Raw genomic sequence first — 72,089 nt, forward strand, 5'->3', positions numbered from 1 at the left:
GGAAGAGGAAATTATATTATCTCAGAAAGTAATGTTTTAGACCGTAAAAGGGATATATTTGGGTGGGGTGAAATTATTTCTTGTGGGTCGGGGCGGGTTATAATATAGGGCATGGGTTTCTTTAATTAAATGGGTAATTTTGGCTGAATTGGGGATTTCCATCCAATTAAGGGTATAAGTGAACACTTTGGCTAACAGAGGGGTATATTTGAACACTCTGGCTAACGGAGGGTAGAGTTAGCCAATAAACTAAAGTAGAGGGGTATATTTGACCCTTTTCCCTTTTAAAAAATTAACTTACATACACTAGACATTGTAAAAACAATTCCTACATACACTATCATGTGATCTAAAAGATAACTACAGGTAACCATCTATAATAAGGAGGATTAGTATCCTTAACTTAAATCCATAGCCTGATAGTGTGTGTGCAGAGAGGTTTAATTCATAACATGGGGGCATTTGGAGGTACACTTGTACTAGGAAGCAAGGTGGCAGTTGCAGCTTATGAAAAGCTGTTTTGAACACTTCCTAAGCATGCCTAGACATCATTTTGTGCTACAGCTAGCATTACATAACAGGCTTTCAACAGTAGATAGACTGAGCAAATGGGGGATTCAAGAGGCCACAGAATGTGTTCTATGCTCAACTAATGCTGTGGAGTCTCATTCACACTTATTCTTCAGTTTCCCTTACTCTAGGAATCTATGTCAGTCATTACTTTCATGGATGGGAATAAGAAGGCAAGTTGGTGAGTCGGATACAGAGGTGCAATGACTACCTTCGGTGCTACGCAATATAAGAGCGATGACCATGATTCTTGGGTTTCTTCTTGGTCTACTGTGTTTGTATCGAGAGGAACTGTCACAGGTTTAAACAAGATACAAGGGACAACAGTGATAGGCTCAAAGAGGTCATTTTGCAATTGCAAATTATGGGCTAGAGGCACAGTTCAAGTGGAGAAGAATATTAGACAAGCTTAGCAGTGTTCCCCGTTAATAGACTTAGACTACTAATTCATTGTAACATGTCTCAAACACTTCCTAGAAGGTGTTGAGTTCATTAGATCTGATAGGAATTGTCATTTAAAAAAAAAAAACTGATAGGAGATTATTCTGCAGCTTTATAGCTAACTGCATTTGGTTATTTTTTGTAGAATCTAGCTCTAGAGTCAAATGAGCTAGTCAAGTACATTGGTCACTTGGTTAAACAAAAAAATTCAGTTTAACCAAAAGAAAAAGAACTAGAATTCATAACTACAATTGCTTCCCATTACTCCTTAGGTAGTTTCTTTCGATCAATATATAGTTTCCATGTATGCAAACTTTGTACTCCAAAAACAAGAAAATCCCATTTTAAAAATCAACACAAAAATTTGACAACTCAAAACCTCATACTCTAAAGCATAAATCTATAAATTCCAATCAGCCTGCACACTATACATTACTCCCCTACCAACTTTATCTTTTCTAATTACAACAACATACCCGGTGTACGAGTGTATGCAGACCTTACCCCTATCTTGGAGGTAGAGAGGTTGTTTCCGATAGACCCTTGGCTCAAGGAAAAGCATTTCAAATACAACAGGTAGTAGTGAAAATTTGAAGAATAAGATACTACGCGAATACTAACTAATAGTACTAAATAATCCAGAATGTATCTTTTCTGGATTATTAAAAAAGTGTAACAAACTCGCTCGTACAGAGGAAGTAGAAAAGAAAATTTACCAAAACGAATTTACAAATAAAAACTATATTGGTCATCAAAAGCGAAACTGCTGCAATGAAAAAGAAGGACAAATGATGTAGGTGAAAATCTATGCATCACTGGCCAACAAGAACTTCAGCCAACTACTTCAAATTTTCACATTCAAAATCAGAAACAGCAAATGGTAACAGAAATTGGAGGACATAGTATAGGAGGATAAGAAAAATTATTAACAAAATCAGATTTTTGCACTAAATCCTTTGTTAGAAGCTAGCTCGCTTTCAGGTAACGGTCTACACTAAACATGGAATTGATAACCTAAAAAATATGGATACAGTAAAAAATCAATAGTGTAATGTATATTAGTTAAAAAATCATTACCTGTTTCATCAAAACACTGATATCCTTCATTCTATCATCCCATCCTTGTTAACCCAGTAAACCATAAACTTGAACCCCAACCCGCATCCCAAACCAAACATTTTCTCTAGGAAAACAAGTTCCTTTAAAATGAGGAAAATGACTTCCATAATGTAAGTACGGAAAACAAGTTCCACAAGTGACCTTCTAAGTTTATTGTTTACTCCCCACCCACCCATGTCCCCAACCCCCCGCCTCTTTTCCATCCAACCCCCCTCTACCCCCATACCCCCACTCCCCCCCCCCCCCCCACACACACAATCCCACTCCCATAATGTATTGTTAGATTATATATCAATGTTCTTGGAATAATATTTTTTTTCTTACTTACCAAACACGAGAAAACAAGTAAACATTTTCCTTCATACCAAACACACCCAAAAACAGATTTTTTTGCACTATATCAGGTAACTAACTGTCTACACTAAACAAGGAGTTGATAACCTAAAGATTATGGGTACAGTAAAAAAATCATCACAGTATGTATATTAGTTAAATTAAAAAAAAAATGAATATTTACCTGTTTCATCAAAACACTGATATCTTTCATTCTATCATCCCATCCATCAACAAAAGCTTTCCCTTTTCTATTCTCAGCTTGAAGTTCCTTAACTCTATCAATCTCTTCATCAGTCCATCTAGTTGACCCGAAGCAGTAGGGCCATTATCGGGCCGACCCAAACCCATTTGTCGGCCCGCAACTTCTCCGTCAAAATGCTCTTTTGTTAAACCAGCAGACCATGAATTTGTACCCGAACCAGCATTATCCCAACCCAAATCTTGTTCTGTAGATGAGCCGAAATTGGCACTCCAATCATTTCCAGTAGAAAAGGGCTTAACAAAGTTCACACTTCCACCTACTCCTGATTCTCACCTACACCTCACCCCACCCCACCCCCTGCTCTCCTCCCAACCTACTACTCCCCGCTCTAACAGTCTAACCCGCTACCCCCCAACCTCGCCCTACCTCCCTGACCTACCACCCCCCAACCTACCCCCCGCTCGCCTACCCAACCCCTCACCTACCCCTACCCACCCACCCATGCACCCCCAACACAAACACCACCAAAAATTGCACTCTGAGTTCAAAAACCTCATAGTGTTTTGATTAGGATACATGCAAATGCTCTTTAAATGAGATTTTCCAACTTGAGTACTAAACACAAGAAAATGAGTAGTTCAATCACTTATTTTTTGAGAAAATATTTTCTAGGAAAACATTTTCCTTCATACCAAACACACCCTATTATCCTCTCTTAAGAGCTCATTATCATCTACATTAAACATGGAGTTGATAAAAAATAAAAATAAAAAACAAAAAGAAAAGGAAGATTTACCTGTTTCATCAAAACACTGATATCTTTCATTCTATCATCCCATCCATCAACAAAAGCTTTCCCTTTTCTATTCTCAGCATGAAGTTCCTTAACTCTATCAATCTCTTCATCAGTCCATCTAGCTGACCCGAATCCACCAACAGTCGGGCCATTATCGGGTCGACCCGAACCCATTTGTCGGCCCACAACTTCACCATCAAAATGCTCTTTAGTTAAACCAGTAGACCATGAATTTGAACCAGCATTATCCCAACCCAAAGAATCTTGTTCTGTAGATGATGACCCGAAATTGGAACTCCAACTTTTATCATTTCCAGTAGAAAAAGGTTTAATAAAGTTGATGTTTTTTAAGGTTTTATGAAATGGGTTTTGTGAGAAATTTGTTAAGATTCGTTGTAAAGCTCGCATTTTTTTATTTTTTATTTTTTTATTTTGAGTTCTTGATTTTGAGTTGTTGCTAAAACCCTAAAGAGATGAACTCAGGAAGCAATGGAAACACAGAAAAAGAAAGGGAGAGAAAATGATAAAAACAGTCTCTTATGTTTGATGGTAATTTTAAAATAGTCTCTTAAGTATGAAGTTAACCGTTTTAGTCTTTTAAGTTTGTCAAAAAGTTTACACTTTAGTCTCATAGAGCGATAAATTGAATTCCCATAAAAATACCACTACATCGAGCACTAGTGATTTCGTATCCAGTCAAAATCTTGGCTATTTGACTGTAAAATATTTACAAACTCTATTTGTTAGATTTGACGAAAAATATATTTAAAAAAAAATGATCATTAGCGGAAACTCACATTTATTGGTATAATTTTTATACTTTTTGATGTTTTTAATTCGTTTATAACTGTATATGTTAAATTAAACGAGAAATATGAAATAAATGATAATTATCGGAAACTCATATTTAGAGGTGTAATTATTATACTTTCTACTATTTTTAATTTATTTATAACTCTATCTGTTAAATTTGACGAGAAATATGAAAAAGTGATAATGAGCGGGAATTCACATTTAAAGGTATAATTGTTATACTTTCTGCTATTATGATGTATCCATGGATTACTCCCTCCGTTCACTTTTACTGGTCCACTATGGACTTTGCACTTCACTTAAGAAATAATAAATGAAATCCATAATTTATCATCATACTCATATTAATTGGTGCATAGTTTTAATCAACTTAAAAAAATAATTTGAAATTAGTAATTAATCATATGGGTAAAACAAGTGAAAAAATTACCTTCCCTTGAAATGTTAAAAGTGACAAGTAAAAGTAAAAAATTATTTTTAAAATACTGGACAAGTAAAAATGAACTGAGGGAGCATGATGCAGCTTTTTAAGGTGTAATTTTTATTTTTTAATAGTATTATACTTTTTTGGGCGTCTAGTGTAATTTTAAGAACTGAGGTTTTACTTTAGCTCCTTAACTTCTTATTTTTTGCGCGGATAGTCCTTCATTTGGGTTGGTCTTTAATTTTTTACCCTCCAAATTGGGTCTTTAAGTTTTGCCTCTTAAATTGGTGGTCCTTAGTTTTGCCCTCTGCCTTTGCAATTTGCAAAACTGTCCATGCAAATTCTGTCTCAGGCCTTAAGGCAGGCAGAATTTGCAAAGGCAGAGGACAAAAATTAAAGACCAGCGATTTGAGGGACAAAAATTAAAGACCAGCGATTTGAGGGACAAAAATTAAAGACCACCCCCAACGAAGGACAATCCTACAAATTGCCCCCTTAACTTTATCAATTTCTTCATCAGTCCACCTAGCTGACCTGAAACCACCAACAGACGGAGCATTGGGTCGACCCGAATTAATTTGTCGGCCCACAACTTCACCATCAAAATGCTCCCATGAATTTGAACTCGAACCAGCATTAGCCCAACCCAAACTTTGTTCTATAGATGACCCGAAATTGGCACTCTATCATTTCCAGTTGAAAGGGGTTTAATAAAATGGTCTTTTATGTTTGTGCGTGGTTTAAAATAGTCCCTTAAGTATGCTATGAATAGTTTTGGTCCTTTAAGTTTGCCAAAAGTTTAACACTTGATCAAGTATTTTACTGAACTCTGTTTCTGAACTCGGCTCAAGTGCACAGCAAATAAAAAATTCTTAGATTTTGTTGATAATCTTGTTTCTGTCTTAATCACTCGAAAGGTGAATTGCCTTCTTGCTTTTTGGGTTCGCGACTATGTTTACGGGACATGACATTCTTGAAAAATGTGAGACAGTGGTCTAACAAATTTTTCGGGCACTTTACAATTACATGATTATTTGGGATAAAAGTCTTTCGAGAAATTACTTTTTATATCTTTTATAATTCATTCTTTAGCCCTGTGCTAACTTCTTTGGTGAATCAAGAGCTTGTGCAAAGTGTTATATTGAGCCATAATTTGTTTCAAGGACCAAGATCAAGGTTAAAGGTTTGGTTTCTGGTGACGCCCGAGATGCACATAAGAAACACACAGAAGCTATGTTGATTTTTAAAACACAGCTCAATATGGTTTGAAAACGCAACCGCCATACAGATAAAATTATGTGTAAAATCCTTAATGTTATTTAGTTTTTTGAGAAATTTTAAATCATATAAAAGCTTGCTTTCTTAGTCGTAATCGATAGTATGATTTGAAAGTATCACATGTAAGAAGTGAAAAAAAAAAAAACAGGGATTTATGCTCATTTGCAAAATCATTTTCTTCTCAACCAACATTTTTTAAGAGATCTTCATCAAATATTACACTCCGCATATTCTTTTCTTTTTCTACTACTTTTGTTTTAACATTTTCTCTCCCTTTTCACTTTAAATAGAGTATTTTTCTTACACAAAATAAGTCTCAATTCTTTTCTTTTGGCTCCAGTTTTCTAAAGATGAAGTTCCATTTTGGTTTATAGCTTCGTCTTTCATTTTGATTTTTGAGTTTTCTCCATCTCTTTATGGTGCAGAAGGTGATGCTGCAGTTATATTAATTTTAAAGAAAAACCTAAATTCACCTCCTGAACTATGTTGGTTGGAATCAAATCCATGCAATTGGAAACATTTTATCCCTTATTTGCATTTTTTTTCCTTTTAATTTAGTTTAATACTTCCACATAATTTTTTAATAATATGTCTTTTTTTTTTAAATTACAAACACAAAATGCTCGTGTGACGCACGGGAGACGGACACACAGTTCTTACTAGTCTTTACATTCATTTGCAAAATTATTTTCTTCTCCATCAACTTTTTTCAATGTTTCACCAAATATTATACTCTGAATATTCTCTTCTTTTTCTGCTACTTTCCATTGAACTTTTCTCCCTTTTTTTTCATTTTCAAATAAAATATTTTCTCAACACAAAATCAGTCTCAGTTGGCTCAAGTTTTTCAAAGATGAAGTTCCATTTTGGATAATAGCTCTTCTATTTATTTTGGTTTTTGAGTTCTCTCCATTTTTTTCTAGTGTAGAAAGTGATGCTGCAGGCTGCAGCTATGTTGACTTTGTAGAAAAGCCTAAACCTACCTCCGAAAAAGGGTTGGCTTGACGTAAATCCATGCAATTGGAAATCTTTCATCATTTTGTTTGCAAATATTTTTTTACTAATTAACATGAGATGCACTTGTGACGTACGGGAGATGCACGAACATTTTTTACTAATTCCTCTAGTGTTATCATTTACAAAATTATTTTCTTCTCCCCCAACTTTTTATAAGAGATTTTCATCATATGTTACGCTCCTAATATTCTCTTCTTTTTATGTTACTTTCCCTCGAATTTTTTCTTCCCTTTTTTCATTCTTGAATAAAGCATTTTCCCTACATAAAATCAGTCTCAATCCTTATTTTTTTGGCTCAACAACTTACCCGGTGTAATCTCACAAAGTGGGATCTGGAGAGGATAGAGTGTATGCAGACCTTATCCCTATCTTGAAAGGTTCTGGCTTGAGTTTTCTAAAGATGAAGTTTCATTTTGGGTTATAGTGTCATCTAACTATTTTGATTCTTGAGTTTTCTCCATCGTTTTCTAGCACGGAAGGTGATGCTGCGGTTACGTTGGCTTTAAAGAAAAGTCTAAATCCACCTCCGAAACTAGATTGGTTGGACCCAAATCCATACAATTGGAAATCTTTCATTATTTTGTTTGCATTTTTTTTTAAAATTTAGTTTTATACCTCCACACAGTTTTCAATAATATTATATGTAATTTTCAAAAAGTTTACTAATTGACACGAGATGCATGTGTGACGCAGGGGAGACACACACATATTTTTTTACTAATTATTTTAGTGTTACACGCATTTGTAAACTCATTTTCTTCTCCACCAACTTTTTTTAAGAGATTTTCACCGGATATTACACTCGGAATATTCTCTTCTTTTTCTGTTACTTTCTTTTGAACGTTTTCTCTCCTTTTTTCACTCTTAAATAGAGTATTTTTCCAACAAAAATCAATTTCAATCCTTTTCGTTTTTGCTCAAGTTTTTCAAAGATGAAGTTTCATTTTGGGTTATAGCGTCTTCCATTCATTTTTTATTATAGCGTTTTCTCCATTTTTTTCTAGTGCAGACGGTGATGCTGCAGTTACGTTAAATTTAAAGAAAAATCTAAACCCACCTCTGGAACTAGGCTGGTTTGACCAAAATCCATTCAATTAAAAATGTTTCATCATTTTGTTTGCATTTTTTCCTTTTAATTTAGTTTTATATCTCCACGCAGTTTTATAATATATAGGTGATTTTAAAAAAAAATATTAGCTAATTTATACGAGATGCACATGCGACACACAGGAGACACACACAGTTTTTGCTAGTTCTTTTAGTGTTTCACTCATTTGCAAAATCACTTTCTTCTCCATCAATTTTTCCAGGACATTTTCACCAAATATTACGTTCCAAATATTCTCTTCTTTTTCTACTACTTTCCTTTGAACTTTTTCTCCCCTTTTTTCACTCTTAAATAAAGCATTTTTTCAACACAGAATTAGTTTCCATCCTTTTCTTTTTGGCTCAAGTTTTTTAAAGATGAAGGTCCATTGAGTTACAACTTCTTTTATCCATTTGGTACTTGAGTTTTCTCCATCTTTTTTCTAGTGCAGAAGAGAGTCCGCGACTTTTGTAGCACAAAAAAAAAAGTTGAACCAAACTAGCACAAAAAAAAAAAAAAAACATTAGTACGTTTCACGCACTAATTTAGTGAGTGAAAGGACCAAAGTGCAAAAATACAACTTCGGCCTTTTCACGCATGAATTTAGTGCGTGAAGGAGGCCTTTTTTTTGTGTGTGTGTGTTACCTTTCAAATCACGTTTTTTTCCATACTTTGGGCAAATATTAGTCATATTTCAAAACACCAAAATATCAATATTTTATATAAAACTTAGTATTTTTTTTTTTTGCGTACAATAATGTTGGCTCATTACATCAAGTCCACCTAAACGTTTGGATCGTCGTTTTAGGGGTTCTAAAGTGCCCCGAAGTAAGTTTTGAAACTTGTCATATTTATAGGGTTTTCATTTAAGTGTTTTATTATATTTGGATGTACAAATATAAATATTTGATTTAATAATAATTCATCCAATACGAGAGGTTTATACTAATTAAAAAATAATTCATTCCATTTAATTACAATAATAATTCAAAGCAATACAATAATAAATTACAATAACAATACAATGTTCAAGTTCTAGAGGTTCTATTACTTCGAGATGTGCTTGTACTACCAAAGTCTTGTTGCCCACACGAACGCTTGTCATGGCCATATTGCTTACATATAGAGCACTTGTGAGAGTAAGTTCTTTCACTAACATCCATTTGATTGGGTCTACGACTCTGTGAGTTAATGCCCAATTTCCTGATGTAATCCTTGTTAGCAACCATCGAAAACGGCTCGTTTGGCCAATAAGCTTCATTACCAAGCGGGTGGAATTGGCCGGAATATGCTCTAAGGTAACTGTGGACCTTGTATTCCCCCGCCACATAACTTGTTACCGTTTTTCTCATTCTCTCGAAGCACTTGACAGCATGAGAACACGACATGTGGTACGTTTGCTACTTACCACAAGTGCATGTTCTTGTTGCCTCATAAACGGTATGCACGTTTCCACCCTTACTGTTGTAATAACCCGTCCTAACTTCATACACATGTTGAATTGGGTCATACTCGGTCATTTGGTGATGCTCACATTTTTTTTCTATAATGCTCCATATTTTTTAAGGGCTTTGGCATCCATGTCCCTCCGTCGGCTAATATCGCTCTGGCCTGCCTTGTCCTAACCACAAATCGCTCCACAACCTGCTTGAAAGTCATTCTCACCATTGCAGTGACAAGTAGTCCTTGAGCAGATTTCAGCAAGCCATTGAAAGACTCTGAGCTGTTTGTTGTGAGCATGCCCCATCTTTTGCCTCCATCAGCATGAAGCGTCCATTTTTCAACTTCGAGCTTCATCAACCAAATGTATGCGGGTTCACTCACTGCCCTGATCAGATCCATTTTTGCAGCCCATTTTCGTTGTTGATGCTCCATCGCAGCCCCCCACATCAATTTATTTAGAGTGCCATTGTGAAACTTTGATTGCAAATTTTCCTTCAAGTGCCTTAAACAATAGCGATGGTAAACAAAGGGAGGCTGCCACCCCGGTAAATTATCCATATTGTGCAATATGCCTTTATGACGATCAGACAGCACACATATGCCGGTACGATCCTTAATAACATGAGTTTTCAAATGGGTCAAAAAGATCCCCCATGTGTCGTTGGTCTCGTTAGCGGCAATTGCGAAAGCAAGAGGAAATATTGACCCATTGGCATCCATTCCTATTGCAATTAGGAGCTTGATGTCGTAGGCACCATATACATGCGTACCATCTATGGATATCACTGGTCGGCAGTAAGCAAAACCATCAATGCATGGTTTGAATGTACAAAATACGAAGTTGAAGATTTTACCCTCTATAAGCCGTCACTCTACAACAGTACCATGATTCAAATGTTGTAGAGCTCCCATATACCTTGGCAGTGATTGAAAAGAAGTATGTCAATTTCCAAAGACCATCTCAAAAGCACGTCTACGCCCGAGAAATCCCTTTCTGTTGCTTATAGTTTTACTATATACGGTTTGAACGTTTCGAATACAATCTTTGATGAGGATCCTGCACAAGTTTAAACAAACAACATTTAGTAATGATCTTTTAATCGATACAAGACATATAATGTACTAGGTAGGATAAGTTACCTTGGCGTTTCAACAGCGTCTTTAAGTAATACTTGAGCAATCATGTTTGTATCTAAATTATAATGATCTGCTCGATTTTCTTTCATATCACAAGTGTGTCTTTCGCAGAATTTTGTGATAACCCACATACCATCAGGCTTAACAATTCCCCGAAGCAACCACTCACAGCCTTGATACCGTCGTCTACAAACTAGTCTCCATATCTTTGTGTTTGACTGATCAACCTTAAACTCCCTCATGTCCTTAAAATAATAAATTTTGACAGCCCGTTGCAACGCCTTTTTGGATGCGAACAACATTCCCTTTGCAAGGTAGCATCGATCTTTGTTGAGATCCTTTGGTTCAATCCAGTTTTTTTGGCGACTATCATCATCTTCTCTGGTGAAGATAAATGCATCATCACGACCCTGCAGGCTGTCAAGATAAGGGATATTGTTAGAATGCCACTGAATTGGGCTTTCAGAAGTTGGGTTTTCAGCTATCGGTGGTGGTATGCGGTGGTGCATTGGTTCTTGTTAATTTTGGCTTTGAGGAATATTGTTGGTCATACCAACTTGAACATCATCATCATCATCATCTTCATCATCGGTTACCTCTGCATTATTAGCTATTTCATCGTCATCATTTGATGATGACTCATAATAATTAGGAAAATCTTCATTATCAAGTGCATTCATCCTCCTACACGAAAAGTAACATATTTTAAATACCAACATCATATATATATATATATATATATATATATATATATATATATATATATATATATATATATATATATACAGATAATTTAATATCAAGGTGATGAACTTACTGTCGTTCATAAGCACTGTCATGGTGTGGAGAATGATCAACTCCACCGAACTGAGAGGATTGACCAACATCCATATTTGGTACCACTGGCGAGTTTTGAGAATAGTTCCTATAAAGATTTGAAAACTGGTTATTTACCAATTCATACAACAAACACGTGCTACTACACATAATAATATGAAAAATCCATATTTACCAATTTTCATTGTAAGCTTGATTAAATTGCTAGCTTAGATTTTCCAGCGGCACTTGACCACTCAAAATGTCTCCATAAGAACTAAAGTCCCCATAAGTGTTACCATGAATAGGCTAGACTTGAGGGAATTCTTCTCGAGGTATCTTTTCAACATACATCTCAAGAACATTAATGAATACTAAATCACGATATTCTTCCGGCGATCCCAAATAATCACTCAAAGATTCATCATCGTTGATATTGTGCATGCCATAACGCACTACACCGTTTGATATTGTTTGTGGATATCTGCCAGTTAGTGAGATTCCAAACTCAGTGGGTGTAGTGTTCATTCTTTTGTGCATGTAACTGACTAGTGTTTCATAATTTAAAGTTGTTGGAAATTTAACATGGGCTTTTGATTTGATACTATAACGAATGGAGTAATTGTCCTCGACGATATCTCCATCCCAAAATAGTGAAACCTTAACAGTTGAAGCATTTTGAGACATTTTTTTCTATGAAGTTAGATTTTTTTTTTTGAATGACTTGTAAGACTTAGACTTATGAAGTTGATGATTTTTTCACTCGTCAAGCCTTCAAGTTAAATAGATTCCTGAAATTGTCATGCGTGTTGTGTTGTCAAATCAATACTTACAGTGCGCATTAAAATGGTGCGCAATATAAGTCGTATTAAAGCGGTCAAATAATGCAGCAACGTGTTATCAAATCAAGCCTTTATGTGTCATAAATTCCTGAAATTGTCATGCGTGTTGTATTGTCAAATCAACACTTACATTGCGCATTAAAATGGTGCGCATTAAGGTTTACTTTTTCACTTTCACGCACAGTTTTTGTGCGTGAAAGGTTCAGTTTTTCATCAAACTTTAAGCTTTTTACGTTCACGCACAGATTTGTTTTTATTTTTTTTGAACCTATTAAAATCACGATTTTTTCCATACGTCGCACGAGTTATTATTAAGATAACTAATTATCATTAAGAAAATAATAACACAAAATATACACTTTATTTACAACATTCACAATCTCAGGTCCCACAAATGGGAGCCTTTAGAGTTCGGCTAGGCCTAAGGCTAACCCCACCACCACCACCATCATCTCCATCCCCCTTCCTCCTCTTAATCTGTACATGCTCTATGGCATGATCATCCTTGCTTCCCTTCCTTCCCTTCTTTCGACCCGGACCCCAGTTCATAACATGCTTTCTATGGGAAATGACGGTGGGCGGTGGGGCCGGTTCATAACATGGCTCCTCGTCAATCTCATCAGGAGATGGGTCCACAGGCGCAGAGGAATGAACCTGAAATAACATATAAACAATTTAATTTAGATTTATTCAAAAATGAACCTGAAATAAATAAATAATTAATAAATTATTTTATTTTATTGTAAAAATCAAACCTGTGTGTCGACGACCTCCTGAGATGCCTGGTGAAAGGGCTCCTGAGCTGACTCCTCAACGGTCTCTTCAGTGGGGCCCGGTGCATACAGAGGTGTCTGTGAAGTCGACGGCCGGGAATGAGAAGTCAATGGGATATCTGTAGTCGCCAGCTGGTAAGAACTCGGCGGGATCTCTAAAGTCGACGGAGCCTCGACACCTCTGCCAGCCCTACCACCTCTACGACGGCCACCAACTCCTCGGCGACCAGGACCATCTGCTGCCCCAGGTGGGGCAGCGGGAACACGCTCATGGAGACGCTCAAAGTCATGTGCCTGTCTCATACCAGTCTCGGCAAGCTCAATCATCCGTGCTGCATACTCCGCCGTCTCGGGGGCCTTCGTACGGGCAGTGCTCTCATAGCGCATCGTCTGGACGGTCCGTACCAGCGCCTCGAACGCTCCTGCGAGAGCTACATATCCTAGGCCATCCGGACGACACCTAGAGGGGTTGCCAATAATGATGCGAGTGATCCGCATGTACCACTCAATGTACATATGGATTGAAGTGTCATGTCCGACTACCGCTAGACTCGTCATCCTCACATCCCAACTCTGGACCTGCTGCTGCATATAGAGTCGCTAAACATCATCGACGGCCGCACGCTCGTCCCTCGCATAGTGGTTATGCTCCCAAACCGTCGCAGCGGATATATTCTGTACATACCCAAACTGCCGTAACACGCGGTCGGGCGCGTGATACTCAAATGCGAACCCGAAGTGTTCGGGAACAAGATGGTCCCGAATATGATGAGTAGGTATAGACGCGCGCGTCGGTCAACATCAGCCTGAGGCGTGTCCTCTCCAATCGGATGCTGCATGTCTGTGAGGCGCAAGTGAGCGTAAAGGGCCGATAACAAAAGCCGACTCTGGCCGGAAATGTGACCATTCAGAGCCGCGAAACCGGTGAGCCTAGTCAATTCATCCCGGTAAGGCGGCAGCACAGGAGGCTCCTCAATATACAATGGGCGTCCATCAACCTGTAGCCCATAAATGACCTCCACATCCTGAAGAGTAATGGTAGCCTCACCGGTGCGGAGATGAAATGTGTGCGTCTCCGGTCGCCACCTCTCAATCAATGCCGTCACTAGCGACCTATCGTGTTGTACCCGACCAACTTCGACGCACCGGTAGATACCGCCACGACGTAGTATATCCAGGACACGAGGATGTGGGGGGCGAGCAGTTAAGATCTCCCATGCTGAGTCCCCTAACCGGGTACGGACATGAGACTCAGGCTGCAGGTCGAATGTCCATATATATTGCGACCTATGCTTGGGCTGAAGATACAGTAACTCTCGGTCGAAGGGCCCCGGATCAAGAGGGTGGTGATCCATCCGTTTTACGCATTTTAAATCAATCATTAACAAGTAGTATTAGTTAATAGTTATGCAATCTTTTAGCAAAATTTTTATTAAGGATTGTGGTGACCCATCTGTTTTATGTATTTTAAATCAATCATTAACAAGTGATATTAGTTATGTAGTCTTTTATCGAAAATTTTATTAAGGATTGTGGTGAGCCATCTGTTTTACGTATTTTAAATAAATCATTAACAAGTAATATTAGTTATGTAATCTTTTATCGAAAATTATATTAAGGGTTTTCAATCCTAAGCTACGGGTTATGAATCCTAAACTAGACAAGTGAGGGATGGCTCAGTGGTTAAGCACCTCCACCCACGACCGGTAGGTCCTGGGTTCGAGTCACACCGGAGGGGAAGTGTGGAAACACTATAAATCCTCCTAAAATGGGAGGGGAAAAAAAAAAAAGAATCCTAAACTAAGGGTTTTCAATCCTAAAATATAAAGATTAAAAATTAATAAGTCAAATAATTAACAATTAGTTAGCATACAATTAGTATAAATAATTAATAAACAAACAATTAACTAACTAATCAAATAATTAACAAGTTATTATCATATATTTAAGAAATAAACAATTAAGTAACTAATCAAAAAATTAATAAATTATTATCATATATTTAACAAATAAACAATTAATTAACTAATGAAACAATTAAGAAATTATTAGCAAATAAACAATTGGCTTAACAAAAACTCAATAAATAATTAGCTAGTCTAACAATTAATAAATACTTAAGTCGCTAATCGAACAATTAACAAATACTAAATAAACAATTAATAAATAATTAACTAATTAACAATACACAAACAAATTAAAAAAAAAAAAAAAAAAAGGGCAGTCCCAACAGTGCATACGGACTGCCCAAAAACGGACAAAAAAAATGCGCAAAACGGGCAATCCACCATAGTTACACAATGACCATGCTTAGGGTAATAATATATTTAGCAATTTAATAAAAACTTCGTAGTGAAATACCTAGATTGAAGGTTTTTTTGAATTTTCAAAATGATCTCTGCGCCGCTCTATTCCAAAATCTAACCTTAGAAACTTGTTCCTACACTTCAATATACCAAGAATATTGAGTTTTGGATTGAAAAACAACAAGAAAATAGCGTTTTGGGGGTTGGGGACCACGCGAAATCATCGTTAATGGCGGGTGGGGGTGTCACTGTCGGGTCTGTGGTGGGGAAGGAGGGGGTGGCTTTTTGTTGCCCTCCTTCACGCACTAAATTCGTGCGTGAAAGGCTGAAGTTGCATTTTTGCAATTTGGTCCTTTCACACACGAATTTAGCGCGTGAAACCTAGTAATGTTTTTTTTTTTCTGCGCTAGTTTGGTTCAACTTTTTTGTTTTTGTGCTACAAAAATCACGGATTCTGCAGAAGATGATGCGTTGACTTTAAAGAAAAGCCTAAACACGCCTATGGAACTAGGTTGGTTGGACCCAAATCCATGCAATTGGAAACCTTTTATTATCTTGTTTGCATTTTTTCCTTTTAATTTAGTTTTATACCTCCACATAAGTTTAGTAATATATATGTGGTTTTTAAAAAGTTTTTATTAATTAATACGAAATGCTCGTGTAACGCAAAAATTAATTTTGGTAAATATATTTAAGGATACTTATTAAGATTTGACTCTATACCACCAATTTCATTACGCCACCACTTGAGGGCTTAGCGGTGTTTGGTTGGTGAGATAAGGATAACAATTTTAGGATATACCATGGGATTATTTTATCCTACGTTTGGTAATGAGTGTTATTTAGTCCTAGGATTATTTTGTCCCATCATTTTAGTATAAATAGTGGGATAAATTATCCATATAGAAGGTGAGATAAAATAATTTCATGGGATATCCTTGAGAAATTTGACGTCTTGCTACAAGTACTATATAGTATTATTGACATATTTTAAACCCAAAACGTGTTAGCATATTTTAAGCCTTAATTGACACTACGTACCCAATTAAGTTAAAAAAAGAAATTGATAGCCCTATCTGTCCTATCCACCAACCAAATAATCTCATGATATTGGGTCACTTTTGGCCCAAAATAGTATCATTAGTTGATTCATAGTTGGTAGCACAAGGCCCAACATTACACCTGCATTGCAACAAGAAGTTGGTGCAGCAATTAGCAGAATTGCCATTCTTTTGGGGTGGTCTTTAAATTTTGCCCTTCGGCTAAAACCCATGGGTTCCAGGTTCGAACCCCTACACAGTCAAAATTTTTAAAAAAAAATCGCAAGGCAGAGTTTAAGTTTCGCTATACCCCTACCGGCATACACTTGTGAAGGAATTACCAAAGTTATGCCGTACCCGGCATACTTATGCCTTATGGCAGACTTGGCATAAGTATGCCGGGTCCGGCATAACTTTGATAATTCCTTCACAAGTTTATGCCGTGTCCGGCATAAAAGTTTGCCCATTAAAAGTATGCCCCCACCGGCATAAACTTGTTAAGGAATTACCAAAGTTATGCCGGACCCGGCATACTTATGCCAAGTCTGCCCATAAGGCATGAGTATGCCAGGTCCGGCATACACGCGACCCAAACCTTGCCTTGTAATTTTTTTTTTTAATTTATGCTTGAGCGGGGGTTCGAACTCAGAACCTCATAATTTCTGCGTGAACGCTCAGAGTTGCAATGCGAAGGGCAAAAATTAAAGACCAGCAATATGAGGGGCATAATTTAAAAACCACAAATATGAGGGGCAAAATTTAAAGACCACCCCAAAAGAAGGGCATTCCGCGCAAAAAAATGAAGTTGGTGAGGCAATTTGCATGATTGTCGTTCAAAGGCGCTGGTCTTTGATCTTTGGCCCTCAAATTGCTGGTTTTTAATTTTTGTCCTTCGCTTAAAAAGGTCGCTGAAAATATCCCAAGATTCTGAGTTCGAACTCCCGCTCAGTAAAAAAAAAAAAAAAAACGCAGGGCATAAGTTCATATGAAACTATATTCACTATGTAGTTACATAGAAACTATACCGGATACGGCAAAGGTTTCCATGAAACTACATAGAAATTATATCTATAGGCATAGTTGCGAAATTAAGGCAGAACCTATGCCTATCCGCTATGTAGTTACATAGAAATTATGCCGGACACGACAAAGATTTCTATGAAACTACATAGAACCTATGCCTATAGGCATAGCTGCAAAATTAAGACAGAACTTCGTTTTCATGAACTTTTGTCGGACAAGGCATAGGTTCTATGTAACTTAGCCCGAATAAGCACAGGTTCATAAAACCCTATGCCTTGCGAAATTATTATTATTTTCGACTCTGCTGGGAATCGAACCCAGAATCTTTGGTGCGAAAAGGATACTTTAGCCCATAAATTTTCATTAAATGAGAAGTAGGGACAAAAATTAGAGACCAGTGAATTGAGGGGAAAAATTAAAGACCAATCTGTATGAAGGGTAATCCACGCAATTTTTTGAAGTTGGTGTTCATACCGTGGAAGCTTCTCTTTGTTCAAAACGAGTCCTTTAGAATGTGTTTGAATAACTTGCAAGTGAAAACGCTCTATCCTTGCTTTTAGACCATCACAACTTTAGTGGCTATGCTTTCCCCAAAAAGTAGTAAATAGATCACATTCGAAAAGATTCAAGTTGGATAAGTATTTCTAGATGACTGAAAATTGGGTTTTTGAGTAAACTTTGGAGTTAGTCCAATTAACTTCTAAATATTCTTTTGACTTGTGTACACATTTAAAGTTTAAATCATTCGAAAGTTATAAGTTGGTTATGTTAAATTTATGGTTATTTAGCTTATAATAACTTTTGATTTGATCAAGACTTTTGCTATTTATTCTTAATATTCTTTTTTAATCCTCGAAATACTCATTTTGAAAACAAAATTTTAACTCCCTCTCCTTTTCATTTTTTTAATTTGCATTTTCATTAAATTGACTTGTTTTGCATTGAATTTATTCTTGGGAGTTCAGCAATGTGAGCAAGCTTCCACAAATGGAGTTACAAACCAACAATGTTATATGAGATTGAATGTTGGGCTTATAAAATCTAACATATCCACGAGATGAGTGATGCGAAAAATGCGGATGCTTAGATGAATGTCTGGTCATATAAGATTAGAAATGACTACATTCACGAGAAGGCTAAAGATTTCAAATAGCACACATCGAGGATCAAATGAGAGAAGATTGCTTGAGATGGCATGGTCATGTCCTATGTTGACCTCCAAATACACCGATTCATTGATGTGAAACCATAGAGTGTCAAGTTGTTAAAAAGGGACGAGATAAACCTAAAATCACTAAAAAATGAAGTTGTATAAAAGTTACCTATAATTTCTTAGGATTCATATCTACCATCGAAATTGCGATGTTTCAGCCTATATACCTTTAATGGATGGACCTCACTCGAATCCAATACTGTGACACCCCAACTTAGGAAGAAAGTCTTACATCGGCATAACACAGGAGAAGTTTTGGGTATATAAGTAAGCATGCCTTACCTCCTAGTGACGGGTTTAAAGCGTCGAGCTAATCAAATTTAAACTTTCCATCCGTTTCAATCCAGCTAGATTCAATTGCTTTTTCACATATAATACAATAACTATCCAATGTCATTGCCACTATCAAATCCTAGTTGTTCAGGCAGAGGCAGATCTATGATTTTAAGTTTGTGGATTCCCACCCAACTCAAATTAAAATAATAAAATGAGACAAATCAAAGGCGTACATGGTGACCAAGAGCAACAAAGCTTGAGGATTCCTTCTCCGCCACTAGACCAACAACATACATTGTTTACGAGTTCTCCAGATTTTGACCCTAAATTAGAGTTGATTACTTTTATTTTTCAAACAATTACATAACTTTTTTCCATGTCTAAGTAAATTCGTGTTCTAATAAAGAATTAAACATCTTAACCTAGAAATGGTAAAGTCAAATAAGAATCCAGACGCCAAAATCCTTTCTTTTTCAAGTTAGTACTACAAAATCTTAAAATAGATTTCTTTTGGTATTATCACTTTCGACCAGTCAATTCTTGTATGTAGAGAGGTCAATGTACTGGTCCTGCCATTAATTTATTTTTTATACTCTATATATCTTTACTATGCATTCATTTTATTTTGAAATTTTCAGTTTTATACACTTACCTTGTAAAATATGATAAAGCTTCAATCCATAAATTTGATTGTATTATTTGTATGCACTAAAATTTTTAGTTTTATGCACTTTATTATTTGCAACTTGGTGACATGATTTTATTTTGTAGCCACAATATGCATATTTTACACCACATTGTCAAATTTTATGCCAATTAAATACCTTTGTTCGAATCGAGAAACATAAAATAATCTACATGTGAGCAAGTTTTCTTGAAACGCTACCACTTGTTTATAAGGAAAAATAGAAAGACAAATAGATAATGTTGAAATCATAACTTCTTTATGAACATAAAGGTGATGTCCGAGTTAGTTTGCACAATATCTGATTATTCCATCAAATACTTGCTATTTCTCACCAACATAAATATAAAACAATTTTACCTATCAAAACTTAAGTTGACGGAAAAAAAAACCAACATTTTTTTAACTCCATTGAAATTTGAGCAGGAACCGATTCAAAATTCAAAATACTCCAATTTTAGCATGTCTTTACAACCAAGATGACTCCAATCTAAATGTGAACGAGTTTTCTTGGACGCCACACTACTGGTTATTTAAAAGTAAGGACAGAAAGACAAATAGACACTTCACTTAGCTATTTGCACATCCCTTGAGAAACTATTCACTTCAAAAAAAGAAAATATAAATTGACTAAACTACCTCTAATTAAATAGAAATTGGAATTTAATCACATAACACTTAATAGGGGCAAATCTTGAAAGATAAGATTAATTCTTTCTTAATTTAATAAGTGGACACTTTTTTGACACAAGAAAAAAAAACTAAGTGAACACATTTTTTGATCTGAAGGGAATAATATTCAAATCATAAATTTTCTTATGATAGTGGTGTCCGAACTAGCTTGCACATATATCGATGATACCACTAAATATTTGCTACCTTTCACCGGTATAAATATAAAATAATTCTACTTACCTTTTTTGTAATCCTTAGGAATTTGAGGCTAACCACTTCAAATTACTCCAATGAGACGGCTACGCATGCATTAAGCATTGCAACTTTGCAAAGTTAATACAAAACTAAAACGCGTCGTTTTACGTTTTCTTATCCGCGTTTTTAGTTTTCATTTCACACACACACACACATCAACACAGCTCAACAAAAACAAAATCTAAATTTGCATCTTTCCTTTTTAAGCAAATTCTGGCTATATATAAAGCATCAAATTTGGCTATAATATAAAGTACAAAATTTAAAAAGAGAGAGTAGAGAAGAGAACTTACAAGAAAATGGCGTATTACTATATTGAAGAAGAAGCTTGGAAATGTCCAAAACACCCTTCAAAGAATAAACGCCGAACTGGAGTTTGTTCAATTTGTCTCCGTGATCGACTCTCCAAACTTTGCCCTAACTGCGCTAACGTGCGCCCTTCTTGTACTTGCACTAACGTGCGCTCTTGCTCTGGTTGCACTAACGTGCGCCCTTGTTCAAATTGCGCCTCCTCCGCCAAAATCAACGGCGGAGATGAAACGGCTTTATGTAAGTCAAAATCCGTCGGAATTCCGTTTTTAAGAAAGGTAACTGTTAATTCCGGTGAACAGAAGAGCACTAACGTGCGCTCTTGTTCGAATTGCGCTATCGTGCGCCCTTGTTCAAATTCCGCCGCCTCTACGACGTCGTCATCTTCTTCCGCGAAGATCAACGGCGGAGATGAAACGGCGTTATGTAGGTCAAAATCCGTCGGAATTCCGTTTCTAAAATCGCGAAATGCTAATTCCGGCGAGCGTAAGAGCACTAACGTGCGCCCTTGTTCGAATTGCGCTAACGTGCGCACTGAGCCGTCATTTTTCCGATCAAAATCCGTTGGAATTCCGTTCCTAAAATCGCGAAATGAGAAGAGTACGAAAACGGCGTCGTTTTGGTGGATATTTAAGTCAAGAAAAAGGAGAGGAAAATTAGAGAACGAATTAGAAGTGAAAGCAAACGGTGTAAATGATAAGTTATACTGCAATGATACTATGAGATCGAGATCGAGATCGGTGAATGTGGCGGCGATGACGTCACTTTCCGGCGGAAATGACGTCAGTTATTCGCCGGAAAAGTTGAAAGGATGGTATTTGTTAAGTCCGATGAAAGTTTTCCGGCAATCAAAGGCGCCAAAATTGGTTACTTAAGTTAACCATTGCAGTTGTACAGAGGTCTTTTTTTTCCCTCTCATTGTCCTACTGTTTTGGCGGGAAGATTACTATATTTATTGTTTATAATATCAAATTATATGAATTAGTTGTGTAAGTAATTTTAACAAAGTGATACTCCCTCTGTCTCATGTCGCAATTTATGTGGTACTTTTTTGAGATTGCAACTGTATGAACTTTGATCATGATGTATTTTTTTAATTAAATTGATATGAGAAAAGTTGTAATTTATAATACTTTTCATGTAGTTTTGAAATATATAAATTTTAATATTAAAATATCGAGTTAATTTAATCCAATTTAGTCAAATTGTCTCTCGAAAAGCGAAAAATGTCACATAATTTGAGACTAAAAGGGTGTGTGTATATATATATTAGTTATGTTTAGTGGAAAATATATATGTGCAAGCATATGATATACGTTTTGATATAAGCATGCAATTCGAGTAAAAAAAAATCCATTTTATTTTGAAGTTAAGAGTATTCTCTTGCTTTTTTATTTTGAAGTTAGAGTATTCTCTCAGCTTAAGCAAGAAAGTTGCTTGTTTAGCCAGAGTTGAGTTGTTGGGTTCGAGCATTTAGGAATGAAATTTTTTTGTTGGATGTTGCCCCTAAATTTATTTGAATTTCAATGCGAGTACCGATCACCGAAGGAGGAACGAAAAAAAGCATGTTGCCGCGTGAATTTATCACTTTTTAAATTCCTTTGCATTTGAGGAGCGTTTGGATAGGATTTGATGGAAATTTAGAAAAAATGAAATATTTAAAAATTGAAGTATATTGGAATATGATGTAAAATTCTATACATATCATTGTGACTTCAAATTCATCCATTTTTCTTATGTTACCAAATATTTCATGTTATTGAACTTTACTTATTATCGGTAAATACTTGTGAATACCTTTTAAATGACATTATCGTATCATTTTTTTTTTAAAAAAAATATTACACTGTCAAGATATAAGAGTTAATTTCTTTTAAAGTTATATATATATATATATATTGTATACGGTAAGAACCGGTTATGAGGCAAACCGGTGGAACGAGGAACTGGCGAAAGAAAGGAATGAGAATGCACCGGATACTATTCGCCCTTGACCGGGGGAACGCTTGGACCGGAGCTGAGCGAGGGACATCGACTGATCTGCCTTCTTCGTCATCGAAACGGCCAAGTCCGGTGACCCGAGCATTCGTGGCCGTTGGTCCGTATGGCTGTTGGCCCGCATAGCTGTTGGTCCGTATAGTTGTTGGCCCGCATAGCCGTTGGTCCATATAGTTGTTGGCCCGCATAGTCGTTGGTCCGAGTGGCCGTTGCATGCGACCTACGCTCCAGTAGCGTCCTGTCATAGTCAACTACCCACCATGCGTGTGTCAGACGGCACCGTCAGTCTAATCCCACAAAATCCGTTCAGAACTGTCCTTATTACTGTTATTTTATTGATTCACATTGTATGAAACCCATGGAGGTCACGCTATAAATAGAGCACATCCCCCTCCTTTGTAAGGGTTGGCTCTTCTATTTTCCCAAGAACATTTGTAATAGAAAGACTCATATATATAATCTCTCTCTCGGCCAAGATCATATGTGTCCATTGCTGTCGTGTATCTTCTATCAAGTGTCCCACATCGCTTATAAACGTTTACATCCATAGATCATTGTCATTATTAGCCATTTTATTGAAGAACACTCATACACATATTTTCTCTTCCAAATACACGTCAAGATTCAAGCACATATCCTATACACACTCACAAATTTAATTGATTATCCAAATTCGGGGTAAACATATATATTGATTTTTGGCGTTTACCATTACAAACTATCATGTGAACATTATTCAGTAGGATATTTGATTCAAATAATTGCTTGAATAATACCATTTGTGCATATATAATTAAGCCTGATAACTAAAGTTACACTTACATTTGTGCATAATCAAACTCGATAATTCTTGATCCAGGCAGAATTCTATCCCATTTAAGTTATTACAAGGACTCTTAATACGAAGTTCATTGTTAGCTTTCAACGTTTTACATAAGCAAAACATTAAATTGATGAGAATTGAAATCATAATTTTAAAAACGAAAATGCAGAAAGAGGGAACAGAACTGAGCAGTTTATAATATAGTACTACTAAAACTTAATATCTAAATATATTATGTGATTTTTTTTTAATTATTAAATTAACATGGTTTTTCTCAAGGGGCCACAAGTTGGTATACTACTACGAGGGGCTGAGCCAAGTGGGAGCAAGGGGTTCATCCGAACCCATTTCGGCGAAAAATTACACTGTATATTTAAGGTTACAATAATTTTTTTTTGTATATATAGAAGATGTTGATTCCCTCAACTTCTTTGTATATTTACTTTTTCATATTTTAAACTCTCTTAGTAAAAATTCTGACTCCGATATTTACTTCTGTTATATCAGATAAATGATACGATCTTGCATTACTGAGGATGATATTGATTCTACAGAATTAGATACTGATCAAACTGTTACTTAGTTAATGTAGACTTGTGATTGTGACCACTTTTCGGAGTCTACTAATTAAAGAGTAGATAAAGATGAAAATGTGGTCAACAATAAATTGATAGATTACTTGAGAGATATCAAATCAAATCCCAGCCATAGCACATGCAAGGTGTTGTCTTTTTCAGTGTAGAAAAAACCACGTATCATTTCATTCATTAGGTATCACACCGTGTTTAATATTGCGATCCTGACACAAATGGAATGGTGAAATGGATGGAATCCGTAGTCCTTAACTAGAGTCAAGATCAACTACGACTGCTCGTCACTTTTGTCTTTTGGTCACCGTAGTTAGTCCCCTCAAATTCAAGTACCGATAAAGATTTCTTGATTCCTCAAGGCCGAGCTACGGTTTAGAAGCAAGCTACCTCTTGCCTATCTCACCTTCTTCCTTTTAGGCGTTCTTGAAAATGGAGAAATATTAAACAGGGAGCGTTTTCGCCTTTAACTAACCTTAGCACCTATGCGATGCGAGTCTGGACTGTTCAACTCGTTAAATTCGAATAACGGATGATTAAACAAAAAAATAATGCAGTTCTGTTGTAGCTTTGGTTTAAGCCTAAGATTAATTAATCTTTGCTTTAAATATTTCATTATACCTTTAATGACATGTTGTAATATACATATAACATGTATAAATGACAAGCTCTCAAAGTAATTTTGGATTTTTGATACGTATCAAAAGTTTTTCGTTGTTTCTTCAACTTTAAGTCCGATGAAGGTTTTCCGGCAATGTAAGGCGCCAAAATTGGTTAACTTAAAATAGCCGCATCAGTTGTACAGAGGTTTTTTCTCTCTCTCAATTTACCCAACTGTTTTGGCGGGAAGATTACAATTTTACGTGGTAAAAATTTGCTTACATTCTATGGGGTCGTTTGGTAGGTAGCTAAAATTATCCCGGATTATAATCGCGGGACTAATTTATTCTATCTCTTGGGATTATTTTATACCATCTAAAAGATGATCTAAAATAATTCCATGATAAGTGGTGTAAGAAGGGATATCCATCTTTTAAGTTGTGATGCATTTTATACCTTGTTTGGTACAAGGTATAAATTTATCCCATGATAAATTTATACCTTCTACTAAACATGGTACAAAAATTTAGTGCTGGGATATCCCAGTTTATACCATGCACCAAATGACCCCTATATGTTTGTATCAAATTATATTAATTTGAACTCTTATCATATTCTTAGTGAAAAATATGTATGTGCAAGCACATATATACATTTATTAATTTGATATAGTTATTAAATACGAGTAAAAAATTCCATTTTACGTTGAAGTTAGAGTATTCTTTCTGCTTAAACAAGCAAGTTATTACTTGTCTAATCAGAAGTTTTTGATTTGAGCCCTTGTGAATGGAAAAAATGTTGTTAGGAGCGTTACTTCATAAATGGGTCTTGTAATGCACAAATCGGGATTTAGCTGAACTTTAATGCGAGTGCCAGCCACGGAGTGAGAAATTAAACAACAGCAAAAATCGAGTTGCCGCTGTGGATTTGTAGCTGTCTTTCCTTTGCATTTAATTTGAGTATTGTTTGGACAATATGTGATAGAAATTTGGTGGGGGGCAGTATTTAAAATTGAAGTATATTAAAAAATGATGTGAAAATTCTATACATATCACTACAACTTCAAATTCATTTCTTTCTTATGTTACCAACTTGTTTTTAACTTCTTTTGCTTTCTGTTTTTATTGGATTTAATAACTATTTATATTCAATGATCAGAGTACACTTGACAAATTTAACCGAGCTACTATAGAGGTCCCTCACCTTATATTTCATGTTATTGAATTTTACTTATGATGGGTAAATACCTTTTAATTGAGTTGATAATATTTTTAAAATAAATTATACTGTCAGTATATAAGAGTTAAGTTTATTTTACAATCATATAAATTGTTACCATTACAAAATCTAATGTGAGTATTTTTCAGTAGGATAATTGATGCAAATAACTGCTTGAATAATGTCATAGTAAATGCTTATTCATCTCTCTTTGATTTGTGCATAATTAAGCCTGATAAATAAAGTTACACTTACATTTGTGCATAATTAAGCTCGATAATTCTTGATCACTGCTGAATTATATCAGAAAAATGATATGATCTTGTAATATTACTGAGGATTAGGGGTGTACATGGACCGGGTTGGTTCGGATTTCTTAAACACCGAACCAAACCAATTGCGTCGGGTTTTTTAATTTATACACCAAACCAAACCAATAAAATTCGGGTTTTCAACCTCGGGTTTTCTCGGGTTATTCGGGTTTTTTTTTCGGAATAATCTTGATACAAAACATATAACTTTTACGTCAAATATTTCTTTAGTCCTAGTAAGATACAACTATGTAATATTAAGGTGTTTCATAAGAAAATAACACAAAATGTGAGAAGAGTGATGACATTGTATTAAAATATTCAACAAAAGATAATAAAATCGGTTAAAATAAATATTGCTAATTAATAAGCCATAAAGAAAATGACCATAATCTAAAAATACTAAGTCATGCTAAATAAGTACGGCTAATAAGTATTAATTATATGACAAGAAAAAAAAAACTTAAGTTCTGTATTTTCACTCTCTAAACCAATTATGCAAAACTAAAGAATAGATATCCAACATTATTGTCATTTCTATGGGTAAATATTAGTGCTGAGTTGGTTTTGGTTTGGACTTTATATGAGTTACTAACATCCATAGGATATAAAACTTATTCACATTCAAAATCTTAAGTTCAAGCTTAAATAATATGATAATAGATGAAAAAATATTTATAAATTACATTACAAATAAATATTTTTATGTATAAAATATTTTAAAAATTGAATACATGTAATGTCGGGTTGGTTTGGTTCGGTTTGACTTTTTTTAGCTAAAACCAAACCAAACCAAACCAATTATGGTCGGGTTTTTTTTCCAACACCAAATCAAGTCAAACCAAACCACTAGTCGAGTTTTTTTCTCGATTTGACTCGGTTTATCGGTTTGGTGCGGTTTATCGGTTTACATTGTACACCCCAACTGAGGATGATATTTATTCTGGAAAACTAGATACTGATCAAGTTGTTGTTTAGTTCATGTAGACATGTGATTGAGACCACTTTTTGGAGTCTACTAATTAATTAGTAGATAAAGATAGAAAATGTGATCAACAATAAATTGATAATAACTTGAGAGATATCAAAGCAAATCCCAGCCATAGAACATGCAATGTGTTGTCCTTTTTAGTGGATAAATCAGCACATATCATTTCATACATTAGGTATCACATCGTGGTTAATATTGCGATCCTGACACAAATGGAAATCGTGAAATGGATGTAATCCATCACCCTTAACTAGAGCCTATCTACAAGAGTCAAGATCGACCGCAACTGTTCGTTACTTTTGGTCACCGTACTCAATTCCTCCAAATCCAAGTAATTAAGTACCGATAAAGATTTATTGATTCCTTGTGACCGAGCTACAGTTTAGAAGCAAACAACCTCTTGCCTATCTCGCCGTCTTCCTTCAGCTGGGTGAGCCTTCATTTTTCGGATAGTCTTCTACTCAATGCGCTACTCCTGTTTTTTGGTGCCCATTGGGTTTACTTTGTTCACGAGTCGATCCCATGACAACAAAAAAAGGATTTGGTTTTAAGTTCCTGGGAATGGAGAAATATTGAACAGGGAGCATTTTCGCCTTTAACCCTAGCACCTACGCTATGCGAGTCTGGACTATTCAACTTATTAAATTTGAATAACGGATGATTAAACAAAAATAATGCATTTCCGTCGTAGCTTTGGTTTAAGCCAAAGATGAATTAATCTTTGCTTTAAATATTTTATTATGCCTTTAAGGACATGCTGTAATATACATATAACATGTATAAATCACAAAATTTTGATTTTTGATACGTATCAAAAAAAAATCTTAAACTTTATATTCAGTCAATCAACCATACCTTATCATATAAAATGAGACGAGAGATCATACTTAAAACAATTTTCGTGATATGTCAAAAAGCTTTATCTTGTCTTTAGATCATATCGAACTTTAAAACAATGATTTTTTTTAATTTTTTTTTTTGTGTCTTCTATTCTCATTATTTATGAAATGTGAACCATGAAATCTTGAACCATGATATACTTGAAGGACCCAATGAAATTTAAGTTGTGGTCAGGGAACTTTAGAGAGGGACTTGAACTATTATTGTATGGACAAAAATCTATAATTGAATTATTAAGCGGTCAGTGTCACTATATTCTGTCTAAATATCCCTCAATGCTACCAATTAACAAGAACACAGGGAGTTATATTGGAGTAAATAATTGTTTAGTTCCACTATCCTATTTTCTTTCCCACTGTCCTACATTTGTCCCACCACTATTTTGTATTGGTTAAACCTATATAAATTGTTTCGTCAATATTTGTTCAATGTGCATCTGTGTATTAACTATGTCTTTTTCTCCTTTTTTTCAAGTACAAGATTAAGCAAAATCTAATCGAAGTGAGCTCCATATCATTGATTGGTACATGGCTCTTCGACCTCTTTATTTTTATGGAGTATTCAATATGTAAATTTGTTTTACACAATAGAGAATATTAACAGATTTATATTTATCAAACTAAGACGAGTTTAAATGTAGCAACATGAACATTGAAAATTCATGTAGCCGATAAAATCACAACTTGCTTGAGATTGAGAAATAATATTTTGTAATATAGTACGGTAGAACAGATTTAATATACCGGGTACATAATCGCCATCAGAAAATGTAGTACATAATGTTTGCAAATTGCAACTTAAGCCCATCAGGTTAATCAAAATCATAATCCTTGATTATATGCATCTTATCCTCTGAACTCTAACAATGTAATATATAAATTCCTACGCTGCATATATACGTTGATATATAATAAAACAAACAACTGATATCCAAAAACTACCCAGGCCGGTTCAAGAGTACACTAAGACCTGACAAGGGCAGAGTTAGAGTTCTAGTTACAGGTTCAGCATAACACAGTAGATTCGGTCAACTCTCTACAAGTTAGTAACTTCTATTTTATCCTTCTTTCGTTTTCAATCAAAAATAGAAGAGTTGAGTAAATTGAACATCCAAAAGAGGTAAATGGACAAGGGGTACGAAATGCTGAGTGTTTAAAAATCCACTTAATATGTATACATAATTTATCCAGAACCCAATAAGCTGTTTTTTTCTCGAATCCAGAACCCATAAGCTCAAAATTTTGAATCTGCCTCAAAGGCCGGGAGATTTAAATCAAAAAGACTATTCTATCAGTTACAAACTACAAGTGTTCTGCAAAATCAAAGACTTGGTCATCTGAAGCTGCTAGCCATTACAGGATGTAAACCAGAGCCAAAACTTGACCTACGTCGACCAGCTGAACTTCTATCGTCTCTACTACTTGGAGAACCTTCGATTTTTCTCCTTTTCTTGTTCAAAAATGAACCTTCACATTGTGAGCCGCGCATAGCAGCCATTAGTTGTTGACCTCTTGACCCGGGAATAGTTTTCTTAATTAGAGAACACGCCTCCTTTCTTTCCAAGTCCTGCTCTAGATCCTTCTGTGATTGATGTTTGCAAGAAACTTGATCTGCTAATGTTGCATGGCCACGAGGAATGGCATAACTGTTTTCTGCAAATAAAAACCAGGTATTTAGTAGGAGTTGGACAATATTTTTGGTTTTAGTTGAAAAAAATAAGTGTATGCAGTTGAAAAAGAGCTTTTTCGATACACTTGTGTTTGGTCCCAAATTTTTCACTTGGAAAAAACTAACGAAATTGTGGGAGTGAATCATTATTTCACTTGAAATACTCTACAAACCTATGTTATTCAGACTTTTTGAAAATGTCGCTGGGTGCATGTGGGACCATAAAAAAGTAGTGCACTTTTTTTTAGGACCTGACACGGGGTGCTACAACATTTTTGAAGAGTCCGCAACATAGCTTCAAACCAGTTTTTTATATTTTTCAAGCACTGAAGTTCACGAAATGATAAGGAATACTCAGAAACACATCTAGGAAAACCATTATGTGCAAATAATGAAATTTTGTGTGTGGCCAAATGGGGTAGCATGCTGCCGTACTCAGCTTTCTATAGCATGGACTCTCAAATAAATTATAGAAGATGAGTTTACCGGGTGGATCATCTCGGTGCCTCTCTCGACTAGGAGATCTAGATCGTGTCTTGGAAGTCAGAGTTTCCATTCTTCCGGTCACACCAATGTCCCGAGTACAGTTGTTTACATTATGCTTTGAAGCTAAAGAAACTGTATCCGCTTCAGCAGTTTGGTAATCGAGAGAGTTAACCGCACCAGTTGGTCCTGGAGTAGACGTCGGCTCAACGTCCCGTGATTCACTATCCTCAATCTTGTCGAGCTCAGGCTTAGTAGATGCTTCGTCTGCAGCGTGATCGGATTCGCTGACATCGGAAGCATGATTATTTAGAATGCACGGAGAAGTTATGGAGATAGCGTCCACATTATCCAGAACTGACTTGGGAGAAGTATTGAATATGGTCGGATCTATGAAGGGCTTTTGCATTTCAACGAAATCTGAGAACCATGGGGTACCTCTCTTTGCATAAAACATTATATATGCTTCCTCTTCCAAAACTAGATCTTCGTGAACCCGGAAGACCTATGACAATCGAACAAAACTATCAACTTAGTGGCCGTATATGATTCTATGCCTGGGGAACTGGGCAGTGGTAAATAACAAATACAAGCAAAGCTCATTTAATATAAAGTTGAAAAAGAAACACACACAATGTCAAGTCAAAAGACCCCCACAAATATTCAGAAATTGTAGAAACACATAGATCAGTCCAACACTAATAACTTGTTTGGCCAAACTTCTAAGAAGTCAAAAATGCTTATTTTTTTCAGGTGCTTATTTTAAAGAGTTGAGGTATTTGACCAAGCTTTTAGGAAAAAAATTATTGTTTTTGAGTAGTAGTAGAAGCTATTTTTCAGAATTGAAAAAAATAGCCTTTCCCGAGATGCACTTTTGGAACCTTTGCAAAGCACGAATTGCTGCTTTAATATTACCAAAAGTGTCTCTTCAAATTGATTAGTCAAACACAAACTACTACTCTCCAAAATCACTTTTTAGAAAAACACTTATCAAAATAAGCAGATTCTGAAAGCTTGGTCAAAACAGGCTATAAGCAACATAAAGAGAACATCATTTCACTATCCTCCATACCTCTGAGTCATCAAATTTGTACCATTCATCTGGTGCAGACCGGACGTAGCTGTAATAGTGCCCTGAACAGGATGAAAACCCAATATGCACTATAACTGCATAAAGATCGTACTTCATTTCTTCCTGTTGAAAAAAAAGGAAGAATTGAAACAATATCAGGTTACTGCTCACAAAAGATTAAATGAAGGGAAGAAAGTTCTTTAAAAGTAAATGTACGTAAAAAGTCCAAAAGCAGCTCTATTACAACATATTGAACTGTGCATGTTATCTACCAGAATACAGGGAAAGCTTAATCTCATTACACCAAATACTTTTCTATAGATGTCATAAGGGCCAAACAAGGTAGCACAGACCCCCAAAAACTATCTGCCAAATATTTATACACATGATAATAATTCAAAAAGTTATAAACTACTATTCTCTCCGTCCCAATTTATGTGAAGGTGTTTGACTAGGCACAGAGTTTAAGAATGAAATAAAGACTTTTGAAACTTGTGTCTAAATAAACCATAGATATTTGTGTGGCAATTAATCATTTCAGTAAGGTAAAATGGGAAGTTTAAAGCTAAATTACTACTACTAAATATAGAAATGTGTCATCTTTTTTGGGACTGGCTAAAATAAAATAGGTTGGCACGGAGGGGGTAAAACCGAAGCATAGAGGTAAAGTTTACCCCATAACAATCAATTTCAAACAATTCCTCCTTCCATCCCGATTTATATGACATACTTTCCTTTAGTTTGTTCCAAAAAGAATGTCATACTTCCTTATTTAAAAACAATTTAATTATCAACTTCCTATTTACCTGAACGAGATGATTTATAACCATACAAATGTCTATAGCTTGATTAGACCACAACTTTCAAAAGTCCTTTCTTTCTTTCTTAAACTCTGTACCCAGTCAATCACCGCCACATAAATTGGGACGAACGGAGTATTAAGTTATATATTAGCCACTAGCAAGTAGTGAACTTAAGAAACTCATTCACTTCATATCATCCATATGCTAAACATATATTAAAAAAAGTTAATTCCTCTATCAGAAAAAGAAAACTAACTCGTACAGTAGATTAACAGATACTCACATTATTAATTTGGTTGTTATCAGTATACGGAAGCAAGTCCAATTCCAGCGGAAATGAAACATGTTTGTCAACCTTCTCAACAAAAGAACCGTCATTTTCAAATCTCTTCAAATGGAAGGCAGCAACAGAAGGGGCCTTATCGAGCAAAAGCTGCTTCTCGATTGACACTTGTGCCTTACATTTTTCACATGAAAACTTTATCTCTGGATCATCAATTTTCTCAACTTTTGTGAAAGATTCCAACGCTGCGGGTAAACTGTCGACATCTTTAATCTCCAAACTTAGGTCAATTAGAGGCTCGTAAGTGTCAGAGCAGTGACCACAATTGCAACAGCGCAGCTGCAATTTGAGAAAGATCCACATGCAAACAATATTAATTCCATATTTGCAAGCTACACATACAGATATCATACGTGCAAATGCAATTTTAAATGTATGGAAACCTACTTTATTTTGTTCATTTCAGAAAAAAAAAAAAGAAGACAGAAACGGTCCCTTATGTTTTATGGTAGGTTCAAAATAGTCCCTTAAGTATACATGGAACAATTTTGATCCTTTAAGTTTGTCAAAAGTTAACACTTTTAGTTTCCGTCAAATATTTAATAATTTATGTTTGTTAGATTTAACGGAAATAGTGAAGCAAAAAATTAACTATAAAGACCAAGAAAGTCCCATCAACTCCTAAGATATGCAACACAAAAAACTGCGCTAGACACTAAAAAGATGAACCACTCTAGAAATAAATCAAAAATAGCAGACACTCAAAAAATTGTACCTCTAAATGTGAGTTCCCTGTAACTTTTTTTTTTCCTTCCATAGTTTCTGTCAAATCTAGCGGACAAAGTTCAGTAAATATTTGACGGAGACTAAAAGTGTTAACTTTTGGCAAACTTAAAGGATCAAAAGTGTCCAGTGCATACTTGAGGGACTAGTTTGAACATACCTTCAAACATAAGGGACCATTTTTGTCATTTTCTCGTTCATTTCATGTTCAAAGCAATTGAAGAAAAGAATAAGATAGTACTCTTGTATGCTTACTTTGCTGACAAGGCGACCACCAAAGGCATGCTTCACAATGTTGTCACTTTCTGAAGGTGCCCTATCTTTTCGCATTGAATCATTGCAACAGCTTTCAAGTCTATCCAGAAGGCATTGTAGGAATTCATGAGCGTCTTCTTGTTGGAACCTATGGAAACTGGACGAAAAATCTGATTTTTCTCACAAAGTTAAGGATTACAAAGAATACAAGGCACAAGGTTGGCACAGAGGCACGAAGCACGCAATCACAAACCAGGATTTATAATTATTGTGAAAAAGGTTAAATAAAAAAGAACAATAAAATAACATAAAGAACATAGAGTAGCAGATATCTGAGGTGAAATAGGATACCCATCTGCATATGCCAGCAGGGGCAGAGGTAGAAGCTCAGATACATGTTCGGCCGAAATAAGTAGCTTTTGCCCAAAACACTGTATTTGTGTTTCGAAAATCATTAAATATATACACATGGCCGAAATAAGTAGCTTTTGCTCAAAACATTGTATTTGTGTTTCGAAAATCATTAAATATATGCACATATTAAGTAGGCATTAGGCCATAGACTCCAAATATTTTTCACTTTATTTGGAATTCATGAAGTTGGAGTTGTGTTTGGTTATACTTTTTGCAAAGGAGAGATATGAGCACTTTATTTGGAATTTATGAAGATGGAGTTGGAAAACAGGTTTGGAGCACTTTTCCAAATTTGGAATCCAACTCCAAGTTGGATTTGAAAAATTTATAACCAAACACTGTTTCCGGAAAAAAAGTGAAAAATTATTCAGAAAAAAGATGAAAAATTCTCATGGCCAAACAGCTTTAAAATCCAGCTATTAGCACTCAAGCCGTCGTTCTAAATCCAAAACCCATAAAGTTGAAATCCTAGCTCTGGTTTTGTGGCCAAATCACAAACAAGACATAAGAAAGGATACAACTCAAGTTGTTAACAAGTTTCCAGGGAGAGACAAAACCGCCGCCAGAAGCAAATGAAAGGTCAATAAGCTCTCTAATAACGCAAATTACACAGAATCCTATCATGTAACCTGCAACCATTATACAAAAACAAGAAATGATGATCAGCTAAAGAAAAAGCCAATCCACCTGGCAGGAGCTTTTTTAACCAAATACATTGAAATAACACAAATGGTTCAAAACAAAGGCAATTCTGAGTTGCTCCTTACTATCACATGGCGATGCATGATCGTTCGACGCGAGGAGGTGAAGCAAAGGCACCGTGTGCATGAAAGATTGCAAAACCGCATTCAGGAAGCATGTGTTGCCTAAATTAGCAAGTCCAGCACCCTAATATCAATCAATAACAAAGTAGCAGAAATAACAGTGAGTTAAAAGCGGAGGGGAAAAAAAGAGTTTATTTGAGCTAATGGCATACACATGAGAATCTTAACTTACCTCAACAGACAATATTACTTAGTATTGGACTAAGCTAAGACTGAACATAATGAAAAAGAAACAAAGAATCTATATAGCCGAGCCCAACTGGTACAATAATTTGTTGATTTATTGAGATGTCATTAAAATTGGCTAAAAGTATAAATTGATCACTTGACAGAGATTAAAAGTTCTTCCCAGCTTAAAAAACTGAAACTCAAATATCCACTTTTTACCAATGTAATTGTAAAATAGCCATTGTCAAGAAATTTGGAATTCCACAAGTGAAATGACACGACAATAAAATTGAAGCATAGTTGATCGGTAAAATTCAAAAAATAGCCACTCTCTAGCTAATATAATTGAAAAATAACCATTGTCATAGAATTTCGAATTCCACACGCGGAACTCCACGACATTGTCATGAAGTTTCATCTGTGGTACTTGAAACTCCATTACATTGACTATTTTTTAAATAACGGGCTTAAAAGTGGCTAGCCCGCGCTATGACTACACATTTGATTTATTGAGATGTCACAAAAATAGGCCAAAAGTATAAATTGATCACTTCACAGTACATAAAAGTTCTTACCAGCTTAAAAGACTGATTCTCAAATGGCACAATAGAGGCACTATAGATGGGTAAACTTCACAAATAGCCACTTTTTAGCCCATGTACTTGAAAAATAACCATCATACTATTTCAAATTTCACATGTGAAACTTGACAGGAATTTAAAACGGAAAAAGGGTCAAAAATACCCTTGAACTTTCAGATATTGTTTATTCTTACCCTTCGTTATACTTTTCGTTCAATTATACCCCTACCGTTATACTTTGACACTGATTTGTCACTCATTTAAACGGAGTGCCACATGGCAGCCTGAGAATAAAATGACCCATTCCCAATTTTAATACCCAGTATTAATTAAAAGCCAACCCGAATTTTGACCCCTACTATTTTTTAATACCCCTACTATTGCTTAATTACTGAGCTGAAAAGTGGCTAGTCTATGCAATATTTAAAAAAAAAAGGCCAAAAGTATAAAAGTTCATACCAGCTTAAAAGGCTGATTTTCAAATGGCACAATAGTGGTTACAGGCTCAATTTCTTCATCTCTTTGAAAACTCCATTTGGGCTCAATTGAACCCATGGGCTTAATTTCTGAAGGCCATTGGGCCCAATCTGAAGAAGAAGGCCCATTATTATCAACACCAACATACCATTGTGATTCCAATGGGCTAGAATCAGTAATTTTAGTCCAAGAATTGCCCCAATTACAAGAATTAGCCCTAACTGGTGACAAATCCAAACCCAAATCTTCATTTTCAACTCTTCTAGAATCTTTATTTTCAACTCTTCTAGAATCTTCTTTGACTAAAAAGTCAACATCTTTTCCATTTTCATCACTTTGTTGAGCTTGACCAACTGAATTAACTGGTAAAGATTGAGTTTTTAGGTTATGGGTTTCCATTGAAATGTCAAAAAAACAGATAAAAATTTGGGTTTTTTTTTGGGTGAAAATTAAAAAAAAAAATTGTAAAGATTTGAGTTTCTTGGAGTTTTATGAGATGGGGTTTGCTTTGAAATGATGAAAAAACAACAAATATAAAGGGGGTTCTTTTTTTTTGGAGATGAAATCAAGAATTGGTGTTAAGAGCTAGGTTTTTTGTTTTTTGTTTTTTTGTGAAAATTAGCAAAATTTAACTGTAAAGAATGAGTTTTTTAGGCTTGTTATGAGATGGGTTTTCTTTGAAATGTTGAAAAAACAACACAAACAAAAGTTTTTTTAAAAAAAAAAAAAAAAATCAAGAATTGGGTATTAAATGCTAGGATTTTGTGAATTTAACTGTAAAGAATGAGTTTTTAGGCTTTTTAAGAGATGGGTTTACTTTGAAATGTTGAAAAAACAACACACACACACACACAAAGGGTTTTTTTTTTTTTTTTTTTTTGGAAATGAAATCAAGAATTGGGAATTAAAAGCTAGGGTTTTTTGTGAAAATAAGCCAAATTTACCTTTAAAGAATGAGTTTTTAGGCTTTTTATGAGATGAGTTTTCTTTGAAATGATGAAAAAACAACAGATACCAAAAGTTTTTTTTTTTTTTTTTGGAGGTGAAATCAAGAATTAGGGTTTTTTTTGAAGATTAAGATTTGGAGTTGAAATCAGTTTTTGTTTTGTTTGTAAGGGGTTTGAACTTTGAAGGAGAAAGAGAAAGTTGGTTATTTGGAGAATGGAGGGAAAGAGTTGAGTTGGAAGTTCCTTTTTGGTAGTGTGAATGGAAGAAGAGGGAAAATTTGGAGGGTTTTGAAAAGGGAGGGAAAGATATACCGACACATTTCACTCCATTAGAGAGGGTGTGTGGGGGTGCGGGTGGGGGTGGTGGGGGCGTGGGGGTTGGGGGGAGGTGGGATAGTGGGGATGTAAAATTGCCAAATAGGAAAAATGTTGGAATTTATAGTACTAGTAGATTAGCTAAATCCTTGCGCACTAAGATATATATCTAGATCAAATTTGCCAAATAGGAAAGTGATGAAATTTAGTAGATTAGCAAAATCCATACATACACATACACACGGATAATATTACTAATTTTGTCAGTTCGAATGGTTATCATGATTTCTTTCCTTTCAAGAAAAATATATACTTACAGTAGAAAGATTAATCAATCATTTTTTGTATTGTTCCTAACATGTCAATATTGGCACTAGTGATACGTAAACGTAACCTGTAGTTTAAATAACTATTCAGAGTTCTTATAGCTCCTCCTAAGACTTGTTCGAAAAAATCAAATATGAATAGTGTTGAAATTTACAGTAGATTAGCTAAATCCTCGCATACATACATGACACACTATAATATGTAAATAGGAAAGTGTTGAAATTTTGTAGATTAGCAAAATCCGATTAGTAAATATCCGATTAGGTTTGGTGTTTTTACAATTCTTTGATAAAATTACAAATCTTTCCTAATTGTTTGGTCCAATTATAAACTTATATTAAATCTACAATTTTATTATTTTTTTAAAAATAGTATAATCGGCTATTCTCAAGACTTGTGAAATTACATTAGATATATTATTATTGTATAATAATCGACTATATAATTTAGTTAAGTAATTAAATAGCAGCTATTTACTTACTTTTTCAACAAACAAAAAGCTTAGTAATGTTTTAGAGACTTCCACGAACAAGCGCAATGGATTTAGCCTACGTGATCTTTAACTCAAATCCTTAGTAACTTTCACTATATGGCAGTATCCCCTTCCAATGAATTTCTTTTTAGGAAAATAAGCTAGTTTACTTCAAGTAGTATGTACAACTCTTATTTGTCGGTTTTTTACCGATTATTTTAATGTTTAAAAATTCAATTTACATTAAATGTGTGATCAATCTCATAAGAAAAAAATCCTCAATCCACGCGTGAATTTTAGAATCAGATTAGACATGTGAGAGAATATTAAAGAAATACACTTATCTATCTATCATTGGTTGTTCAAAGCTTTTTAAAGAAGTTTTTAATATCTCAAGTCACTACACATCTCCACCTATAGCCTTAAGGATTTTAACGGCATGCTCATACTTTGACCACCTCATGACCATGGATACGCATACAAGATCATACACACGAAGACAAGCTAATTAGGAACTATATGTTGGAAATATAAGCTAGACTCTTGTAAGTCAAGGACTTCACAAGATAGGAAGATAGACGACAAGAGTCTGTGAGTTTGTATTGTGTTTGCTATAGCAAAAAAAAAAAAAAAAGGAAGGTAATGGAGGATAAATTGCCTATAGTTGTGAAGACGTACACAAAAAGATGTTGAAAACGATGCTGAAGGCGTCAAGATTAAATTGAAGAATATGAAAAGACATTTAAGTTTGAGGGGGAGTATTAATATAGTAAACAGAAATGTTTAAGTGTCTAGATTCATAGATGTCTTTTAGTTATCCTAGGTGCATAATCTTTTGTAGTATTATCTTTGTTCCCAGTAATATTATCAAGTGCATGAGGATAAATACAAAAGATCATGCACCTAGGATAACTAAAAGACATGTGAATCTAGACACATATACTTTTAAGGTTATATTTCAACACTATAATGAATACTCCCTCCGTTCACTTTACTTGTCCAGTATATCAAAAATAAATTTTCAATTTTACTTGTTTATTTTTACATATCAAGAGAAAAGTAATTTATTTTTTCCGTTTTACCCGTAGTATTAATTACTTATTTCAAATCATTTTCCAAGTCCATTAAATCAATAAACCAATTATTATGGATATCACGGTAAAATATACTCTTTATTTATTATTTCTTAAGCAGTATTCAAAGTCCATAACGAACAATTAAAAGTGAATGGAGGAAACTTCATATTATATTATGCTAGAATGAATGGAACAACAACAACAACAACAACAGCCCAATGAAATCCCACAACGTGGGGTCTGGGGAGGGTAGAGTGTACGCAGACCTTACTCCTACCAAGGTAGGACGGCTGTTTCCGAAAGACGCTCGGCTCAAGGACTGCATAATTAACCTTACTTCTAGAATGAATGGAAAAGAAGACTAATTTAGAATGAATGAAGATTGGCAAACTCAATTCCAAATTTAGCAAGGACTGCATAATTAGCCTTTTCCTAGAATATTTTAAGGTTCCCAAAAGAAGAACTTTCAAGTATCTTGGGTCCATAATACAAGGGCACAGGGAGATTAACGATGATGTCGCATACCGTATTGGAGCAAGGTGGATGAAATGAAAGCTCATCTCCGAGGTGCTTTGCGATAAGAAGGTGTGGGCTAGACTGAAAGATATATTCTACAGAGTGGTGGTTAGACCAACATTGTTGTATGGGGTAGAATGCTAACCAGTAAAGAAATTCACATTCTAAAGGTAGTGGAGATGTGGATGCTTAGATGGATGTGCGGTCATACTAGGAGAGATATGATTAAGAATGAAGATATATGGGAGAAGGTCGGAGTGGCCTCCATGGCAGACAAGATAAGGAAAGCGAGACTGCAATGATTTGGGCACGTGACGAGGAGGTGTTAAGATACACCAGTTAGGAGGTGTGAGAGATTGGCAGTCGCAGGAGTTAAGGGGGTAAAGGTAGGCCGAAGAACAACTGGGTGGAGGTGATTAGACAGAATATGACACAATTTCAGCTGACTGAGGACATGACCTTAGATAAGAAGATTTGGAGGTCAAGAATTAGGATAAAAGGTTAGAAGGTAGTTGAGTTTTGTGCGTTGTGTGAGAGATGGAGCTAGCCTTTCCATCTCTTTTATTCAATAGTATTATTTTGGTATCGCATAGATCATTATCTTTATGTCTGTATTATTATGTTGCTCCATTTGTGTTGTATCTTGATATTATGTTGTCTTATTTTCTTGCAATCCGTCATTAACTCAGTTTCTTTTGAGCCGAGGATCTATCGGAAACAGTCTCTCTACCTCGCAAAAGGTAGAGGTAAGGTCTGCGTACATCCTACCCTCCCTAGAACTCACTTGGGGGATTACACTGTGTATGTTGTTGTTATATAATATTAGCCAGGGCATAAATACCCTGAGACTCAGTTATTTTTGTTGGTATCTTGGAGAATATTCTTATCAGTTTGATGAACCTTTGGGGGCAATCTCATTATAACAACAACATATCCATTGTAATTCCAGAAGTGGGTCTAGGGAGAGTTGAGTGTACGCAGACCTTATACTTGCCTTGTAGAGATAGAGAGATTGTTTCCGAAAGACCGCCGGCTCGAGTAAAGCAGTTTAAAGCATTTTTGGGAATACGAAAATGATCAGGTAATCTCGTCATAGTTTTTCATTAATTTGTCTAACGATTTGCAAGAGTTGTTATCATGGGAATTTCTAATTGCATAGGTGTTTTTTTTTTTAAAAAAAAAGTTTCTCACCCGGTATGCGATATTCGTATTGAAGTCCGATTATACTCGAATTCATGCTGCGTAGGACCCCATTTGAGAGGATGCGCTTCCTATCAAGAATTTTTTAATACCCAGGGCTCGAATTCGAAACCTCTGTTTAAGAAAAGAGCAGCAGCCGCACCACATCCTTTGGTGTAGTTGTTTATCGAGGCGATTAGGATATTAATTAATCTCAATTGTTGCTAGTTTCCTATTAATTTTGTAACTACCTTTTTATTTTTTTTATTGCATTCAGTTTTCAATTCCTATTTCATCGATTGTTATCAAACTCTTCCACCGAAGATGCATACTGAAAGTTCCATATCCAAAGCTCATATAAGCAAAAATATTGAAAAACTATGCAATATTCCTTTGCAATGGAAGTAGTTTTTTCGAGAGAATTGCAGATACTCTTTTCCTACTAGTCTAGATGGATTTAATCGGATCAGTGAATTTTGAATATCGGAAGCACATCACATTGACAAATAGTTTTCACTAGTTTACAATTCCCTGATTTCACAACTTGGACGCCACCTAGTACACAGAAAATTGTTTAACAAAGCTTTACGAGCCTCATCAAGAACTAAACAAAGAAAAATGCAAAAACACATATATAAAGAAAATTTTAATAAGACAAGACCAGATTCTCCAAAGCCCTAAGAGTTCTAATCTTATTGTTCATCTTCCGAAAGAATTTCATCCAAAATGTTCACATCCAGTGTAACTTTTCACAGGATTCTGTCTTGTAGATCGGACATGAAGGTTGACGCAAATGAGCCAAGTCTCTTTCCAGTTTCTCCAGCAATGTTTCTCAGAGAAGACATGTCCTGTTGTGCCTGAAAACATAGAGACCAACGAAAGAACGATCCTTTCAACACCTGCTTATGAGAATTTGAAAAGCATTGACATTTGGTGTCATAATATGCTTCTATACCTGGAATGAGAGCCGGTTAATGAGATCACCAGCAGTGAGGTCCAGATCAGATCTATCATCGTTACCGAAAAGGTCAGCACTTGAAATTGCACTTGAACCCTGAGAATAGATAGCAGTAGAACACATTTTTAGGAGCACGAATCTGATTCATCCATTTTTAGGTAAACTTCCTCCGTCAACAATCTGTTACTTCCACTAGTTTAATACCCGAGAAATTCCCGAGAGCCAACGGTGCACGATTCTAATGGATAATAGGTCCCCTTTACCATGATTCACTTAAAACACCAGACTTTTGTCCCCGGCTAGGTTTCATCAGCATTCTTTTTTGATGGGTCAAGTTCAAGTAATATACAGAACTCGTTTGCGATTAGACAGTAAAGGGAATCTTCCTCACTCCATTGAGATCAAATACACAATAAGCACAAATGATAGCAACAGATAGGCTAAGGTAACGAGGTAATTTCCTAGGCTAATGCTATAAGTTGCGCAAATCATTATGTTTATTTGCTGAAGTTGCAAATGTAAACTCCTTTAGCGAGATTCGAGTACAATTTAAAAAGAATTTAGGGGTTCAAATATTCCACAGTGCATCAGCACAGCAGCATTTTGACTACTTGTCATGCAAATGGTCAAAAGCAAACAAGAGATTAGTAAGACACCATTATCTCAAGTGATGGCATGTGGTTTTCACAAATCTGTACAAATGGAATTTCTAGAATTATCCATCCCCCCGGTACGACTAATTTGAAGCAAAATGATAGGAGGGGAGAAGTATAGTGCATTAAGACAAAAAGGAATGGGAACAAGGAGAAACATAGGGAATATTGTTTTTGTGACAGTAGAGAGCTTGTTCCAATTAACTATAAGAGAATGTTATCTACAGTAAGCAAGCATACCGAGTACTTCTGCAGAGAAACTGAGGCTTCCATATCAGCTTTGCTCTGATCACCAAAAAATTGGGCGGATGAAATGGCTTTTGCATTAGAAAACTTCTTCCTTGCTTCATCAGTTTCCTCAATCTGATTAAAATAGGATGTGAGTTAATTAAGTAAAACAAACGCTGTCAGTGGAACATGATAAAGGAGAACAGAGCAAATAAAATTGTGGCGTCAATGAAGTGGGGGAGAACCATGAGTCTCAGGTTCAAGCCCAAGCGGAGACCAAAAAAGCTCTAGTTGATTACTTCTCATCAGCACAAGCCCAATTCTGTGTTGGTGCGAGATAGCAAGTAGACGATGGAATTAGTCGAGGGAACGCAAGCTGGCCCAGACCACCATCGACAACCAAAAAAAAAAAAAAAAACCTTGAAAGACTACAGAAAAAACTTAGGCAAAGCAGTCGACTCATAGAACAGGAGCAAGAGAATAACTGAGTGAGACCAATAAATCACAAACTAAAGGACAAATCCAACCCTAAATAAGGTGAAAAAAGAAGGAAAAAAATCCCAGGCAAACTATATTACAAAGAAAACATACAAAAGTTGTTTTATTTACCTTTTAAAATATAAGTCACTTTTATTTTTATTCTTCATTAGAAACCAAACACTTCAAACTTGCACTGCGAATTTTTAGGATGTACAAGTTATTTTTTCTTGAATGACTAAAAAGCTAGAGATATACTAACGGTTCCTAAATCTAACGAAAATGTTTCTTCAGTGGGGAAGTGAGTGGAGCAATAAGTATATTCAGAGCTAAGTTGCTCGGACTCTCCAAAAATGCTGCCGCACCCATGTCGGATCCTCCAAAAATACACTACTTTTGGAGGATCCGACACGCACCCGTCGATATTTGTGAAGAGTCCGAGTAACATAGATTCAGAGTGCTAATGGGTAGTTTCATTCCACAAAGAAAAAAAATGACGAAAGACTTTGAAGTTTCAAACGGCAACAATCTTTTCTTAAACCAATAACAACTTTTGTACTTATCGACAATGCAGGTCGCAGGATGCTGGAATAGGATTAAAAAGCAACAAATCTCACACAAGTCACAGCCCCTACCTTTGTGCTGATCAAAATACAGTCCACCACCTAACTGCTGCTCTATGTATACAGCGGTTAAACTTCTGCTCCCAATCCAGAAGCTCAAGGGTAAATATTAAATCACAAACCAATCAAGCTTGGTTTTTCTTTTAAACTAAAAATTGCTTATCTTGGATACACTTATGCAGATTCAGAATAAACTCATGCCAGCTCCAGATAGATCAAATGTAGAAGTATAATAAGTCATAGGATGTGAAAAGGGCATGATCTTACCAAGGAATGAATAATCCTGGGGATATCAAGGTGCATAATGAAGTTCATATCTTTCCCTTCTAACTAAGTCTGACGCTACTTTCTTTATATCTCACAGATATGCATGTCAATATTAAATTTTCACTGTAACAGCTTTATTAGAATCCTTGTATGACAGTGAACATAAAAACTAGAATAAGTACTCACTTGAACTTTTGAAGATTTCGAGCTTTTCTTTGTGAAACCGCTGTCCATTCCGTAGTCCGAAAAAAAATTGGAGGACATTGGAGGGGATACATGGTTAAGAACACGTCCAGAACTTATCTCAGAGGGTTGGACATTGTCTGTGTATTCGAAGCGAGATGCGAATGATGAGCCACCAGTTGATGCATTACTTGCAGAGTTAGAGGAAGAAACTTGAACAGGCGGTTCTTCAGGCTTCTGGTCATACAGACTTTCACTTGGCTGTAAAGATGCTCAATCAATTAATTTAAATTCCAAATTTGTTAAACATCTTAATCTAAACTGCATGTATAAAATCTTCATTTCAGAGTATGCAATTTATACCCTGCATCCATTTCTCTAGCTTGGAAGACTAAGATGTACCTTTTTAGTAAGTTTCCGAGCTCCAAGTCCACCTGGCTTACCAGATTTCTTTGCACCTATAGGTTTCTTAATCGAAGTTGTAAAAACTGATTGTGATGCTTTGGGTGAAGCAGAAACCTCCGGAGTTTCATCCTTAAATGATGAGGTTTCTTTTGGAGCTTCACTAGTCTTAATATCAGAAAATCCATTTGTAGTCTGCACAGCCTGAGAGGCAACAGGTGATGCTGGCAAACCTGTATCCTCTGCTTTCGTATCCTCTGCTTTACTTTTAGCAACTTCTTTCGAGAGTAATTGTTTATACAATTCGGCAGCCCTGGAGGTATACTTGGCTTCAACTTTGCCCCCATCCGTCCATCCGTGCTGCTTGAAAAAAACTTGAGCACGGTTATTTCCACCAAAGTACATCATCTTTAACTGATCTGGAGACCATGAATCTAAATTTGTCGACCTGCACGAATCAAATCATTAGAAAATGGACTGAGTTAGAAATGCCAAAATAACAGAGAGAAGGCAGTATATATTTGTTTGCAGTTGGTCATACTAAAAAGAACAGTTCACTTCTATTTTTTTTTTTTTGATGACATGGGAACCCGCAGCCGCTACCCTTTGGGTGCGCACAGGGTAAACCCAGCTCCTGTGCAATAGCTCGCAAACCACACAGGAGAGGTAACCCGCACTAGGCAAGCCCCGTGCGACATGCTCGACCCAGAAGGCAAATCCCCTACTGTCGTTGGCAGGGGGTTTCGAACCTGAGACCTCCATTATGAAAGCCCCATGCTCAACCAACTAAGCCACCCTTGCGGGTAGTACACTTCTATATTTGGTAACAATTGAATTTAAACTTCTCATTTTATTTCTACGGAGAAAATTTGATAGCAACTCAAATGTTATGGCATGTGTTAGACCATATATTTCAAAAGTTATGGTATGTTTAAGAACACAAGTTTTAAACGTCTTCATTTCTTTCTTAAACTTCATGCCTAGTCAAACTATACCAAACAAATTGGAATATGACTAGTCAAACTATAACAAAGAAATTGGAACATAGGGAGTACAAAAGAAGGTGGTTCTGAGGGCAGAAGATAAACCTCAGCCCCTAACAAATTTCTAACCATGATTAAGGAATGCAAAGCTATATTATGAATCCTCCCTTTCTCTACACATACTAACAGATACATGCACTCAAATTCTGTCTTCCACTCCTGTCTTTCACACACAACCCCCCCCCCCCCCCCCCTTCCAAGCAAGCCCATATAGACAGCAAAAACACCCCAAAGTTTAGCCTACATGGCCTTCCATATCTCCCATCGCTAATTGTTCTCATACAATCAAATGCGGTTAGGTTTAACAAGGTATCTAGGTTCATCATTAACCAGGCCATGGTTGTCATCACTTTTTTATAAGGGAAATAGTTATATTGCATATTGTTATTGCCGCTTGACTAATACTTCTGATATGCTGGTTATTAGAGGCAGGAACAGCTACTGTGGTGAGATGAGATGAGCAACAATGAAAGTGATGAGGCCCAAAGTGTGAAGCAGTGGTCATGCCAGTTGTTAGAAAAAGGAGGCATGTCACATTAGCCTATTGTCACAGCCAAGAAGTCCAACGTGGCTATTTCAAACTTCCCTTTTCTGTTCTTCCTCGTCTTAGATCATCCCATCGGCAGTGTGATTTGAAGAGAATAGTAGTGACATTATAATGTGAAGAACTAGCCCGTGCATGAAAGAGAATGCTCCACACCCTCCTCCAAAGAAAGAAAATGGGCTTTTCCAATGAGTAGGAAGAAAGTGTTAAGAAGAACAATAGCCAAATTACAGTGGCTCACATTTTTTTTCAGGTTTAGGTAACCATGATAGGTACTAGGTAGGGAGCTGAAACTAAAGTTGACACAGGAAGAGTCTATCTCACACCTTTCTTCTTTAATAATTAAGAAATCCAAGAGGGCCAACAGCGCACAATTCGGACTCGGCATATAGTCGGCCTGCCCTGTACTTTTCTCCATTTAAGTACCAAGCTTTTGTCTGCCATTGGATTCAAATCCATGACATCCACCTAATCCACACATCACGCTTGTGCTCTTACCACTAGACCAAAGCCCTAGGGGCAAACACAGGAAGTCTCTTGAGGTGGTCATACCATTTGTTTGGCAAAATGAAGAAGCGCTAGCTTTGGAGCGGTTGTGGCTGAATGTAGAATCGAGATGACAACCAACCTTCTGAGATACCAACCTTTTTTTCTTTTTGAGAAATGTAGGATATTTCATTATTAAAAGCACAAAGACAGTGCACAAAAATACAAGGATATAGAGAGAAAACACAACAGCCCTCAACTATACAGGAAGCCCAAATCGTCTAACACTTCATCCACGTCGTATGCAACATCAGTATTTACTTCAACAATACAAAAGCTGAAATAAGCATATTTTTTTTATGAAGTAAATGATTTCATTACTAATCATCTTAGTTGCTGAACTTTTTCCATATTTAAACCATCTATTGTTTCCCTCTTTTCAAATATCCCAGATTATCCGAAGGGGAATAGACAGCCACAGTGACCTACTGATCGTCTGAACAACTGGTAATTTCCAGCTCCACAAAGCTTGCTTTAAGTTTCCTGGTATGACTCAACCAAATTGGAACAATTAAGGAATAGGCAACAAAGCTGCCAAGCCACCTAAGATACCCAACCTTTTGGATAGCACTATCTAGAAGTCTAATATTTTTACCCCTTGTATATATTTATTATTGAGGAAACTCCAGTTACTGTAACTCTCAATGCTACTTCCAATACATTGAACTTTCCGTTTAAAGATACGTTGTGTTGTTTTATTCCTCCAGCTATATTCTCTCAACACTTCCTAAAACATTAATGTCCTCCATCACCGGCAAACATTATCCCTGCAACTCATAAAGTGCTGGAAATACTGTTATTTAGTATCAGGAATTTAACTATCAAGAAATTTTATGTGTTGACCATACTAATATGTGGGCCTATTATAACATGGATCTTTCATTTGCACTGATGTATCAGGTCAAGTAAGTGTACATGGTGCACCGAGCAAATTAAAAAAAAAAAAAACACACACACACACACCCCGCCCCCCCTACAAGTGCAAATACTTGTGGACGCCTAGCAAATCCATGTAAAATAAATCTTGGGAGATTACTCCAACTTATGTTGGATTTCATCTTCCTCTACTTTAATATCCATCATCGCTTGGAGTATCTGTCGCTTGATATAAAGCCAGCTAACGAGGTATTCATGCGTATGAAAATATTTCATTTGGCAGAATGTAAGATCAATTATATATTGGACGCAAGTTTGCCCCAAAGCCAAAACTATGGTGAGTGCATCTATGATCTTTAGTGCATAAATAAGGATACCAATTAGTACTATCTGAATTCTTTTATAGTTTCACTATTCCACACAAAAAACTAGCTCTCGACTACAAATATCAGATATTATGGCAAAATCCGTTCTTTTTTCCTCCTTCAATATGACAATATCTGAATTATTGCAAATCTGCAAACCATTCCTCCAACACCAATTGATAAGAGAACGGAACTTCACTATGTGAAGACTTCCTGATATTATCTTTTAAAATTTTCCTTACATAATACCATTCATTTTCCCTGGGTAGTTTTCTTGAGTTAAAGCTTTCCTCTCATCCACTAAACCAGTAAAACTTACCAAAAAATGTGGGTTTCAACCAAAGTCCCACATGAGAAACTAGATTGACTACAATACCAGATGTTACAGCAGAATAAAAGGTTAAACACGAGCTCCCATTATGTAAGAGTGTTTCTCCTTCTTTTTTTTTTTGGAACAGGTAACATAGAGTGTTTCTCCCTTCTTCACTCCCTACATTCCTTTTTCCTTCTTCGATATCATTATTTGAGTTTTAACCAATCCGCAAGGACACCTTACACTGATTGGTGAGGGAATCGACTTCACTCTGTGCAGAGTTACCCAATACCTTGCTAGTGGGAGGTAGCAGATACCCATGGAATTAATTGAGGTGCCCGCAAACTGACCCGGACACCCCAGTCATCAAAAAGAAATCGATGTCTCAAACTCAATCTATACTCATGATTGCCTAGCACACATTCATCCAAAGATGCAATCTTTAAATGAGAATCAACTTCACTATATGCAGAGTTACCCCATACCTTTGCTAGAGGGAGTTAGCAGAAATGAAGTGGAATTAATTGATGTACCCGCAAGCTGGCCAGGACACCCCAGTCATCAAAAAGAAATCGGTGTCTTAAACTCAATCTATACTCATGATTGCCTAGCACACATTCATCCAAAGATGCAATCTTTAAATGAGAATCAACTTCACTATATGCAGAGTTACCCGATACCTTTGCTAGTGGGAGGTAGCAGAAACCAAGTGGAATTAATTGAGGTACCCGCAAGCTGGCCAGGACGCCCCAATCATCAAAAAGAAATCGATGTTTTAAACTCAATCTATAGTCATGATTGTCTAGCACACATTCATTTGAAGATCCAATCTTTTAATACATCCTCATGTTAATCACAACATTGACCAATGAGAGGAAGCCGCTAACCTGCTGATTCTAATAATTTCAACATTTCTAATCGTTGAAAACTTACAATTCGTGTCTTATAAAACTCCCCAGACAAAAATTCATTGGTAAAGTTACCATATAAACAAAGAATAGAGCTGAAAATCAGCTCATCAAGCCAAATAAAAAATAAAAAAACTAACAATTGAATAAAAGAAGAGTAAAGTAATCAAACTTTAAAATGTATAAGACGCCCTAAACAGCTAAACTCATATCTATAGTCATCATTCTCCGGCACATATTCATCCAAAGATGCAATCTTTTTATACAGAGCCTCATGTTAATTGCTAAGCAACTGTTTATAAGGCAGACACGTCACGGTTTCTAACCTGTTGATCCTAATAATTTAAACATTTATAATCGATAGTTTCTAATAAAACCTAAAACTCGCGTCTTACACAACTCCCCAAAACAAAATTCACAAGTAAAGTTACCGTGTAAACGACGAACATAGCTAAAAATCAGCTCATCAAGCCAAAAAACAATCAACAAATGAGTAAAATGTACCTAACAAAACTGATGTGAACACCAAGGCTACGATGCGTCGCCGAACAATCAATGCACAAGAAAATCCCATACGTAACCGACGCCCACGTAGGATTCTTCGCATTGCAATCAAAGCACATCTGATATAATATTCAAACAAAAAAAAAAATTAACTAATATAACAAAGATCTACATTCTACTCAGCATTAACACTAGATCTAAATCAGATCTCTAATTTCAAACAAAAATATAAACAAAAAAATAGAGAAATTTCAAATTAAAGTGAATATATATATATAATTTTCAATCAAATCACAAGTCACAAAAAATACAAAAATCAAATTGAAGAGAAAAATATAATTTTTCAGTCAAACCAAAAGATATAAGACGCAAAAAATACAAAAATCAGATCTCAATTTTCTATACCAATTCAAACAAAAGTAACATGAAAAAATACAATTTTTCAATCAGATCAAACTATACAAGAAGAAAAAAAAAATAGAAAATTTATATGAAAATTCAAATTCAAATATAAAATTTCAAACCTTGTTGTCGGGTTTGGATTTGAGTTTGCGGAAAACGGCGTTTTTGTCGGTGAAGTTGTCGGCAGCCATTGCTAATTCTTCCCAGAGGAGGATGTATTTATTTATTTTTAGAGAGAGAAGCCTCCTCAGGGAACACCCTACAACAGAAACACCAAAGCAAAAAGTCTGACTTAATATCGCTCACCCCTAACAGCTTTGTTTGCTTGGTTGTTACCTATTGTATTTAATACTCCATTTGTTACTGACACTTACTTAAATTTTAGGCCAAAAAAAAAAAAAAAAAAGGGAATTTGGGTCCAACGTATTCCTTTTATTATTAAAGTTTAAATATTTGTTTTGACGCTTACTTAAATTTTAGGCAAAAGGGGGGTTAAAAATGACCATTACTTTGAGAAAGGACTAGAAATATTCTCCGTTACAAATTTGGGTCTCGGTCATTAAAGTTTTCGAATATACTCTTGTCTTAACGGAAATCCCTCAAAATAACCTGATTTTATTTTCAAACCCGTTTCATTTAAACTCGACTCAACTAAATAAAAAACTCATGTGCGACCAACTTGTTCCCGAGTCTTACATCTGGAGCCACTAGGCACATGCGCAGGTAATCCATATGAGTTTTTTTTATTTAGTTGATTCGGGTTTAAAAATAAAATCGGTTTATTTTTGGGAGATTTGAGATTTCCATTAAGACAGGGTATATTTAAAAACTTTAATGACTGGAGGGTAATTTTTTATCCAAATTTATAATGGATGATACTTTAGCCCTTTTCCTAAAATAGAGGGGTATTTTTTACCCCTTTCCCTAAGTTTTATTGTATTGTATCATTAAGTCTACAAAAAAATTTGTAACGATAAAAAAATTTGTAACAATCAATTTGGTGTGATCACACCGTTATCTTTTTTCTTTTCTCATTTTATCTTTGCTTGTTGTCTTGTAATTCTAATTTATCATACATTTGTGTAATAGCTTTATCACATAACCTAATATTCGTGTAGGTTTATTCTTCAAATTATTGATGTGTAATATTATGTAATGACGGAAGACGATACAATTTATCAAAACATTACATTCTTCAGAACAATATAACATAATACGATACATTATGAAACAATATGTGATAATCATCCAAAGTATAAGTCGCTAAATGTTAAAAAGGATAAAAGTGGAATTAAAACTTAAAAGTACTATTTCTCTTTACAATTTTATTTTTCTGGGTGGTGAGGAAGGGTGGGGTGGGGGGGGGATGAGGGTGTAGAGGGGTTAATACTACATCCAAGGCATGTTTTTACATGTTCTGGCCTCTGTGTGCCTCACCCATTTTATATTAGATCTCACCCGAATCACCTCATTTATCCTCGTGCAGAGGAGTTCGATTTCAAACCCTGGTCCAAAGAGGAGGAATATGCTATCAATATTCCTTGAATGGTTCACATCTCAAGATCAAGCACCGATGAACATATTGAACTATCCATGTGTCTAAGAGTCCTCATAGTCCAGCCATAACGATACAATTATCAGGAGTACGCTCCACCACTAAACTTATAACCCATCATGTGAGCCTCCCGCCAAGGACCCAGTATGTCAAAAGCAAGAGACACTTTATTTCTCTCTTTTCTTTTTTGCCCCTGCGAACATAAAGTTTTCTTGTAAAAAGATATAAAATTTAAAATAAATCTATAAAAAGTTGCGAAATTAATGGTCCCAATTTCCATATAAAGAGATTGTTTCTATATATATATATATATATATATATATATATATATATTACTACTACTATATAAGGGAGAACTAAGGGCTTTTGTAGTCCTCACAAAAATTTTCAAATTAATGTTAAACTTTTCAATTAATTACTTCTAGGTCCTAATGTTATTTTTTAAAGTTAATTTTACTTTTTTTTTTTAAATTATTTTATTATGTAGGGGAAGGGGAAATGCGGGAGCGGATTACAACGTGGAGATTCGAACCCTCACCAACAAGGTGAAAGTTTAGGTAGCCAGCCAACTGAGCTACTAGATCCCTACGTCAACTTTACTTTTTATTTTTATGGTCTACCTTTTTAAAAGCTGTCGAACACCTACCTTATTTCTTCTTTCACTTTCTTCTATTGATCTTATTTATTATCCTAAAAAAACAATCATTTCTTCGTCAGATATTCTTGCTTCTTGTCGCTCTCTCCTTTTTCCTTTTTCATTTGTTGCATATTGTCCTCCAACTTTTTTTTCCTCCTGTTATTGGTTCGTTGGTTGTAGATTCTTACATGTAGGCATTTCTTTTATTTTATACCTGCATCATTGAATTTGAGAATTTCTGAAAATTTGTTTACTTACATGTAGGCATTTATGTTACATTATATTTCTACTTTACCGAGCTCATGTGTTTACAAAAATTTGTACTAAAATGATTTTCAGGTATAATTTTAAAAATTATTTAGTCAAAACTAAGGATAAAAATCACATTTAACCAGCATAAACCCTTAACACAAAATAATGAGTGCATAGTTTAATAAGTATCAAAACAGATTTATTTTTATCCATAAATAAAATCACACGCTTACAAATTCACAAAAATATGAAAATATTTTTTGATATATGATTTTTGCAAGTTGTAATTATCCTACTTTATCATCTTAGCTTAGGATATCAAATCACTTGTGTCCCTTTGAGATTTGCTAAATTTCCTACTTAACTTTGTTCCTCATAAATAAAGTTTTCGTTAAAAATCATCTAATTGTGTGATGAAGAAACTTTAATAATTATAAAACTTATAAATAAAATATTATTAACCTGCAAATACATTAAATTAGTTATCCGGTAGAAAAATGTACTCCCTCCGTCTCAATTTATGTGATATAGCTTGATTAGGCACGGAGTTTAAGAAAGAAAAGACGGACTCTTGAAACTTATGACCTAAAACAAGTCATAGATATTTGTGTGACTGTAAATCATTTCATTAAGGGTAAAAGCGAAAGTTTTACGTTAGATTAGTTCTAAATATAGAAATGTATCATTCTTTTTTGTACAGACTAAAAAGGAATGTGTATCACATAAATTGGGACAGAAGGAATAGCAAGTTATACTTATTTAATAAAAGATTATTTTTTTATATTTTAGTTTGGGCCCGGGCTTAGTACGGGCCTTCCATAACTAGTATATATATATATATATATATATATATATATATATATATATATGGAGGACTTAATATTTATTCCTTTCTCATGTATAGACGTATGCACTTCAATTTTAATTCTCCGACACATTTATTTCCTCTGTGCACTTTTACTTCTTCACTTTTGACTTTTCACGTTCTTGGTGAATATTTATTCTTTTCTTATGTATAGATGTATGCAGTTTAATTTTAATTCTCCTACACAAATTTATTTCCTTCGTGCACTTTTATTTGTTCACATTTGACTTTTCACGTTCTTTAAGAACTAATAAATCCAACGTGGACATATGTCATAGTACTGAATATTTATTCTCTTCTCATGTATACACATATGCACTTCGATTTTAATTCTCCGGCACATATTTATTTTCTCCGTACACTTTTACTTGTTCACTTTTGACTTTTCACGTTCTTGCTGAATATTTCTTCTCTTCTCATGTATACATATATGCACTTCAATTTTAATTCTCTGACACAAATTTATTTCCTCCGTGCACTTTTACTTGTTCGCTTTTGACTTTTCACATTCTTTAAGAATTAATAAATGAAGTATTCCCTCCGTCCCATATTACTTGGCCACATTACTTGACTTTTTACGTTCTTTAAGAATTGATAAATGAAGAACTCTCTTCGTCCCATATTACTTTGTCACATTACTATATTTGCCTTTTCAAGAATTAATAAATAAAGTACTCCCTTCGTCCCATATTACTTGGCCATATTACTAAAAATATATGTCTATTTTTCTATTCTATATATTTTTTTTATTATATATAAACGCCCAAGGTGGACGAACACAGCAAAAATAAGTTGTACAAAAAGCAACTGAAATTGTACTCCAAGCAGGGACTAACATGTGAACATTTCAGAAGTTGAACATTAATTCTACCTCTTGTGTGTTTACTTTTTAAGTCCCCACGGGTCCGCAGTGTCTTATTGTCCTTTCATCTCCTTCATTTGGCATATACTCCCTTTGTCTCAATTTAAGTGTCTACGTTTGACTAGATACAGAGTTTAAGAAATAAAGTTAGACTTTTAAATCTTGTGGTTTTAAATTAAAAATGTGTATAATATAATAAAATATCCTTTGAATCTTGTGATTATAAACTTGACATATAGGATATTTGAATTGTCAACTTACTAAATCTAAAAAGAGACGGAAACAACCAAAATAAGACAATATTTTTTTATTTAGCAACAAACACCCAATGTGGACGAACACAATAACAATAAGCTGTACAAAAACAACTGAAATTGTACTCTAAGTCGGGACTAATATGTGTACATTTTAGAAGTTTAACATTAATACTATCTCTTATGTGTTTACTTTTTAAGTCCCCACGTGTTCGCAGCGTCTCAATTGTCCTTTCATTTTCTTCATTTGGCATATACTCCCTCTGTCTCAATTTAAGTGTCCACGTTTGACTAGACACGGAGTTTAAGAAATAAAGATAAACTTTTGAATCTAAATTAAAAATGTGTATAATATAATAAAATATCCTTTGAATCTTGTGATTATAAACTTGACATGTAGGATATTTGAATTGTCAACTTACTAAATATAAAAAGAGGCGGATATAACCAAAATAAGATAAATTTTAACAACAATTAAGAAATTAAAGGGGAAAATAAAAGGAAAAGAAAAAAAATATAGAGACTCACTAAGGAGAATCGCAATATCCATTGCAAAATATACGAACCATAAAGACTAACTAAATTGAGTAACTAAATTAATTATGTTGGGCCCCGGGCATAGTTTGCTAGTTATATAATAAGCTTTACTCCCATAGTTAAGTGATAATCGAGGTGATAATAATATTAATTAACCACATTTAGATCTAGGCCTTCCAAAGGCACACGTCATAGGCGGGGTGAAGCTAGTTGTAGGCAAGATGGTACGATTGAAATCCTTCGTCAAAAATTTATGTTGAGCAAATTGGATAAACAAAACCTTTTTTACTATATATGATCTGCTGAATATCTTTGATATAAGGGAAGCTTTCTGTTTGGCCATAGATTTTGGAAGCATATTTTGAAGAATTGTTTTTAAATTTGTGTTTGGCCATAAAATTTTGATAAATTTTGAAAACAAATCTTCAAATTCCTAAATTCTGACTCAAACATGTTTTTGGGTCAAGATCTATATTTTGGCTTTTTCAAAACTTCTAAAAACTACCTCAAACTTTTGAATTTTATAAAAAAATCTCATCTATTTATGACCCCATTAAATCTAACTACGAAGTTCCTTCATTAAAGCCTTATCCATCATGTTTTCACAATTAAAGCAGTCTCTTCTATAAAGTGAAGATTGTTTGTACAATGCGGGAATATTATATTAAAGAATAACTAGTGATTATCGTTGTTTTTTTCTTGCACGGATGGATCTTTGTATTGTAATTTGAATCGTAGTAGCTAATAAGTGTGTTATTGTCACGACCCAGATGCCGCTAAGTCGTGCGGGCACCTACCATAACCCACCTCGGTAGGAGAACCCTTCCCTTAATCAGTTATACAACAATAATCCCTAAATAAAGCGAAATTAATAAAAAGTCTAACATATATTATAAATACCAAGTGCGGAATTGCCAATTCTAAATACCACCCAAGGAAAATGGTCAGAAATAGTACAAGAGCCACTAATTAACGGGTCGGAATAATACATGAGTCTCAAAACTAGAAATACTGTCTAAGAATCAAAGTAAGACAAGTAGTAAAGAAGGAGTCCCAGGGGTGGCGGACTCGTCCAATAAGCTCACCCTAGCAAACTCCGCAGATAGCCTCGGGATCAATGTCGAGGTGCAGAAGTGGTACCGATCTCGTACTCTGCACTCAAAAAAAATGCAGCAAGGTAGGGTCAGTACAAACAACAGTACTGGTAGGTATCATAGGCCGACAACAACTAGCTAACATATACACAGGAAGAAACTGAAAGATAGACATGCTCGCAATCAAGTACAAGTAGAAATCACAATCCATTATATCAGTCTAAATATAGAAAGACATATACAAAATCCAAGGCATCACAGAATGATATGAAGAATGAATACGCAACGCTAGGCAATACAATATAATACAATGCAATGCAATGCCCGTACACACATGCTATGGCGGTGTAGATCGTCGCCCAACAGCCATGACCCACGGGGGACTCGCGAAGTCCATGTACCACTCTCACGATCCCGGTAAGGACCTCGGGCCTCGTTTACTCTCACGATCCCGGTAAGAACCTCGGGCCTCGTGTACTCTCACGATCCCGGTAAGGACCTCGGGCCTCGTGTACTCTCTTCCTTATCATTACTTCCAATCAAGTCACAACACAATCATATAAGACTACAAGCCAACAGATCAGTCAACAATAACAACCTAGTCCATCCCAACTTCGTACCCGAAAGCGTACATGCTTTCTCAGACAGTATCTAACTATACATATGTTTCGCTAATCGAAGTCTAACCAAAAAGGTAAGCCATAACCTACCTCGAAGCCGAACGAGAGCCACGAACAATCAAACTTGAGCTTTACCCTTCCGGAACGCTTCCGAACGATCAAAATCTAACGATTAAATATTCTATGTTAATAAATTACAATTCCATCCACGAATAGGCTCACAATTCATAAATTCTCATCAAGATGCTTTAAAGAGTCCATGTAATTAGTTATCCATTTAAATAAGTTTAGTTAAACCGGCCTACTTAATATTCAAGAAGACCACTGCAACAGTACTCTTATGTTGAGAAACTATCTTGTCAAATTAACCACAAAAAGAATAAGAACATTCCCTACAGTGTGACCTTACGTATAAGCACTATTGCAATTATAACATACTTTATATACATTGACAAACTTTTGTCCCATTAGAAATTTTGAGTGAACATAGCTCCTGCTATAGCACTACGTACTAAGTAGTAACTGTTAAAAAAACACATATAGAGGTTTGCAACATATATATATATATATATATATATATATATATATATATATATATATTAGGACTAGGACCCGAAACCTTCAATTACCCCAAAATCTTAACTTCGGATTAAAATCTAACTTCCACAAATCAAACACCATAAATTTAAAGGTGTACATACTATTCAATACATCTAGTACTTAGCTACATATAATGCATTATACACTGACTATCAATAGTATTATATTCAAATACATAAGCAAAACATGTGTACGCAATTTTTATGACTAAACGAAAATATGTGTGTAAGATAAATGAGAGGAATGGTTCCAGGTTGATAATATAAAATAGTAATTGGTAGGGGGGAAAAGGTATACCGAAGACCAAAGAAAAACTTTGATATGTGTATGCTTTTAGGAGCAGGATTTTAGCTCGAGGACATAATAGAATTTAGTTAGTTCATTAAAAAAAACACAAGGGAATGGATGGAATCATTCACCTGAAGAGTTAAAATGTAATAATTTACTGCAAAATCTAAACTACTTTATCTAGAAGTTTTTGCTAGAATACGTTTATTTGTTTGATATATGCAAGCAAAGCTCTATGTGTTTGCTACATTACACACAAACATAGTGCTATGCATTGTTAACCCAAAATTATTACTTCCTCCATACAAATTTGAGACCAGTAGACCCGAAGTAGATAATAACTTCAATCCCCTAAATAATAATAAAATAAGATCCCTCAAAAATGCACTGCAACTTGCGTAACAGCCATGACAATTCAACATTCCCCTACCATTTTCTCAATTATTAGCCAAACATGTATCCTAATCATTAACCTAATGATTACCTTATTTAAATTACTACTAGTACAACCATTCAATTTTTAATGATCACGTGACTTGAATTAAATAACATACCTGCAAACAGTTATGCTTTCCCTTGCTGTGCAAAGTTCCTGCGTAGTCCAACTGCCCCCAGACCGTTTCTTTTCTATGCAACTAATGAACTAAGACTCAATATATTAGGTCTTCCACAGATGGGCCACCAAAGAAAAGATATGTGGGCCTAGTCTAATTATTTATCACATAAGCTTCCTTAATTCCTTTATTTCTGTAACCACTTTGTCTACTTTAAAATTTACCCGCTCCGTCAAATAATATGTTTACCAACTTATACCTTATATGGGTGCAAACAATATTCCTATGAATAAACTATTCACACACGGTAAATAAATATATATACAAAAATTTACCCGTCAATTAAATGACCGAGTCACCCATTACCGCAAGCTATAAACACTAAAATAAGACCACAGAAAAGTGTTTTAGGAATACTAGGTCTAAAAGTGCTAAACGACCAAATGGGTCGTTACAGTTATTAGCAATCGTAATTAAATGTCATGTTCTGCATAATTTAGGATTAACAAGTATGTATGTTTTGTATGGTTGGGTATTCTTGATAGTTTCTAGAACTAATGGGCATAAGTAATGTTTCATGTTTTCCAAAACAAAAATTGAAATATGTTTTGAAAAACTATGACCAAACACATTTTCAAAATTTGAAAAATTTCACCCAAATCAAGTTTTTTTAAAAAAAATTGGAAATCTATGGCCAAATGCTAGCTTAGTATAGCGATAAAGAGAGATAAAAAATTATTTCATATTTTTGTGAATTTGTAAGCGTGACTAATATCGCTCACCCCTAACAACTTTGTGTTGTTGGTTGTTACCTATTGTCTTTCTATTCTCTTCTTAGGGATGGTTTGGTACAATGGATAAGCAAAAATAGTGAAGGGATAAAAATTTAATACCACCTTATCCTTTGTTTGATTATTAATCATGGGATAAGTTATCCCAGGATTAAAAATAGTGTCGGGATAACTTATACCTATTAGAGGGTGGAATAGTAATCATGGGATAACTTATCCCAGGATAAAACAGTGAAATTGACTAAAAACAACCCTGAGGTTTTCAAAACCCTTTTTCAACTACACAAGGTGGAGGGTATTTTTGTAAACAAGCAACTTTTTCTTAAAAGTTATGCAATGCATGTTACTTTTAATACAACAAACCAAACAATCAATAAGAAATAATATCAAGATAACTAATTCCAGCATAACTTATCCCAACATAATTAATCCCATCATAACTTGGGTTTAAACCAAACGACCCCTTATAGTTTAAACTAGTTGCTGGAGGCCCGGGCTTAGCACAAACTCAAAATATAAAAATAGCAATTTTTGGATTGGTCTTTATTCTTTAATTTTGCCCGTACTTCTCATTTAATAAAAATTTGTGGGTCAAAGTATTCTTATTCGCTAGTCTACGAAATCAGAGATTCTGGGTTCGATCTCTAGCAGAGTCGAAAAAAATTGCAAGGCAAAGTTTCAAGCAAGTTACATAGAAACTTTGCCTTGTCCGGCATAAGTTCTGTAGAAATGAATTTATCCGACATAAGTGTTGTAGTAACTAATTCGCTCGACATACTTATCTGGCATAAGTTCTGTAGAAATAAAGATGCCGGATAACTTAAATCCTACAGAACTTATGCCGGACAAGGCAAAGTTTCTATGTAACATTTAAAAAATTCATTAGATTATGACACTTGTTAACATTGAGCAAACATATAACACATGTGTTGAACAATAAATAGTAGCCTAAAGAAAAGTAAAATAAATACATTTTGGGTTATTTCTTAAAATAGTTTTGGTCATAGAGATAGATTTAGTCATTTCACTGTGGGTGAAAATATATAGGAGTATATTAGTACATAAATATAACACTTATATTATTTTAGATATATAATCCTATCTCTTGCTCTATTTTTTTAAAGGAGAGTACACAAAACGTCATTGCATCCGGCCAATTTGACAAATATACAATGAAAAGACTTGAATCCTTCTTAGAGTATGGCTGCGACTTAAAAAAATAAAAACAAATAATATAAAACAAATGGTCCGTGAAAATGTAGAACTTATGGAGATAGAGCAAAAAATATGTGCACGTAGTAGAATAATATGTGGGACCCTTGGTAAACTTTTGGAAAGAATTCAAGAACATTTGTCAATTGTTTGTTGCTCCTCTAACACCACCTTTGTTGCATTTGGAGTTTAATTGTCATCAAACTTTCAAAATTTACCAAAACATATAGTACACGGTAGCTATGCAAATAAAGGTCAAAATAAGGGCAAAAATGAAAGTTTTAAAGATGCGAGGACTACAAAACTCATGGATCCTTATATATAGTTATAACTAGTGTCTTTTGGCCCGGGCTAAACCGACATTAAAAATTAAATTTGTAAATAGTTTTTAATTTTTTTCTGCTCTTGCTTCTCTATTTTTGTAACAACAGTTTGATACTTTTAATGTTATATGATGAAATCAATAAAGTTAACTTATAAATAAATATAAATAATTAAATGTCTTCGTATAATTATAAGATACTTTTGGAGACGTTCTTTCAAATTAAACCACACATTTTTTTTACTGAAAAGTCAATGAAATTAAATTGTTCTAACTTTAAGCTTTCTTTTTTATTTTCTTAATTTAATGATCCATTTTATGAAATCTACATTGTAATAACTTTTTCATGTCGAGCTTAACTATTTTGTCCTAAATTATATAAGATATTAATATCTGATATTTCGCAGAATATTTTAATATTAAAAAAAGTAGAATATATAATTTTTACAATTAACTACAGTTTTTTCAAACATTTTCAGAATATATATAGAAATAATATTTATAGTTCCTCTTTTAATATAATAATTTTTTAGATAAATTTTTTGTTGAATGTGTGTGCACATAAAATTTGATTAGTTAACTACCATAATTTGGAACATTTTTTATTGAGACGGAGGGACTATAATTTACTGTTTTTATACTTTTTAAAGTATTCAGTAATGATATATGTTATTTGTGTTTATTTTCTTAATTTAAAACTTAATCTTACCTTAAGTGAAATTTTTGTAAATTACTTATATTGCCAGCATGTACGACACAAAATTACATGAGAAATTAAAAAAAAAAAGTTTAATCTCATGAATAAAATTTTAAATAGCGAATGATAAATGGTAAAAAATATCAATAAATAATAAATAATATTATAAGAATAATATTTTAACTCAATAATTAAGCCAGTTTTATGATAGAATTTGAATGACATAATAAATTATTAGATGTGTATAGTAAATTCTTAAGGAAAAATATAGTTTAAAAGTAAATTTAATATAGTAATATTTCCACATAAAAGACTCAATATACATGAGTATGCTTTCTGTGGGACACAACCTTTTCCATGACATCATCACTTTTAGTGGCATTGATAAAAGTTTAAAATTAAAATTTACAAAAATGTGTGAGAATTTGCCAAGTAATTAAAACTTTAATTAGGGGTAAATAGAGACAAAAAATTAATGTGAGGACTACAAAATTTTAGATCCTCTCTTATATACAGTAATAATATTTGTTTTGACACTTAGTTAAATTTTAGCGAAAAAGGGGTCAAAAATGAGAGGGAAAAAGGCTAGAAATATACTCCGTTACAAATTTGGGTCTCCGTCATTAAAGTTTTCAAATATACTCCCGTTTTAATGAAAATCCCTCAAAATAACCCTATTTTATTTTTAAACCCGCTTCATTTAAACTCAACCCAACTAAATAAAAAATCCCTATGCGACCAACTTGTTCCCGAGTCATATATCTCGAGCCACTAGGTACATGAGCGGGTAATTCATATGAGTTTTTTATTTAGTTGGGCCGGGTCTAAATGAAGCGGGTTTCAAAATGATGTTCTCATTTTACTTCTGCTTGTTATCTTGTAATTCTAATTTATCATACATTTGTATAATAACTTTATCACATAACCTAATATTCGTGTAGGTTTATTCTTCAAATTATTGATGTGTGATATTATGTAATGACGGAAAACGATACAATTTATCAAAACATTACATTCTTCAAAACAATATAACATAATACGACACATTATGAAACAATATGTGATAATCATTCAAAGTATAAGTCGCTAAATGTTAAAAAGGATAAAAGTGGAATTAAAACTTAAAAGTACTATTTCTCTTTACAATTTTGTTTTTTTGGGTGGGGAGGGAGGGAAGGGGACTGAGGGTGTGGAGGGGTTAATACTACATCCCAGGCATGTTTTTACATGTTCTGGCCTATGGGTGCTTCGCCCATTTTATATTAGATCTCACCCGAACCACCTTATTTATCCTCTTGAAGAGGAGTTTGGTTTCAAACCCCCGTCCAAATAGGAGGAGTACGCTATCAATATGCCTTGGATGGTCCACATCTCAAGATCAAGCACCAATGAACACATTGAACTATCCATGTGGGATGTGGCTATGAGTCGAGGGGTTGTTTGGTAGGATGAGATTGGATTATTAATCCAATGGGATTGGAATTAATCTTATGTTTGGTTGGTGGGATAACTTCTTTGATATCCCATCTCATGCCATCTACATGGGACAAGAGGTGGGATAAGTTATCCACATAGAGTGTGGGATTAATTATCCCATCTTATCCCACCCAATCTCATCTACATGGGATAACTTATCCCTATCTACCAAACGACCCTATTAAGTCCAGCCATAATGATACAATTATCAGGGGCACGCTCCACCACTTAACTTATAACCCATCATGTGAGCCTCCCACCAAGGACCTGGTATGCCAAAAGCGAGAGAAACTTTATTTCTCTCTTTTCTTTTTTGCCCCTGCGAACATAAAGTTTTCTTGTAAAAAAGATATAAAATTTAAAATAAATTTCTAAAAAGTTACAAAATTAATGGTCTCCAATTTCCATATAGAGATATTGTTTTATATAATAAGCTTTACTCCCATAGTTAAGTGATAATCGAGGTGATAATAATATTAATTAACTACAGTTAGATCTAGGGGTGTACAAAGCAAACCAACAAACCGCACCAAACCGATAATCCGAATCAAACCGAGAAAAAAACCCGACCACTGGTTTGATTTGACTTGGTTTGGTTTTAAAAAGAAAAACCCGAACACTATTGGTTTGGTTTGGTTTTAACTAAAATAAGTCAAATCGAATCAAACCAACCTGACTTTACATTTATAAAATTTCAAACATATTTTATACATAAAAATATTTATTTATAATGTTTCTTGTCTTTTAACATATTATTTCAAGCTTGAAATTAGAATTTTGAATGGTCCAATTAAGTTTTATAGCCAATTGATATTAGTAACTCAAATAAAACTCAACAAAAATCAAATCAATACTAATGCTAACAAAAGTAATTCATATCTAACACTGGAATGACAATAATGTTGATATTTATTCTTTAGTTTTATATTAGTTTAGAAAGTGAAAATACATAACTTAATTTTATTTTTTTCTTTAATATCTAGTCATCTAATTAATACTTATTAGCCGTGCTTATTTTAATATGACTTAGTACTTTTAGATTATGATCATTTTCTACATGCCTTATAAATTAGCCGTATTTATTTTAGCATAACTTAGTACTTTTAGATTATCATGACTTAGTACTTTTAGATTATGATCATTTTGTACATGCCTTATAAATTAGCCGTATTTATTTTAGCATAACTTAGTACTTTTAGATTATCATGACTTAGTACTTTTAGATTATGATCATTTTGTACATGCCTTATAAATTAGCAGTATTTATTTTAGCATAACTTAGTAATTTTAGATTATGATCATTTTCTACATGCCTTATGAATTAGCCGTATTTATTGTAGCATAACTTAGTACTTTTAGATTATGATCATTTTATTTAGGCAATTTCATTAATTTTTTTCGTTGAATATTTTAGTACAATGTCATCTTTCATCTCACGTTTTGCGTTATTTTCTTAATAAATATCTTAATTAGATAGTCGTATCTTACTAGGACTAAAGAAATATTTGAAGTACAAGTTATATGTTTTGTATGGAAACTTTACCGGAAAAAACCCGAAAAACCCGAGCAACCCGAAAAAATCGAGGAAACCCAAGGTTGAAAAACCCGACTTTTGTTGGTTTGGTTTGGGTTATATATTTAAAAACCGGATGTAATTGGTTTGGTTTGGTCTTTAAAAAACCCGAACCAACCCGATCCATGCACACCCCTAGTTAGATCTAACCCTTCCAAAGACACACGTCACAGGCGGGGTGAAGCCAATTGTAGGCAAGATGGTACGATTGAATTCCTTAGTCAAAAATTTATGTTGAGCAAATTGGATAAACAAAACCTTTTTTACTATGTATGATCTGCTGAATATCTTTGATATAAGGGAAGGCAGCTTCCGTTTGGCCATAGATTTTGGGAGCATATTTTGAAGAATTGTTTTTAAATTTGTGTTTGGCCATAAACTTTCGACAAATTTTGAAAACAAATCTTCAAATTCCTAAAGGCTTAAACATGTTTTTGGGTCAAGCTCTATGTTTTGGCTTTTTCAAAACTTCTAAAAACTACCTCAAACTTTTGAATTTTATAAAAAAATCCCGTCTATTTATGACCCCATTAAATCTAACTACGAAGTTCCTTCATTAAAGCCTTATCCATCAAGTTTTCACAATTAAAGCAGTCTTTCTATAAAGTGAAGATTGTTTGTACAATGCGGGAATATTATATTAAAGAATAGCTAGTGACTATCATTGTTTTTTTTCTTGCACAGATGGATCTTTGTATTGTAATTTGAATTGTAGTAGCTAGTAAGTGTGTTATTAGCAATCGTAATTAAAATATCATGTTCTGCATATATAATTTGGGATTAACAAGTATGTATGTTTTGTATGGTTGGGTATTCTGGATAGTTTCTAGAACTTATGGGTATAAGTAATGTTTCATATTTTTCAAAACGAAAAGTAAAATATGTTTTGAAAAACTATGGCCAAACACATTTTTAAAAATAGAAAAACTTCACCTAAATCAAAATTTGCAACAAAATTTTGGGAATCTATGGCTAAACGCTAGCTTAGTATAGCGATATAGAGAGATCAAAAATTATTTTAGGTCGCAAATGCCACTAATACTAGATATCACATTCTAGCATTTCCCTTATATAAATACCACATGTCGTCATGTAGACAGAGATGCATGCGACATTTATTTTTCAATCGAATTCGTATTTTTTTTTATATAAAATGAAATATAAATATAAAATCACTAAATTATATTAGCAAGTACTTCCTCCGTCTCAAATATTTATCATGATTTTCCCCTACATGCTTTTTAAGAAACATTAATTATGAAGAGTCTCTCTTCATTTAATTTTTACTCTATTTATGTATCATTTCCATCAATTGAGACTTTTAGTCTTCAAGAAAATTTACTACTCCCTCCAGTTCAAGAAAATACCAAATTTAATTAAAAATAATTTAGTTAAATTATCTATTTTTGCTTAGGAGTTTGTATATTCTTAAGGGATGTGCAAATGGCTAAAGGGACACTCTTTTTTAACCGGAGGGAGTACTAAGGATAAAGTGAGAAAAATAATTAATTTTGTCTTGAACTTCTAAAACGACAAATAATTTGAGACAATTATTTTTAGAAATCACGACAGATAATTTGAGACAGAGGGAGTATTAAATTATGAATCCACAATCTTAAAAATGCAGTTATTTCCATGCTTCATTTAAGAGTCCGGCGCCAAAATGGCTTGTTTTTGGAGGTAATAGACAAAAATAGGATGCCTTTTTTTTTTTAATACCAAAATGGGTATTTCGTTGGTTATCCAACGAAATACCCCAAAAAAATACTGTCCCGGTCCGGATATCGTTGCATTTTGCTACACTTTTAGCGAAATGTAACAAATATATATTATTATTTTTTGCATTTCGTTTATATACCAACGAAATAGGACAAATAAGTTTTTTTTTTTTTTTTTTTTTTTTTTGTATTTCGTTCATATACCAACGAAATGGGACAAAATTTATTTTCTTCCATTTTGCTATAATACGAACGAAAAACCCTTTTTTTTTGTTTTTTGTTTACTGTTTTCTGCTTTCCACATCGCTGTGGTTTTAATTTTATTTTTTTGTACATTTCTGTTGGTTCAATCAGTTTCAGACGAGTATTGAATAGTCGTCAAAATAATATCTTTTACATTTCGTGACTTATAGCCTGTTTGGCCAAGCTTATTTTTTCCCCAAAAATACTTATTATCAACAAGTGCTTATTTTAAAAAAAGTGAGATGTTTGGCCAAGTGCTTTTGGGGAGTAGGAGAAGCAGTTTTTCAGAAGCTAAAGAAAATAGTTTTTGCCCAAAAGCACTTTTTTGAAAAGTACTTTTGAGAAAAATACACTTAGAAACACTTTTTAAAAGTTTGGCCAAACACTAATTGCTGTTCAAAACTACTTTTTAAATCAATTGGCCAAACATAAACTGCTTTTAGTCAAAAGTACTTTTTTGATACTTTTCAAAATAAGCTATTTTTATAAGCTTGGCCAAACAGGCTATTATTTTGTGAATTTTTTTTACTTTTCTCCGTTTATAAATATTGTCCTATCTTTACCTGCTATATCCTTCGTCTTTCAATTTTCTTTTATCCATCTTATATCTTTCATATATTGTTTTTCTCTTATCTGTCTCATATCCTTCAACTTTTATTTTTTCTCTCATATATTTCATAAAAGATGACGGAAACTCATATTAAAGTGTATTTATTTTGGGGTGGTAAAGTTGTGTATGAAGCAGGTTCGGTTAGATACAGCCGTGATCCTGAAATAGGGCAAAGGTTTCTAATTTTCCTAAAATATGATCGTCTGTAATGCGTCTTAAGGAGTAAAATGTTCGTAAATGATCCTGAACTTTCGGTGGTTATAACCGGACGATGTCCAAGTTCATTTACAGCCGATAGTTCACCAATTTATGATGAGATGCCAATTACGGACGATGAATCTTTATCGTCATTTCTTCGTTGTCCTGAGATTTTTAAAAATCACATATGCATAGCGGCGCTTGACATGTATGCTACAGTTCAACGCTCTACCCAGGTTGAAGTACCGACCGACAATGAGTTCGATTTTGGAGGTACTACCTATCTCCCAAGTTTGAATATTGGTTTTCCAAGGGTTGTCGTTCAACAACAAACAATTATAGGATTTGGTAGTCAGTCAAATGATATAACTAATTATGATACACAGTATGATGGTGTGGCTTCAACGCACTATCATAACCTTGATTGGAGGGGGCAGAATCGTGAGACGGGTGGACCAAGCAATGCTACTACGCAGTTGCATAATTTGAATTGTAATGTACAACACCTTTCACATCCAGGTCCAAGTGAATTGGACAGTGATAGGTAAATATAATCATATTTTATTCACTTTATTCATGGATCGTATAATTGTGTTTGACTTGTAAATTCTATGAATTTTTCTTATTTATAGGTATAACGATTTTGAAGATAACCCCACATTGACTCAGCTCACACAAATTGTGAGCAATAACGATTTAGCTAATGATATAATAAATGAGTCGGATAGCGATAGTCCATTAGATCATGAAGGGATGGACGATGATCAATCGTTTGTCGACGGTGACGATTCTGATGAAGATGTTGCGGCCCCTAGTGATCTTAGTGTTAATTATCATTCAAATGTGATCCCATATTTGGATAATACAGAAGAGATAGAACCTGAAGATTTTGTATACATGAGAGATAACGGGTCTGTTCGGGCTGCACTTTGGAATTCCAGTAATCCTAAAGTTATCAAATCAGGTTAGTTTGGTGCGACTAATTTTTTTAATAATATATTATTTTTGAATTTTGTGATTTTAATTGGTGTAATTAGGAGTTGATATTTTTTCTTGTACATGCAAATAGGTATGTTATTTCACAGCAAGAAGCAAATGAAAGGTGCAGTGAGACTCTATAATATAGCCCACAAAAAAGAATTTAAAACGAATCAAGCCAAAGGTACATTTTGGAAGGTTATTTGCAAGCAGCATGAGGAAGGTTGTAGTTGGATGATCCGTTTTTCATTGATCGGAAGTGGTATGTGGAAAGCAGGAAAAGTGATTGAGCCATACAATTGTGACACAGATGATTATGCAGAGGATCATTTCAATTTGAATAGCAACATGATTGATACTTCGTTGATACCATATGTTATGATCAATGCACAAATCAGTATTAAGTTTGTTCAGGAAACTATAAAAGGGATCCATCACTATACTCCTAGTTATAGAAAAGAGCAAAAAGGGCGTAAGAAAGTTTTTGAGACAGTGTATGGTGATTTCGAAGGTTCTTTTAGGGCATTTCCTCGATACATGGCTGCCCTAGAACATTTCAATCCGGGCACTACTATTGAGTGGACACACGAGTCAACTACAATGCAAGGCGAACACATCTTCGAGTATCTTTTCTGGGCCTTTAAACCAAGTATCGATGGATTCAAAAGTTCCAGGCCGGTCATCTCAATAGATGGCACCCATGTCTATGGTAAGTATGTGATGAAATTTTTGATTGTTGTTGACATTGATGCAAACGGAAATATTTTTCCACTTGCATATGCTATAGTTGCACGTGAGAGCTATGAGTCATGGACGTGGTTTCTTAGTTTATTACGGAGACATGTTGTTTGTGATAGAAAAAGCATTGGACTAATTTCTGACCGTCATCAAGGGATCTTGCAATGTGTAATGACACATGAATGGTTACAGCCACCCACCACACATCATAGATTTTGTGTTCAACATTTAAAAAGCAACTTTAACAAAAAGTTCCTTAACTCTGATCTTGAGAAGCTAATGTGGTTGGCTGCTACAGAGCACCAGAAGAAGAAATACCAAATGAGGATGCAACAAATCAAAACTTTGTCACCTGCAGTGCATATGTGGTTAAGCGAGCTTCCGAAGGAAAAATGGACATTGTATAAGGTCGGTGGTTATAGGTGGGGGGGGGGGGGGGGGGGGGCTATGACGACAAATGTCTCTGAGTCTTACAACTGTTTATTGAAGAAAGCCAGTGGATTGCCTGTTACTGCCATGGTTCGCTTGACCTTTAAAAGTCTTGTTGATCATTTTGTTAAAATCAAAGAAGCGCCCTTGCTGCTTTGCTAATGGTAAATAAGAAGACTTGGCCGCCCGGTGTTGATAAGAAGTCCATGAATATTGGGATAGGGCCACCATGCACACTGATGTGATGAACTACAACACTGTGACTGGGGTCTTCGAGATTCTGACATTTGCAAACGAAGGTAAGGGCGAGAATGTCCATAAAGTCTCTGACAATGGAAAAAAGTGTTCGTGTGGGAAGTGAAAAAACTACCACATGCCATGTTCCTATGCAATTAAATTCTGTCGGATCCGTAAAATTCAGGCTAAGGACTATGTTAGCAAGTACTACAGCTGTAGGTATTACAAGCAAACATACAGTGGAAAGTTTTCTCCCTTGGGTGATGAGGCATCAAGTCCCTTCCGTTTAATTGCAAACACTGCATACGAGCGAACTTCTGGATCCAAGAGAACAACTAGAAGGAGGAATGAAATGGATATTGTTCCTACTCGCATGGCTAAGAGGTGCGGAACTTGCAGGCAAATCGGTCATAACAAGAATCGTTGCCCAAATCGTACTCAGTAGTTGTTGTTGCTTGTTTGCTGTTAAGTTTTTTCATGAGTTCTATGTTGTTGTTATCTTATGTAATCTTCAATAATATGTTGTCGTCCTTATTTTAAAATATAAACGGTTGGTATTGTGGAGTTTAATTTTGTCTTTAATTTAACAGTTATTGTTTGATAAAACTTACACAACACTTTATTGAATGAACATAAAATTACATTATAATTGAAAATTAAAACACATAACACACAGTTGGTCTAAGAGAATTCGTTAGGCATGTCATCATTCGATTTGTAAAGTTCGTGTGCTAAAACACTTGCTCTTTCATGTTCTGTTAGCGTGCGATTTGTTGCTGCAACTTGTTCTTCAGCAAGCTTAAGGATATAGTACCTACAACGTCTCACCAACATCCTATTATTCTCCTTTCGAATTTGTTTCACAGCTACCTCATATTCTACCATATTCCTGCGCTCCATCCACACAGAGAATCGACGTGGCTTGGGTGCCCCCAGTTGCTCAAGCTCATTCATGAGCATATTTGACTCATGGTACCTATGCTCCCATTCACGACGTAATCCGCAGTAGTACTCACATGGATCTGATTTTTTCAGCATCCGAAAATCATCTTCTCGTTCATCAAGCATGTGCGGGTTGTACATGTCCATCTCAAAATCATATGGATCCCATGTTCCCCAGTCGCTGTTGGGTGACTCTGAACTTGAGCTATCATTTCTGTTTTTCGGGAATGCCCAAGCAAAGGGTGAGGAAGAGCTTCCAGGAGTGTTCTCTTAATTCTTCGACATTTTTTGGATAGTAAATGGGTTGTAAATGCTCAGTCGAAGCTTTTGGATAATTTGCGAAATGCAAAACAAAAAAAAATTGGCTCTTGCTTGTAAATGCTCACCCGAAGATAACAATGACTGGTTAGAAATCTTTATAATGTAAATTTTGTAGCATTTCGTTGCATACGCACCGAAATGTAAAATAAAAAATTGGAGTAATCCAAGTTTATAAATAGCTTTTCGTCATGGACTTGTCAAATCTAAGCTTTTATATTTTGTTGCTAACCTTGCAAAAGCAAAGCTAAAAAATTGTCAGAAGCTTGTCAATAGCTTTCAATTTTTTTTTTTGACTTGGAAACGGATTCCTTTTCTTTTTACATGGACAAGTCAAATCCATTTTTTTTTTTAAGAATCTTGTCAGTAGCTTTCATTTTTTTTTTTACTAGGAACTGAATTCCATTGTTTTATTTTTTTTACAGGGACAAGTCAAATCCATTTTTTTTTAAGAATCTTGTCAGAAGCATTGTTCCACTTATCTTTTCCAAACTTTTATATTTCGTTGCATACTTTGCGAAATGCAAAGCTAAAAAATTGGCTTGGAAACGGAATCCTTTTCTTTATACAGGGACAATTGAGTTCCAATTCGTCATGAACTTGTCAAATCTAAGCTTTTATATTTTGTCGCTGACCTTGCGAAATGCAAAGCTAAAAAATTATCAGAAGCTTGTCAATAGCTTTCAATTTTTTTTTCTTTTGACTTGGAAACGAATTCCTTTTCTTTTTACATGGAAAAGTCAAATCCATTTTTTTTTTAAGAATCTTGTCAATAGCTTTCATTTTTTTTTTTTTGACTAGGAAATGGATTCCATTGTTTATTTTTTTTACAGGGACAAGTCAAATCCATTTTTTTAAGAATCTTGTTAGAAGCATTGTTGCATTTATCTTTTCCAAGCTTTTATATTTCGTTGCATAATTTGCGAAATGCAGGGACAAGTCAAATCCATTTTTTTAGCATGGACAAGTCAAATCCCAATTTTTTTTTACACGGATTCCTTGGTCAGGCTGTTGAAAGAGCTAACATTTCTTACAAGTGCATTCATCCAATTTATAAATAATCGGACTACTTCAACCAAAAAAATATAAACTTTCAACCAATATTCATCGTATTCAATTATCTATATCTCAAACTAACTAACTTCATTAATGTCTAAAAAACCTTTTTTCAGCGGATGGTTTAAAAAAAAGCATAAAGGAGAGGGGAGTTCAAGAAACCCCGATGGGAGGGTCGGGAAAATAAATTTAAT

At 34.7% G+C, this 72,089-nt stretch overlaps 5 protein-coding genes across 8 annotated transcripts in view; 1 reads left to right on the plus strand and 4 right to left on the minus strand.

Annotated features, from left to right (window-relative positions):
• LOC132609726 (protein GAMETE CELL DEFECTIVE 1, mitochondrial) overlaps positions 1-3,999 on the minus strand; it is a 14,720-nt gene extending 10,721 nt beyond the window's left edge. The window contains exon 1 of one of the 3 annotated variants that reach the window (XM_060323853.1): positions 3,465-3,999. In XM_060323853.1, the coding sequence (XP_060179836.1) occupies positions 3,465-3,872 (408 nt within the window). In that variant the 5' untranslated portion in view covers positions 3,873-3,999. Of the gene's footprint in view, positions 1-2,088; positions 2,140-2,647; positions 2,812-3,464 lie in introns of those variants that run through there. The other 2 variants (XM_060323854.1, XM_060323855.1) reach the window with 2 other exon arrangements.
• Positions 4,000-12,701: 8,702 nt separating this feature from the next.
• Positions 12,702-16,750, minus strand: LOC132609727 (uncharacterized). 2 transcript variants are annotated; one of them, XM_060323857.1, is made up of 2 exons: positions 13,092-16,750; positions 12,702-12,975 (listed from the first exon to the last, which is right to left on the minus strand). In XM_060323857.1, exons 1-2 carry the CDS (start codon positions 13,683-13,685, stop codon positions 12,703-12,705), a joined length of 867 nt encoding a protein of 288 aa, XP_060179840.1. In that variant the 5' UTR covers positions 13,686-16,750; the 3' UTR covers position 12,702. The 2 variants fall into 2 exon arrangements, with proteins under 2 accessions (XP_060179840.1, XP_060179839.1); XM_060323856.1 differs by having other exon boundaries at positions 13,077-16,750.
• Positions 16,751-20,779: 4,029 nt separating this feature from the next.
• On the plus strand, positions 20,780-25,074 carry LOC132609728 (uncharacterized). The gene is made up of 2 exons (XM_060323858.1): positions 20,780-21,712; positions 25,028-25,074. Exons 1-2 carry the CDS (start codon positions 20,867-20,869, stop codon positions 25,070-25,072), a joined length of 891 nt encoding a protein of 296 aa, XP_060179841.1. The 5' UTR covers positions 20,780-20,866; the 3' UTR covers positions 25,073-25,074.
• A 4,365-nt stretch (positions 25,075-29,439) lies between these two features.
• Positions 29,440-37,358, minus strand: LOC132609729 (ubiquitin carboxyl-terminal hydrolase 21-like). Its single transcript, XM_060323859.1, has 8 exons — positions 36,098-37,358; positions 34,833-34,953; positions 34,584-34,694; positions 33,652-33,821; positions 32,614-32,952; positions 31,528-31,650; positions 30,459-30,960; positions 29,440-29,956 (listed from the first exon to the last, which is right to left on the minus strand). The coding sequence occupies exons 1-8, from the start codon at positions 36,512-36,514 to the stop codon at positions 29,637-29,639; spliced, it is 2,103 nt and encodes a 700-aa protein (XP_060179842.1). The 5' UTR covers positions 36,515-37,358; the 3' UTR covers positions 29,440-29,636.
• Positions 37,359-41,421: 4,063 nt separating this feature from the next.
• Positions 41,422-50,564, minus strand: LOC132609730 (probable ADP-ribosylation factor GTPase-activating protein AGD8). The gene is made up of 7 exons (XM_060323860.1): positions 50,362-50,564; positions 49,838-49,956; positions 44,739-45,186; positions 44,340-44,597; positions 42,799-42,921; positions 41,903-42,001; positions 41,422-41,804 (listed from the first exon to the last, which is right to left on the minus strand). Exons 1-7 carry the CDS (start codon positions 50,428-50,430, stop codon positions 41,697-41,699), a joined length of 1,224 nt encoding a protein of 407 aa, XP_060179843.1. The 5' UTR covers positions 50,431-50,564; the 3' UTR covers positions 41,422-41,696.
• Positions 50,565-72,089: the final 21,525 nt, after the last annotated feature.

Source organism: Lycium barbarum, chromosome 9 (genome assembly GCF_019175385.1).
Source record: "Lycium barbarum isolate Lr01 chromosome 9, ASM1917538v2, whole genome shotgun sequence".
Classification (NCBI taxonomy): domain Eukaryota; kingdom Viridiplantae; phylum Streptophyta; class Magnoliopsida; order Solanales; family Solanaceae; genus Lycium; species Lycium barbarum.

What these genes read in the sequence shown, in the direction of transcription:
- LOC132609730 (XM_060323860.1), bottom strand. Translation starts at nt 50,430, where the DNA reads ATGGCTGCCGACAACTTCACCGACAAAAACGCCGTTTTCCGCAAACTC. An exon ending in AATCCAAACCCGACAACAAG is followed by an intron (nt 49,957 to 50,361) that starts GTTTGAAATTTT and finishes ATATTATATCAG; the next exon opens with ATGTGCTTTGATTGCAATGC. An exon ending in GTTCACATCAGTTTTGTTAG is followed by an intron (nt 45,187 to 49,837) that starts GTACATTTTACT and finishes TGATTCGTGCAG; the next exon opens with GTCGACAAATTTAGATTCAT.
- LOC132609729 (XM_060323859.1), bottom strand. Translation starts at nt 36,514, where the DNA reads ATGGAAACCCATAACCTAAAAACTCAATCTTTACCAGTTAATTCAGTT. An exon ending in TCATGCATCGCCATGTGATA is followed by an intron (nt 34,695 to 34,832) that starts GTAAGGAGCAAC and finishes TAATGGTTGCAG; the next exon opens with GTTACATGATAGGATTCTGT. An exon ending in GTGGTCGCCTTGTCAGCAAA is followed by an intron (nt 32,953 to 33,651) that starts GTAAGCATACAA and finishes CTCAAATTGCAG; the next exon opens with CTGCGCTGTTGCAATTGTGG.
- LOC132609728 (XM_060323858.1), top strand. Translation starts at nt 20,867, where the DNA reads ATGGCGTATTACTATATTGAAGAAGAAGCTTGGAAATGTCCAAAACAC. An exon ending in ATTTGTTAAGTCCGATGAAA is followed by an intron (nt 21,713 to 25,027) that starts GTTTTCCGGCAA and finishes AGTCCGATGAAG; the next exon opens with GTTTTCCGGCAATGTAAGGC.
- LOC132609727 (XM_060323856.1), bottom strand. Translation starts at nt 13,685, where the DNA reads ATGCAGCAGCAGGTCCAGAGTTGGGATGTGAGGATGACGAGTCTAGCG. An exon ending in AGGAGGTCGTCGACACACAG is followed by an intron (nt 12,976 to 13,076) that starts GTTTGATTTTTA and finishes ATGTTATTTCAG; the next exon opens with GTTCATTCCTCTGCGCCTGT.